The sequence below is a fragment of the Ipomoea nil genome, unplaced genomic scaffold (assembly GCF_001879475.1).
Source record: "Ipomoea nil cultivar Tokyo-kokei standard unplaced genomic scaffold, Asagao_1.1 scaffold2537, whole genome shotgun sequence".
NCBI classification, from domain to species: Eukaryota; Viridiplantae; Streptophyta; class Magnoliopsida; order Solanales; family Convolvulaceae; genus Ipomoea; species Ipomoea nil.
In genome coordinates, this window is record NW_017618965.1 from 666,047 (window position 1) to 738,135 (window position 72,089).

A 72,089-nucleotide genomic window follows, 5' to 3' on the forward strand; every position below is an offset into this window, starting at 1 on the left:
GTTTTCGCCCTCTCGCAACAAGTGAAGAATGGGATGGTACTCAATCCTGAGTTTTTCAGACTAGGCTCTACCGACAAGGACACGGCCGAGAAAATTCTTCAAGCTTTAAAAGACTGTGGACTGTTTGATTTCTTCACCTACAACTACTTTGGAACCTTTGAAGAAGATGTAGCCGAATTTTATCTACATGCAGTCGTTGAAAAGGACTCGATTAAATCTAAAGTTGGAGGATCAGAAGTTTCGATCACTGAAGATGACATACACAAGTGCTTCAGTTTTCCTGAATCTCAGATAATGCCAGAATCTCATAGCTATGTTGTTCAAAACTTTTGGAACGAGATTCGTGGCCCTACGGCTCCAATTTTCTCTGATGTATCCGCTCATAAGAATGTATTGAAGTTTGAATATGAGATGTTGGTGGACATGATTTACAAGATTCTTGAACACAAACTGGGTAGTACTGAAGATTTGACCGCCTCAACAGTGTGCCTGATGGACGGAATCATGAAAGGAATAAAATTCAAATGGGCAAAATTTATCTACAGGAAGATGGTTATTTTTGTTCATGCTGCCAAACCAATGAAGAAACCCGCTGTAGTGGACCGATTCTATCAAAATGTTGGATATGGTCTCATTATTGGAGAACTGCTAAGGAAGAAGACAATTCCAATGAGAAAACACAAAAATATTGGAATTTACAGAGCTCTCTTCAGAAAATTCAGTCCTAATTTTGGAAAAAGGTCAAGCCAAAGAAGAGGACAAGAAGGTGGGAGTTCTACAAGTTCAAAAACACCTCAGAGTTCCAGACCGAGAAACAGCAAAGCAATCTCAACCTCAAGTAATCAAATGGGATCAAGCAATCGATCAGGAAAGGATCAAGAAACCATCAGTACGGCTATGGCAGTTGTTCCGATCAAATATGCCGAACCAAACTTGTTGGCCGAAGGAGTTGACGATACTACAAGAATGGAATTTGCAGGAGTTGATGTGCAAATTTCGAATGATCTACAAAGAAGACTCTCGAGTCAATCTGCAGCCGAAGGAAGTGCAGGACCTATAGTTTTTGACTCAGCTCTCACTCAAGATGATCTGGAGCTATTGAAAGAATTAATAATGGTGCAAACTTGGAGAGAATGGAAACTTGAAAGATATCATTCTTTCATGTCAAAAATCACCCCAGATTTGATACGGAGTGAAGATATTTCCTTGGAATGGTGCGGAACGAACGTGATGCTAGATGCACTCAACATGGATTTAAATCAAGTCTATCACATGAAGCTACACGAAAAAGCAGCCAGACAAAAAGGAAAAACACCAATAAAAGGAGGAAGTACGGCTCAAGACCGTATAGCCGAACAAGAGAGACAGAATGAAATTTCACTTCAGTTAGCTCTACAAAGATCAGTTTATGACACACATCATTATCCAGGTAACACATCTCTTGCGGATAATGAAATTTTTGATGAAAGAACTGAAGGGACAGCACTCATTGATGTACCAATCATGAGCACTGAAAATCATATGGACGTACCTGTGAAAGTCCATGATGCTTCTTTATTGATATCTGATTTGACCCCCACAATTAATGTGAATTTGGAGTGCAATGAACAACTCGTGGGATCCAATGAAGCCGAAGTGTCAGTACGAGAAGAAGAAAGAGAACAAATATCAGAAGAAAGAAGAAGAGATATACCAGTTGAAGTTGCAGTAGAAGTTACTACTGAAAGTAGACTGCAAATCACAGAGGATTTATCCAGTGTATTGCCAGTACACCATACCGAGTCTACCATACCTATTGTGGACCCTGTTCTAGAAAATGAAGATTTATTTGCAGACAATTACACGAGAACAGAAGTCCTAGAAGAACAAATTGGTGATCTCAATCAAGAAGCCGAATCACCTGAAGAAGAAGGGATGCAACTTATTGATACAGTTGTTCTCACAGATCCGAATAGAAGTCCATTCAGATCCCCTCAAAACTTTGCGCAGATGAATGATCAAGATGATGGCATATTTTCATCCTTATTTGCCAAAGTGGCCGAATCCAGTGATGTTGTTTGTCAAACAATTGGAGAAAAATTGGTTGAACAAAACCAAAAGCTAGATCAACAACACACGGATACACGAGTCAATCTGAAGGAATTAATGGAGCATCAAAATATTTTGAAGACCCAGATTGACAAAGCAGAAAGAATTTTGAAAGGAGAATTGACAAAAGGCTTACTTGAAGTGATTCAGCTCATGAAGAAGGAACGAGAAGCAGCTGAAAAGATTAACAACGAACGCCACTTGCGACAAGTCAAGGCGATTCAAGACCAAGAAAGCCGAATCAACAAACTTGAAGCTGAACTCGCAGTTACAACAAACAAGCTGGACAACGTACAAACCGTTTCCATTGAAACGCACAACAGTGTTGAAACTGTGAAGGCAAACCAAGACCGAGATTTTAAGACCCTTGCATTTTTGGTTGATAACGCCAAAAGGGGGGAAGAAATTCTCAGTCACTTGGCTTTGCAACAACAAGAATTTATTCTTGGAAGCCAACAACAGACAGTAATGTCTACTCAAGGTAGAGGCCGAAGCCGCGGACAATCCTCACAAGGACCATCTCAGATTGGTTTTGCTCAATTCGCGAATCCTAATCTTGGTACGAGTACATCGAAGGTTGCTGAACAGCGTGGCTGGTTTGAATGCTCTGAAGGTACCGCCACTCAGAAAACAATATGGACTAAGGAAAATCTACCAAGCATGATCAAGAAATGGCCTGCAGTCGATCAAGCCCAATGGATCTCGGAGAAGAATAAAGAAGAAGAAGGCAAAAGGAAAAGAACCGAGATGTGGTATGAATTAAGAGATTTCACTGGAAATATGGGCATGAATCTTGGAGAAGAAAGAAGCTTCGAAGAATGTGTCTTATGGTGGGAAAACGGAGTTCTTCCGGGCAACAATATCAAAGAAGCTTTTGGACATTACATGGCCGGACAGCTTACAAAGAAATTTCAGAATGCAAAGTTCAAAGATGATTTCTTCAAGCTCAGAGAACATGTCAAGGAAATTTTGAAGAAAGACTCTGGTGTGAAGAAACCCAGAACGTAATCTGAAAATTCTCTTAAGGGGTGATATTTTCTATTTTCGAACCTCTGTTGCGTTTTTCTCTATAAATTCGAAATACCTCAATAATAATTTCCTATGGTCTATTTTTGAGTCTTTTATTTTATTTGATTGATGTAATTAGACTTTCGTGAATTAAAAGACAAGAAATATGTCAAACGCACGACAAAATTAAAAATTGATGATGATCAAAATAAAAATAATTCAACATGCGTTTAGGAGCTTGTCTAAAAATTTAATTCACAAGATTCTTTTGATTGTGTCTAGAAAGCCATTTTTAAACTCATCTTGGCTTTGTCAAATAAAATTGAGCAAAAAGATTATTTTTCAAAGACTTAAAGCCAATGACTGATTATAGGTTTTGGCATTATCAAAAGGGGGGAAATTGTTAGGAATAAAGTGTAATGGTTTTTGTAACACCCCAGATTTTCAAGACTTTTAAAACTTATATAATAAAGGTAGAATCTCATTAAATTCCAAAATACGATACAAAGAGTACGGGGTGTTATGCCACACCCGAGCTAGAGAACTCGGGTGCATAGGCTAAATTCTAAAACCACAAACAGTGTCAATGCTAAATCACGGCACGCAGGCCTAAAGGGAAAACTATCTAAGCTATGCCCCAAGCTTCTAGCACGCTCCAGTGATCTACTCATCTGTGCCTGAAAGCCAAATATATCTGTTCAGCGAGAGATGCTGGTAACCCACTCCAACGCGTTGAAATACAATACATATAGATATATATAGATATACGAAAACCATTTTGAGCATGAAGATATATCCTACGAACTCTAGCTTTTAAAACCGGGAATGACTCGACAGATAAGGCTAGACACAAGCAACAGCTATAACAAGCGTATACAATCCACGACAGGCAAGACAGATAAGGCTGAGCACAATTAATAATCATAACCCAACATAAACAATCCCAGCATAAATCCCATAGTCACATCCCCCAAGATACTCATAATCACAACTCATCCATATCTCATCACATAGCACACTTTGTTGGCGCCACAGAACCAATCGCATGCCCATACATGAGGGTCAGCGCATATAGCTCTGACACGGCCCCGCAGCACCCTGCCTCGTATCGCAACACGGAGGGGTCGATCGCAACCGACCGATGAACCGCAGCTCATCATAGTTTGATCGCAACCAAACAGTGGACCGCAGCCCAAGAGTATGTCATCTGACCGCAGCCAGGAAAGTATGAACCGCAGCTCATGTAGAAACGTTTGATCGTAACCAAACGGTGGACCGCAGCTAAGGAATAACCAATCCGATCGCAACCGAATTGGGGTTTCATGCACACATAACACATAGCAAGCACATGCAACCCACATTAACACATTGGGAAGGGGAGGAAGCGTATAACAAAACCTATGCGTGATCCTTCACATACTAAGAATGGTCCTAAGGGGTTCATACTTCTTCCACCTAGGTCAACGGGATACCAATTCAACTAGCATGCAATATATAAGACTCATAAACCTACGAACGGTACCCGAAACATCAAACTAGACACGGCACGATGAATGGAGTCCGTTGGGACACCACGGGGATCAGGGAAACATCAAACGGGGAAGCCGGGGTCCCGAATGGGGGAGATCTCCAGCGGGTAGCCGGTGGGTGGGGGGCCACCCGCTGCCGGAGACGTCCCTTCTGGCCGCGGGTAGGTGGCGGGTCCCCTACCCCCCCACCTACCCCCCACTGACTCTTTATACACAAAACGCCCCGGGAACCATTGTGGAACCCGAAACCATGCTTAGACACTTTACAACGCAATTAACAATCAACACGTAGACAATTAACAGATCAAATACGAGAAACGTACGATACATAGCCTATCATGCTTTTCAAAACATAATCGACACCCAAACATGCGATTTCCCCACCCGATACACCAAGAATAATATCATATGATACAACCCAGGGTTCTAATCACTTTTATACCAACAAGAATACGATTCGTCTTCTAATTACAAGATTCGGTAAGAATATCACATAAGCACCAAGAGTGCCATACAATTATCAAGAACGACATATAAACATCAAGAACTCCACATAATCATCAAGAACACCATAATTATCAAGAATCTCCCAATATCAAGATCACCCATGGAATTATCCCATCAATCATCAATAATAATATCACAATCATCAATACACAATAATATGGGGAAATCCTACGGGGGAAATCATAGCTATGAAAATAGGTTTTGTTGAGACATGGGTTACCTCTTAGCCTTAATGAATTCCTTGGCTATGAAGGGTCTTTCTTTAAGCTTTCTTCTTTCTTGATTTCTCCTAAGGGGATTCTTGGAACTTCTTGTGTGGTGAGAGATTATGGTGGTCAAAGATCTAGGTGCCTCCTATATCCCTATTTATATATTTAAGACTCCTAATTAGGGTCTGAATGGTATGGGTTTACTAATTCTATTCCTTATAGGACTAAGGGCTTATTTTAGGGATAAGGGTCCATGGTCCATAGTGGACCATATTAATTAATTAAAGGGAATCCTAATCGTAGTCTGAATAGTAAAAGGCCTACTTTCTTTATTCCTAATAGATAACTAGGTCTAGGATTCCTAATTAGAATCTGAATAGTAAAGGGTTTACTTTCTTTATTCCTAATAGGCTTAAGACTCTAATTTAGGCAAGGGTCCACGGTTCGTGGTGGACCTTATTAATTAGTTAAAGGAAACCTAACCGAATTAAATCATATTTAATTATTATTAATGGGATTAATTAAATAATTAATCTGGGATTGAAGGCCGTAACACGGGGTGTTACACTCTCCCCCCCTTACGAGAAGCTTCGTCCCCGAAGCTTGGAAATCATTGCGGGGGTAACGAGTCCAAAGTAGTGCGGTGGTCCTATAGCGAAAGCATTCTACGGGAAACTGTATAATTGTATGTTTATGTGTGCTGGGTTTGTGGGAATGATTAGGTTTAAAGGGCTAAGAGAGTGGGTTTCAAACCTGAGGACAAAGTGAATTTAGGAATTAGGATCAAAGTTTTCAAGCTTGCAACTTAGGGTGTGAGGTTGCCACCTTGTATGGAATCGTTAAAATAGGGGATCAAGAGTGTGGTTGAAGGGTAGAAAGGGTTTTGAAATAAGGAGGGGGCCGATTTTCCGAGGGAGGGAAGGGAATTCGGCTAGGATGGGTTAAGGGTTCTCGATCTTCAAGTGACTATTTTGGTTTGATGCTTTGATCACGACGTATTGACGAACTGATGATCCTTCTTCCTTGGTGTTGGCACTTGCTTGACTTTAAGATCCTTGTTAGACCTTGCTTCCCAGGCTAAGGTTTCATCCTTCTCCCCTATCTTGAGGGAATCTCCCGTGATGATTTAACACTTACTTCTTTAATGCGTCCAAGGTCTTGACCAAGTTTGGTCAACCAAGCCAATCTCTTAGGGCGCACTTCCCAATTCTTCCCAAGGTTTCTTGGGAGTCGGTAAACTTTGGGTTGATTTTCCCTTCTTATTGAATTTCATCTCCTTTTTAGTGAATGAAATTCTTAGTAGGACTTCATGTCTTCCCCGAGATTCGACTAGTTGTGTCTTTTTGTGTTACTTTTAATGGTGAAGGTGTCCTTGCATGCTCTTTTTCTTTTTGAAGCGCAGTTGGTTACCTAACCTTGTTGTGGAATGACTCGGTGACTTTACGAGTCATCTCATTTCCTTGTGGGTCCTTAATGACCCTTGAGATCTTGGCACAAATGTGCTTTTTACCTTTTGCCTAGCACCACGGGCTACGTCGTTCTTGATTCCATACAACTTGTAAGGAGTCCTCTGATTTGCTTGAACGATATCCATGGTTTGGAGGAGTCCCGATCCATCCTTAGCATTTTGACTTTTAAGGCCTTTGTGAGTCCTTAGCACGAGTTCCCAACTCGTCTCTTTGGTCTGCACAATCCTTTATGCCAATCATCCCTAGTCGGTTGCATCGTAGAATCCAACTTCAACTCCACGTGTAGTGCAATTGGTTGTGCTTTTCCGACGGTGTCTTGCGTGTCAAGGTCTTTTACCAATGACACCATGTTTGGGCAACCCATGGTTCCTTACCCAAGACTCACGTTCATCAATCGAGGCACACGAGTGCGCCACGAATTAATAAAACGAGGGGTTAAGAAATCAGCACATTGTACCAGTGGGCGCGAGGTGGGCGGTCGTCCACCTGCCATGCTCCTGTCAGGGACCCGTCAAGGTCCCGTCCATGACCCGTTAGGGTCCCATCAAGGTCCCGTTGGGGACCCGCGGGAAGGTGACTAGGAAGAGTGAATTTCTTCGGGAAAAATCCCAAGAATGCACCGATTCAAGTCCCGACAAGCCCCATGCCCTTGTGCACAATAAAAAGGTACTCGAATACATAGGATGACCCATCGTACAGTTTTATTGATCCTTAAGTACGAGTTATAGATGAGTCAAGACTCTCGCATGTTCTTTCCGTTCAGTAGGTCGGGTCTGGTTTCCAATTAGCAACCTTGTCACCTTCACCGGGAAGTTGGTTATAAGCCAACTTTGTCTTTTCCTTGCTTGATTGATGACAAGCCTTCTTGGTTTTTCTTGGAGTTCGGCTTGTCGCTCGTTCTTTGTTCAATCCTTTGGTGACCAAGTGCTTGGTGATGCGTTTCTCTTCCTTGGAATGCATTTGATTGACTGCCCTTTGACGTCGCATGGTGTTTTGGCGATTTTGTGTGTTACATGTACTTCTTACGGTGCCTTAAAACCATCAAGGTCCTTGTTCCAAGGTAAGGCCCTTATTGCTGGGAGGCTCTAGTCGTATGATACTTTCTATGCGTCTGTGTAAATCTTGCATTGCACTTCGTATAGGTAATGCATCCAAATTTTCAGTGCGAATACGATGGCGGCTAGCTCGAGGTCGGGGGTGGGGTATTTTCTTTGTGGGTTTTGAGTTGCCTAGATGCGTATGCTATTACCTTGCCTTTTTGCATTAGCACACACCCCAACCCCCTTTTGGACGCGTCACTGAAGACCTCGAACCCTTCCACCCCGGAGGGGATGGCTAGTACGGGTGTCGTGGTTAACTTATCCTTCAATTCCTGAATGGCTACGACGCAGTTGTCGTCGCATCGGAAAGGGGTCTCCTTTTTCATGAGTTTAATGAGAGGTTGGGCTATCTTGGTAAAGTCGGGTACAAACCTCATGTAGTAGCCAGCCAAGCCCAGGAAGCTTCGGACCTCTGAAAGTGAGTTCGGTGTGGACCATTCCTTAACGACCTGGGCTTTGGTGGGGTCCACCTTAATTCCTTCTTTGGTTATTACGTGGCCCAGGAAGGTCACGCTGTCTTTCCAGAATTCGCATTTGGAGAACTTAGCGTATAGCTGGTGCTCTCTTAGAGTTTGTAAGGTTATGCGGAGGTGCCTTTCATGTCCTTCCTTGTTTCGGGAGTAGCTTAGGATGTCGTCAATGAATACAATGACGAAGTCATCCAGGTGGGGTCGGAATACTCGGTTCATGAGGTCCATGAGTATGGCGGGTGCGGGGTGGAGTCGTCCTTGTAGCCGTGCCCTTAGGTACTCTTAGTTGAACCCCTGGTTGTTGCCCATAATTTGTTTGTGGACCTATCAAAGATTAACCTCGTGTCTTGAAGTAGAACGAGGCTATCTCTACGTGGCGTTCCTCTGTGCATTCTCCTAACCCGAGGATTTTGTTGAAGGTTCGGATTCATTCTTCGAGGAGTGTGGGATCCTTGACTATCTTCTTATTGGCGCCATGCTGCTGGTTTTCAGGGTCAGTATTTATTGTAATGATGAGTCAGTGTGCTGCACCCTTACCTTGGTGTGGTAAGCGTAGGGGGAGTTCTTTTAGAGAGGGATAAAGTGAGGGGAGGTTATGTGTAGGTTTCACAATCTCACCGCGCGTCCTAAGATTCTTGAATCCTATGTTCCTTAATACCTAGAGTTCAAGCCTAATGTCCTAAAGTCAGGTCTTAAGAGTCTTATCCTAGGGTCAAACTTAGGCTCTGATACCAACTGTAACACCCCAGATTTTCAAGACTTTTAAAACTTATATAATAAAGGTAGAATCTCATTAAATAACAAAATACGATACAAAGAGTACGGGGTGTTATGCCACACCCGAGCTAGAGAACTCAGGTGCACAGGCTAAATTCTAAAATCACAAACAGTGTCAATGCTAAATCACGGCACGCAGGCCGAAAGGGAAAACTATCTAAGCTATGCCCCAAGCTTCTAGCGCGCTCCAGTGATCTACTCATCTGTGCCTGAAAGCCAAATATATCTGTTCAGTGAGAGATGCTGGTAACCCACTCCAACGCGTTGAAATACAATACATATAGATATATATAGATATACGAAAACCATTTTGAGCATGAAGATATATCCTACGAACTCTAGCTTTTAAAACCGGGAATGACTCGACAGATAAGGCTAGACACAAGCAACAGTTATAACAAGCGTATACAATCCACGACAGGCAAGACAGATAAGGCTGAGCACAATTAATAATCATAACCCAACATAAACAATCCCCAGCATAAATCCCATAGTCACATCCCCCAAGATACTCATAATCACAACTCATCCATATCTCATCACATAGCACACTTTGTTGGCGCCACAGGACCAATCGCATGCCCATACATGAGGGTCAGCGCATATAGCTCTGACACGACCCCACAGCACCCTGCCCCGTATCGCAACACGGAGGGGTCGATCGCAACCGACCGATGAACCGCAGCTCATCATAGTTTGATCGCAACCAAACAGTGGACCGCAGCCCAAGAGTATGTCATCTGACCGCAGCCAGGAAAGTATGAACCGCAGCTCATGTAGAAACGTTTGATCGCAACCAAACGGTGAACCGCAGCCCAAGAGTGTAAATCTGACCGCAGCCAGCTTCTGAACCGCAGCTCAGGAATAACCAATCCGATCGCAACCGAATTGGGGTTTCATGCACACATAACACATAGCAAGCACATGCAACCCACATTAACACATTGGGAAGGGGAGGAAGCGTATAACAAAACCTATGCGTGATCCTTCACATACTAAGAATGGTCCTAAGGGGTTCATACTTCTTCCACCTAGGTCAACGGGATACCAATTCAACTAGCATGCAATATATAAGACTCATAAACCTACGAACGGTACCCGAAACATCAAACTAGACACGGCACGATGAACGTAGTCCGTTGGGACACCACGGGGATCGGGGAAACATCAAACGGGGAAGCCGGGGTCCCGAATGGGGGAGATTTCAAGCGGGTAGCCGGTGGGTGGGGGGCCACCCGCCGGCTGCCCGCCGGTAAGCACTGTTCCGGGCAGCGGGTCGCCAGCGGGCAGCTGCCCGCCCGCCGGCTGCCCGCTGCCGGAGACGTCCCTTCTGGCCGCGGGTAGGTGGCGGGTCCCCTACCCCCCACTGACTCTTTATACACAAAACGCCCCGGGAACCATTGTGGAACCCGAAACCATGCTTAGACACTTTACAACGCAATTAACGATCAACACGTAGACAATTAACGGATCAAATACGAGAAACGTACGGCACATAGCCTATCATGCTTTTCTAAACATAATCGACACCCAAACATGCGATTTCCCCACCCGATACACCAAGAATAATATCATACGATACAACCTAGGGTTCTAATCACTTTTATACCAACAAGAATACGATTCGTCTTCTAATTACAAGATTCGGTAAGAATATCACATAAGCACCAAGAATGCCATACAATTATCAAGAACGACATATAAACATCAAGAACTCCACATAATCATCAAGAACACCATAATTATCAAGAATCTCCCAATATCAAGATCACCCATGGAATTATCCCATCAATCATCAATAATAATATCACAAATCATCAATACACAATAATATGGGGAAATCCTACGGGGGAAATCATAGCTATGAAAATAGGTTTTGTTGAGACATGGGTTACCTCTTAGCCTTAATTAATTCCTTGGCTATGAAGGGTCTTTCTTTAAGCTTTCTTCTTTCTTGATTTCTCCTAAGGGGATTCTTGGAACTTCTTGTGTGGTGAGAGATTATGGTGGTCAAAGATCTAGGTGCCTCCTATATCCCTATTTATATATTTAAGACTCCTAATTAGGGTCTGAATGGTATGGGTTTACTAATTCTCTTCCTTATAGGACTAAGGGCTTATTTTAGGGATAAGGGTCCATGGTCCATAGTGGACCATATTAATTAATTAAAGGGAATCCTAATCGTAGTCTGAATAGTAAAAGGCCTACTTTCTTTATTCCTAATAGATAGCTAGGTCTAGGATTCCTAATTAGAATCTGAATAGTAAAGGATTTACTTTCTTTATTCCTAATAGGCTTTGGACTCTAATTTAGGCAAGGGTCCACGGTTCGTGGTGGACCTTATTAATTAGTTAAAGGAAACCTAACCGAATTAAATCATATTTAATTATTATTAACGGGATTAATTAAATAATTAATCCGAGATTGAAGGCCGTAACACGGGGTGTTACAGTTTTGATATGCCAAATATGTATTTGTAGATCCCCCAATTTTATTTGATAGGTCTAGTAGAGTCTTAGACCATGATCAGGAATTTATTTAAGTTGGAAAAGAGAAAAACAGAGGAAGATGCATGAAAATAGAAGAAGAAGATATCAAGCCTAAAATAAAGAATTTATCTGGTGAAAATGACAAATTGAAGAAGAAGATGAATGATACAATATTCACGTCAATGCTACTACTTAAAGAAATATCCCAGAAGAATTTTCGTGAAAGAAAATTAAGTTTGGAAGAATGCATGAAATTGATTTGGAGATCAAGCATCTATTGAAAGAAAGGAGTACATCAAATATGATTGGAGATTTAATTAATAGTTGTATGGACGAAGTAGATGATACTTGATATATTATGCGAAATGGCTCAGGTTCAAAACTCACCATCAACAATTTTACAAGGTAAAATTTGAGAAGCCAAATTAAATTAATCCTTGGGTGGCAATTGAGCTGATTTCATAAGAATTGAAATTCAAGATGGGAGCCAATGTAGAATTGAAATTGGGAGCCAAATTAAATTAATCTGATGGAGTTGGGCGCTAGTTTAAGCTTTGTAGTATGGGATGCAATTTCAAAAATTGGGAGCCAAATTAAATTAATCTGATGGAGTTGGGCGCTAGTTTAAGCTTTGTAGTATGGGATGCAATTTCAAAGTTGGGGACCGATTCAAAGAAGACATGGAGATCAAATTGAATTGAGATGAAATAAGGTAAAATTTGAGAAGCCAAATTAAATTAATCTGATGGAGTTGGGCGCTAGTTTAAGCTTTGGGCGCCAATTACAAGTGGAAATTGGGAAGCAATTTCACTTGGGTGGCAATTGAGCTGATTTCATAAGAATTGAAATTCAAGATGCGAGCCAATGTAGAATTGAAATTGGGATGCAATTTCAAAGTTGGGGATTTCACTTGGGTGGCAATTGAGCTGATTTCATAAGAATTGAAATTCAAGATGCGAGCCAATGTAGAATTGAAATTGGGATGCAATTTCAAAGTTGGGGACCGATTCAAAGAAGACATGGAGATCAAATTGAATTGAGTTGAAATTTAATACCAGGAGAAGTCAGGGAGCCAATTTTGAAGTCAAAGTCAACAATTCAAATTGGGAAGCAATTGAAAGCACCAGGAGTAGATTGGGAGCCAATTACAAGTCAAAGTCAATTGGGAGCCAATTACAAAGGAGAAATTCAAATTGGGTGCCAATTACAAGCCAATTGAAATTGGGTGTCAATTACTAAGGAGAAATTCAAATTGGGTGGAAGTTCAAAGCCAGTTTGAAGTCTGAGAACACCCAGACGTGAGAATGAAGAAGATGAAGATGAACTTATAGTGAAAATATTCTCACAAGGAATAATACTAGTTTAACTAGTATGGGATTAAATTGAAGAATATTTTTAAATCCCAAAGATACAAGGACCACTTTAGAGCTAATCAGAGAAGCCGTTCTACACCCAGATATTCCCACTCAACGTAAAACCAGAGGAATATCATATGAAGTTTGGGAGCCCATTTACATGGAGATGAAGATCCATCAAACGGCTAGCTTATCCTTTCTGACATCTTTGCAGAAGATAAGATAAGATCTCTGACAAAAAGATACAAGATTTCAAAAATGAGAGCGTCTCTTTCCAACGGACAGATTCTCATTACCAGCTATAAAATGATGAAGATATGAAGACGTGAAGAGAAGTAGAGAAGTAAACGAAAGTGAGAAGAGCATAAAGCAGTTGAGAAAATCACGAACAAGAGAGCAGAAAATTCGAACCCATCAAGGGGAACGAATAGAGCAATTAAGCTTGAAAGAGCATAGAGCAAAAAATCTCATTTGGTACAGAGCATACCAAAAATCTTCAAGTGAGAAGTGAGAAAAGAAAAAGAACTCAGAGAGCTTAAAAGAAAATATTCAGAGAGTTCAAAAAGCAGAGCAAAGCAGCGCAAAAATATCAAGTGCTTTACTTGGTATATTCAAAGAGAGAAAACACTCAGAGCTATCAAGAGAAATCATTCCAGAGTTTTTATCTTCATCAAAGAGACCTGCGCATCATTGAAGATCATCTACAGAGTCTCAGAAGTTGGAAGCAAGACAACACTTGTTTTGGAGCAAAACAAGAGAAGGGAGGAAAGTAGCACGGAGCTGTGAAATCCTGGATTGTCACATGGAGCTGTGAGATCCGAAGCAGCAGTGTCGGAGGCACTGGGCGTGATTAGTGCGGGCTTTGTGATCAAAGCACTAGATCACGGGATATGTTTCTACCGGAGTGTGGAAGACGGGGGGAATGTAACGCGGAGTCGTGAAATCTTGGGATAGTAGCGCGGCGACGTGAAACCCGAAGCAGCAGTGTGGTGTCACTGGGCGTGATTAGTGCGGGCTTTGTGATCAAAGCACTAGATCACGGAAATTCATTGTATCTTGGAACCAAGGAGTGGTAGATATAGTGAATTGCTCTTGGAGATAAGAGCAAGTGGAGTAGGAGGATTACACCACCTCGCGGACCACTATAATTGTCTTGTGTTCTTTACTGCTTTCTTTACTTACTGCTCTTTACATATTAGCTCTACACGAGATATACTGCTCACACAATCTCACACACACTTTATGTTTATTTATTTCCGCTGTGCACCATACTCTAACAATCTAGTTAAGAGTTTTGGTTTATCTCTGGCTTAGCAATTGTTGTGCTGTGCGAAAAAGTTTGAAAGTCTATTCACCCCCCCCCCCTCTAGACTTTCACCTTACCTCTTTTGGGACCAACACGTCTATTCCATCCAAATCTAAAAATCTCAATTTAAATGATGTGTTACATGTCCCGTGTCTGTCAGTTCCTTTGTTGTTCGTTCATAAATTTACTAATGACAACAAAGTGTTTTTTGAATTTCATAACGCTTCTTTTTTTGTGAAGGATTCCACAACCAAGGAGGTTCTACTTAAGGGATCTACTTCTGGCGGGTTGTACAAGTTTCCATTGTTACGGTCACAATACGCGTTCGTCAGTTCCCGTGCCACTCCCACCATTTGGCACAACAGGCTTGGTCACCCGCACAGTCAATTATTAAATAAAGTCCTGAAAAGCTGTCCCATCACGGTCAATAAAAACACCACTCTTGAATCGTGTGCATCGTGTCACCTGGGCAAGTCGTCTCGATTTAAACTAGATAGTATTTCTCATTCTAGTGAAAATGTACTAGATTTAATTTTTACCGATATTTGGGGTCCTTCCCCTGAACTATCTAGTAGTGGTAATCGTTACTTTTGTTTATTTGTAGACGACTATTCCAGATTCTACTGGTTTTACCCATTAAGGGTGAAATCGGATATATATAAAGTGTTTAACTCGTTTCATGTTTTGGTAGAGCGGCAGTTTTCGCGCTCTATCAAGTCTATTCAATCCGATCTAGGGGTGAATACCGCAAACTCCACACAATCTTTCAATCTTTAGGTATAAATCATCGCCAATCGTGTGCCTATACACATGAACAAAATGGCAAAGTCGAGCGCCGTAACAGGCATGTAGTTGAAACAAGCCTCACCCTACTTGCTGAAGGCAAAGTCCCGCAACAATATTGGGACTACGCTTTTGAAACAACAACATGCTTAATCAACTACTTACCATCACCAGCAATTAATTATGAAAGTCCCTACACCCATTTATTCAAAGTCCCACCACCCTATAATTTCCTTCGTGTCTTTGGGTGTCGGTGCTACCCATATCTCCGTCCGTACAATCGACACAAAATTGAGTACCGCTCCATTCCTTGCGTCTTCCTAGGTTACCCACCCTCCTTTAGGGGATACAGATGTGTTGCCTTGGCGACCGGGAAAACCTATATCTGTCGCCATGTACGTTTTGACGAGTCTAATTTTCCTTTTGCAACAGGAGACTATACACAAGTGTCTACACCACCGGCTGTCCCCTGGGCGGTAGCGCCCTTATGTCTACTGGCACCAGGTGGTAGCCCCACTGTACCATCTAATAATGTGCTCTCTGAAAGTGAACCTTTACCACTAGCGAGGGCTCCTCCTCAGTTGGCAATCACACAAACTGCACCGGTAAGGACATGCAAACGGCGTGCACAACCGCAAAGCCGTGATCATGTTATGCGCCTCCGTCATATGACCAAAGGCACGTCTGAGCCCTTTCATGCCTTGACAGCGGTTGCTAATCCCACTTGTTACTCACAAGCTGTGGGGCACCCCCACTGGCGTGAAGCCATAGATCAAGAGTTCAATGCCTTTATTACATAATCAAACTTGGCGTCTGGTCCCTCCGGAGCCACACATGAATATAATCGGGTGCAAGTAGGTATTCCGAACGAAGCGCACTGCAGATGGGTCAGTAGAACGGTATAAGGCTCGGTTGGTAGCCAAAGGGTTCAATCAGGTTGCAGGGGAAGATTTCTTTGATACGTTCAGTCCGGTTGTTAAACCAACCACGGTAGGACTCTTGTTTTCTTTAGCAGTAACCAATAAGTGGACTCTCCGGCAACTGGACGTCCACAACGCCTTTCTGAACGGTCATTTAGCAGAAACAGTGTACATGAAGCAACCACCGGGGTATGAAGATCCGTCCATGCCAGGACATGTTTATCATTTACATCGGTCTTTGTATGGTCTCAAACAGGCTCCTCGTGCCTGGTTTAAGCGGCTTCACGACTTTCTATTGTCAGCAGGGTTTAAGTCATCGAAGACGGATGTGTCCTTGTTCTATTACACTTCAGGCATCGCTCGTGTATATCTTCTAGTCTATGTCGATGATATAATTATGATGGGCAACGACGGTACACTAGTAGACACTATCCTACAGCGGCTTGCTTCTACCTTCAAGATTCGGGATCTAGGCTCACCGGGTTTCTTCTTGGGTATCGAGACCGTGTCCTCTACTAGTGGCATGTTTTTGTCACAGTGACGCTATATGACTGATCTTTTGGGCCGTTCAGGTATGGCCGACTGCAAACCTCTTACTACGCTAGCAGCCGTCACAAAGGCCACTGTAACCTTCCGCTCAGCTCTATGACAATCCGACTAAGTATCGGCGCATTGTAGGGGCTTTGCAGTACTTAACCATTACGAGGCCGGATTTGAGTTATGCAGTCAACCGTCTTTGCCAGTTCATGCACTCACCCACTGATGAGCATTGGGGTTTGGTGAAACGAGTCATGCGTTATGTCAAGGGTACTCTGAGTTATGGGTTACGTATCTCTCCGTCTGCATCTTCCAATATTCACTCTTATTCAGACTCTGACTGGGCTAGTTGTCCTGTAGATAGGAAAAGCACGAGTGGGTTTGCCATCTACTTAGGTGACAATTTAATCTCCTGGCTCTCAAAGAAGCAGCGCACTGTGGCTAGGTCCTCCACTGAGGCTGAGTACAAGGCCTTAACTGATGTCTCCGCTGAGGTTACTTGGGTCGTTTTGTTACTACGAGAGCTTGGGTTACACTCTTGGAAGCCTGCAACACTCTGGTGTGACAATCTAGGGGCCACGTATCTATGTGCCAATCCGGTTTTCCATGCACTTACCAAACATGTGGAGATAGACTATCACTTTGTTCGTGACAAGGTCGCTTCGGGTGACTTCCTCGTCAATTATATTTCTACGATAGATCAGCTTGCAGATATCTTCACGAAACCGTTACCTGCACCACGGTTTGCTGCCATGCGTGACAAGCTCAATGTTGTTGCCCTCTAACTTTGTGCTTGAGGGGGTGTGTTAGTATAAGGTGTTATTATTATTATTATTATTATTATTATTATTATTATTATTATTATTATTATTATTATTATTATTATTATTATTATTATTATTATTATTATTTCTTTTGTATAGTTATATCTTGTGGCTTAGATAGATTGACTTGGTATATCTATTTGTTAGGATTAGTTAGAGTTAGATATACTCTGTAATCCTGACGTTACGTATCAATTAACGAAAGCCTTTTTCAATCGAGAATGTAGTTGCCGGGAATAGATCCCCGCACCCACCTCGCCCCATTGCTATTCCTAATTGAGGTTGTCTTCATTGTGGTCATCTGTAAACTTCAAAGGTGTAAAAGACAATGTATTTGCCTGTTTTCTGTTGTGCCTTCTTGTGTGTTTGGGGTGGTATAGCATACCACCCCAAACACACAAGAAGGCACAACAGAAAACAGGCAAATACATTGTCTTTTACACCTTTGAAGTTTACAGATGACCACAATGAAGACAACCTCAATTAGGAATAGCAATGGGGCGAGGTGGGTGCGGGGATCTATATATATATATATATATATATATATATATATATATATATATATATATATATATATAGGCTTCGAATCCGGTGCACCCCCTATAATAGATGAGACCATGAGGCATCATGATATCCATTGATTCATTTTCCATGAATGGTTGAGATTATAACAGATTGTGGTAGTAATTAAGGATATTTTCCAATCAAAAGGATTGAATAGTATTGTATTTATATGTTTAATTATGGATATAATTGAATTGGAACCTTAAGCATTATATTAGGGAGTTTATGAATGGAAATTAATACTTTAAACTATTTACAAATGTTGATGATCTGAAAAACGTGTGAACAAGGATTGGGGTGAAACCGAACGGGTGGGTAGTGCAGAAACAAACACGAAGCACGCTTCAGATATAGTTTCTAGCAGCACATGTATGTGTGTTTACGTATTCTTGTGTGTGCATACGTTGGTGATTATGTTTTTTTTTTTTTGAGGGGGGAGGGGGGGTTTAGTTGGACGAACTAGAAGTTATGTGATGTACATAGCGTGACCGTGTTCAGTTGGGTGGATATAGGGCTGATTGTGAAATGGATGGGGTGGCGGGAGGATGCGTAGACAACCATGAGTATGTGCATTCCCCCATTAAAATTTGTTATCTCCGTTAGCAGAGGCCTCGTTGCTTAGGGTATACGATGTGATTTTTGGTTGGGTTGAAAATTGTTATGTATTTGTGCGAAGCAGGCCATCAGTGCGCTACTATGTGCGTAGCAGGCCACCAGTCGGTGCATATAGCTGTGGCAGAATACAACCATGTATCGGCGTGTGCATTAGTTAATAGAAATTAGTGCATAGTACTTATTTTGTGTGGGTTATATTTTTTGGTTTTATAGAAATTAGTGCATAGTGCTTGTTTTGTGTGGCTTCTATTTTTTGATTTTAGGTTAGTTTGCTGCTGACACCCATGTTTGCACGAACGTGACAATTGTTTTGTATTTGAAATTACGCTGTGTGCGTAGTTGTGTATAGGTGAGTGCATGACACTGTAAACAAAGAACTATGATTAAATAATAATATTGTGTGTATGAATCTCTGTGCACTGCTATGTGCGTATTAGGCCAACAGTCTGTGCATATCGCAAAGGCTTATACATGCGTTTACCGGTGTGTGCATTAGGGGAGCGAAGTTAGTGCATACTCCTGTTACAGTGTGAGCGTTATTCTGCTGTTTTGGATTAGTTTTCCCCTGACACCCATATTTGCACGAACTTTGAAAAACAAAGGGAAAAAAAAAGACAACCACAAACTGTAAGAGAAATATGGGATACATCTGTAACACGCAATGTTGTCGTGAAGAATCCATAAACCAACCAAACATCCATGAGCAAAAAACAAATGCCACTAAAAACATTATTTAATGGAAGGAGACAAAGTTAAAAGTTGTGTATAAAAGTATGGCCTTCAACGAGCCACTGCACTTGACCTCATAACACAGTTGACATTCGAGAGGCGATGGGGGTTGCTTTGGAACATCAAAATATCATACACGAAGCGAACATGTAAAGCCAGCACACGCGCATCACCCTATGACAAAGGTGCCACCACCCCGATATCAACAACCGGCTCTTCCGCAACATCGACTACAGGATGAACTGCAACATCACCTGGGAATGGCAAAAGAAAATCACAGAAACCAAAACCAAAAAAAAAATACCATTACATAAAAAATACAACTGCACAACAACATACAATTGATAGCAAGGACATACGCAACAACCAAAGACCCATAGCGCATCCACTTAAATGCAAAAAACATGAAAAAACAACCACGATGCACGAGCCCAAACCCCAAACCCAAACACAGAAAATATCAACCCATGTGCAATTACCTAAGCAAAATACACAAACCCAAAAATGATGACACCTACTGTCGAAATGTCTCCTTAAAGGAAAAACAAAACAGATATGCACTTGCAGATTCGATAAGGTTGTCTGTAACAATCATAGACAATAATTAAAAAAAAAAAACATTCTAAAACTAAACAACCAACAAAAAATAAAATAAAATAAACCTGTAATGCTAAGTGCACCTGTGTGCTTAAGGTGCGTGGTTTATGTACTTAATTAATGTGAGTGATTTGTGTTCGTAAGGTGCTTTGTTTGTGTGCTTAATGTGGGTGGTGATTTGTATACTTAAGATGCGCCATGTTAATGTTTAAGGTGCGTCCAACCGCACAACCGCATGGGAATATTTTACTATATATATATATATATATATATATATATATATATATATATATATATATATATATATATATATATATATATATATCCTTCCCGTGTGGTCATGTGGCGATTTTCAGAATACACCAATAGTTAGTAAAATATACACCATCAACGTCAGAAAATGCACAACAAAAAACGCACACAAATTAGGTACGCTTCACCAACAACACACCATTAGGTGTGAGTAAAAACATCATACAGTGTTCGGAAATACACCATTGGGGTTGGTGAGTTATATGGTGTATTTTTTTGGGTCTGTTGTGTATTTTTTGGTATTTTTTTTTTTTTGCATTTCATTATGGTGTGTTTTCCTTACACTGTTGGTGTAACAGTGTATTCTGAAATTCCGCCAGACGACCACACCTAACAATATGACCACATATGATTATTATTCTATATATATATATATATATATATATATATATATATATATATATGTGTGTGTGTGTGTGTGTGTGTGTGTGTGTGTGTGTGTGTGTGTGTGTGTGTGTGTGTGTGTGTGTGAGGACAGTGATATATAGAGGATTGTGTAGACAAATAATGGGCACACGACAAATTAGTATCATGCACACAATTTAATAAACCATGGAACACTAAACATATATTTAAACATCAGATTCAAACACAGGCTTTTTCAGCACCATTAAGTTACTAACCTTTATGAGGCACCATAGATCAAGGATTAGAAACAAACCTCTAACCCTTTGTCTAGCAATAAGGTTGTCGAAGTTTGACAATCCTTGCAATTCCCTTAACAAATAAGATATGATGGAAACCAAATACATATATAGTGTTTTTCAAATATCACTATCCCATTTTACATAAGATGCATGTTGTGTTCGGAAGAGATATTAAAGTAACTCATCGGTTCAGCTAGCCATGTAAGGAGCTCAAGAAGGAGATATTTAAAAATCCGTTGGTAAAATTAGCAACGGAAAAATCCATTATTGCTAAATTTAGCGACGTTATTTCCGTCGCTAAGCTATAGCTAAATGGCATCCAACGCTAATAATAGAAACAAATTAGCGATGAAATTTTCTATCGCTAAATGTAGCAACGGACATTTAACGGTAAACTTTTTCGACCCTATATTTAGCGACGGAAAATTCTGTCGCTATTCCCTTGCAAATGTCTTCATCAAATCATCGTGGTAGAAAACTTGCAACGGTTTTTTTTTGTTTTTTAGCGACGAAATGTTCCGTCGTTATTCCCTTACATATTTTGTTATCAAATCGTCAGGAAGAAAATAGTGATTTTTTGGTTTAAGTTACGGCGGAATTAAATTGTGTCGCAAAGCTATAGCTACACGCTTTGTAGCGACGGAAATTTTCGTTCGCTATTTCTGCATTTTTTTATTTATTTATTTTTTATTTTTTGTAAATATTCCTGTAATTCCTGGTCTTTTAATCTGGCAAAGTATGCCATTCCATTTTTTTAAAAAACTTTATTTAGTCATAGTTGGTTGCAACTTGCAAGCATTGCATTTGTCAAAACCACATTTTCCCTGTTTTATTATTATTATTATTATTATTATTATTATTATTATTATTATTATTATTATTATTATTGAAAGTGAGCCGAAATTCAAGGTATGTAAAGGAATACTGAGAGAATTGCAGAGAAAATACTGTTGCTACAATTTACAATTTTTAATAATTATTATTCATAGATAGCATGAGTGAAATGCTAGTATTTGTACTGTAATATGAAAAAGCAACAATTGGAAAGAGTGGGGTGTGGAATCTTAACTATTCACTTGCCAGCCTTACAATGACCCGTCATTTCCTATACTTTTTTTTTTTTTTTTTTTTTGTTTTATAGTATATGCAATAGTTTAGTATGCAGAATCTTATATTCCACTCCCTTAATTATATTTTTTGATTTGACAGGGGAACATTTTCATCATGTGAGCTCAGTACAAATTTAATAAAAGAATGAAGTGGAATACCTTATGAATTCAAATTATATTTTTTTTAGTATGTAGGGAAAAATAAAATTATTAGAAATAGAAAATGAAAAGTGATATAAAGATTAAAACATTCTTGTATAATAATAATAATAGAAGTGCAAAAAAGTTATTTTTTTTAATCTTTTTTCCTTTCTGTGCTAGGCTGAATTGGAATTCATAGGGGAGGTATGAATTCCAATTCTACAAAACAAAAGAATTGAAATATAATTCAGTGGAATTGCAATTCTCACCAACCAAACACTATAGTTTCTGGTGCTAATTAAAGAATTAATGGTGTATTTGGTTCATGGGTTTACACACTAGAAATGTGAATCAAAATCATAGTTAGTATTTGGTGGACAACTTTTTAAAACACAACTATGGATTTGATTAGATCTTCAATTAAAAGACCTCATTCCCTTATCCCTAATTAAAAAAGAAATCATTCCATCTTATTGGTAACATGAAGTTTGGATTAATGCTTTTAGATGCTTTGAATGTCATAAGATCAATTGTTTTTATTTATTGTTTTTATATTTTTAAACCGTTTAATCCAATTATAAGGTCATACATAACAAAATTAAACATCAATAAGGGTGTGTTTGGTTGGTGGGTTTTGCCCATAGGAATGAGTATGAAAGTGATTGTTGTTGTTTGATTGATAGATTTTTAGAACACTACTATGGGTTTCGAATACCCCATCAATTGAAAAACCCATACCCAAATACAATAAGGGTTTCATTCCCTTATTCATTCTCAAGCACTACTATTAGTAACCATTCCGATTCCACCATACTACCAAACATGTTAAATACTTTCACCAAAACCCATTACCATTACCAAGTATTTGATACCCATTCCGGTTCCAATTCCTATGTGCGAACCAAACACACCCTAAGCAATCATCATCATTCCACCCTACTACCAAACATGCAAAATACTTTCACCAAAACTCATACCATAACCAAGTATTTGATTCCCATTTTGATTTCCATATCCGAACCAAACACACCATAAGCTTTAGCTAAAGAAGTCATGCGGATTCCATTGCAAATTTACTATATAGTATTTCGTATAAGCAATAATATAAATACAGTCATCACTGTTCATTGCATGCAAGTGGACAATTAAAGTGGACAACTTTTGGCAGTTCACTCGTGACTTGCATTGGGCAGGCCAATGACAATGAAAAGATGGAAAAATAGCAGTAAGGAATAGCCTCTTGTGAACTTTGTTCAATTCGGACACATACATTATTTCTACTCTTTCTTAAATTCTCAGCTCTCATTATTTCCACTCTTCATCCACTGCTCACAAACTTTCTACACGTACTACTCTCTAATCTTTGAACTGACCCAATGCCGCTAAAATTCATCGGTAAGATTTGACCTTATATCTCCTCCATCTCTAGATTTTCTCTTGCTGTTTTCCTTGTTTTTCTTCATTTTAATTTTTTTCCTCTGGATATCTAAAATATGCAGTGTTTTGCATTGATTTTGGGTTTTTCTTTTCTTAGCTTGTTCGTATGTTTACTGTTTGGTTTTCATTGAATCCAGGTTTTAGTAAATATTTCTTCAATTTCAAGGATGTGGTTAAACTTAACAATTTTGGAAGCTAGGAATCAGTATTCACGATTGCGATTTCTTTGTATAATTTAAGGTAATTTATACATTTATATAATTTATATTGATTTTATGAGTTTATGATGTAAATATAACAATTTCTTATTTTTACTAAACTCATTACATTTTAAAAATATTTTCGTGCATTAATGTTATTTAGTGCAAAAACACTTTAGATCACAATAATTATAATTGTATACTTGAATGTGAAACTATGAGAATTGACCAAAATAGGATACTATGGATATGTAGATAAAAGGGCTGGGGGCTCTCCACGAGAGTTCTTCATTTTTATATTGGATACTTAAATGGGAATGAAGGGAAAAGTTGGGCAAAAAGAGAAGAGCGTCTTGCATGGGTGCAGCATAGAGGAAAAATGACTCAAATGTGTAGAAAGTTATGCATTTCCCAAAATGTGGTGTTGTTTTTTTTTTTTTTTGTTTGTTTGTTTTTTTTTTTTGACAAAAATGTGTAAAGCATGTTTGGGACTTGCATTTTAGGTGTGTCCCAAATGACCTCGTCACTATTTTTTTTGGGGTTTATTCAAACGTAAGTATGACTTACGTTTTAGGTATCGTATACCTCAAATGCATTTCCTAAATGTGTTTTGAGCCTTTGAGGTATACGTGTAGTATACAATGGCATACTACAACATGCATTTGGCAGATGCGCTCAACGTATTATATGTTAAACGTAACTGCCAAATGCGTTTAAGCTACCGGTACGCAGCCGGAATCCGACGGCGTGAGTATATACGGACTCTGATAGTACATACAGTAAAACGCAACAACCAGATGCTTTTGACGTATTATACGTTAAACGCAACTGCCAAATGCGTTTTAGTTTTGCGCCTGCTTCCGGTGTTAGGTTCCGACGACCTGAAAAACGCATGTTCGAAATGCGTTCTGAACCGCATTTCTCCATTTTTTGTTTTGACCGATTTCGAGTTTGTGTTGCAATGGTCCGGTTGGTGAATGTTTACCTTAGTTGTCCATCATCTCTAGTTAGGGGTGAGCAAAATATTGGTTAACCGACCGAAAAAATTGGTTATCGGTCGGTTAATTTTTTTTAACTATTACTTTAGGGGATAGCATTCCTTATCATATGTAATATGCATATCTTAATTTGTAAGATGAGCATTACAAATACTTTGGAAAAAATTGTAAGGGTTTAGTGGTTTACAATCTTTTCCGGGTAGGCAAAGGCAATAACTATTTCTTCTAAATTCTTTTAGCATTATTCTTTCTTTTTAACCAAGTTCCGTTGACTACTTTGGTTGTAAAAAAACAATACATGTGATATGAATATGTATTACAATATTAATTGTTGAATTTATTTGAGTGTTTTGTGTATGGTTGGTTTTTTGGTAACCGATCGAAAAGGACCGAAACCGAATGAAGATTTGTTTAATATAACAAAGGAATATGAATTTGTGTTTTACAAAATCGGAAAAAAAATGAAATTGCAATTGATATGATATACGGTAATACAGTAGTCAGGCTTGGATATACATCATATATTCATATACTGAAATCGTGATAATGATATAAATGTATACAAACACAAATTCTCTTTCGCAAATTACACAACTTATATATACATCATATATTCATATACTGAAGAGTACATGAATTAGCAACGAAATGCGGAAAAATTTAATTTCCAGATACTGCATTGATATACATCATATATTCGTATACTGCATTGAATTTCCATTTCTTGGAAGTCGTTAACACAGTTATGAAACGTAGCTTCCCTGGAGTTCTGCATTTCTTGTTTAGGGACTCGAGTGTACTCCTTAGCGTAGACTTGTTTGACGTCACGCCTATTTGGGCACGGCATATATAAAACACAACGTCTGTAGGATCAGACATTTACATCTAACTACACATACACAACATACCGGGATGAGTTTGATAGATGTCAAACTAATAACGTATGCATATATAAATACTCTTGGACACTCTTTGATACTTACATCTAACAATTTGAATATATGATTATATACATATAAATATATATTATTGCACACACACGAGATGAACTAAATAGACTCAACTACGGTTACCTCATGGATTTTCCTCGGAATAACGAGGACATTTTTTACGAGCCTATTGAACAAGAGTGGATCGCGGACAGAAGACGGTCCGTAAACAGACGCGGTGGTCCAGCTCAGGGTGATCATCGACGTCGGAAAGTTCCACCTATGAACTTTAACGCCAACGCGCCAATCAACGCCGACGATGAACAAGAAGCGGTAGGCGACTATAATCCAGCCGAACATCAGCAAGACGGTTATGGAGCACAATATATGCGAGATATCACGCAACATCAGGTTCACCAATTTGCAATACCCCATTCCCCCAAAGTGATTACTCCATATATGCCGTTGCGTTACCAAGGAGAATCTTCCCAACAAATTCCGGAACACGGTGGCCGTCCAATGCGCAGCTCTTCACATGCGATGCCTAACGAGCCATTTGACCACCCTAGTATACAGGAGTTGTTTGACGCTGACGAATTGTTAGATACATCTCAAGTCTTTAATCCTTCTCAGGAAAATGAAACAAGCATGGTACAATAATCCTTCTCAGGAAAATGAAACAAGCATGGTACAATATCAACGTCGTCGCCCATCGCGCAATAGAAGGCGGCCTCCTTGTGGAACTTAAGTATTTTGTATTTTTTCGGAGTGTAACTCTGTATTATATAATGTTCAAGCTTGACTATAATTCTGTAGTGTTTTGAACTTAACCACGTACTGTTTGGATTTAGCACTAAAAATGAGCATAAAAGTAAGATAACAAATAGTAGTCGAAAGAACACACAAAAACACGGAGTAAAAAAAAGATTTAAACTTCTTCGTAAAAAAAAAAAAAATATCATCCATGATGTTCATGTCAATTGGGGTGTGCGTGTTGCATACAAGAAGGCATGGTACGCCAAAGTTCTTGTGTTGAAAGTCTTTATAGGAAGTCGGATGACTCTTACAATCTACTGCCAAAACTTCTACTCGCTTTACAGCAAACCAACCTAGAATCTGTTGTTGATATTCACACAACGGCCACAGCAACTCCCAATGTGTTTGAGTTCAAGTATGCATTCTGGGCATTTAAACCCGCACTAAACGGGTTTAAATACTGCTTGCCCATTCTTACCATTGATGGTATACGTCTTTATGGGAAGTACAAAGGCCATTTATTGATAGCAGTCGGGTACAATGCGAACAAAGAAATATATCCAGTTTCGTACTCGATTGTGGATGCTGAGACTGGAGATAGTTGGGTGTGGTTCCTGAAGTTGGTAGCACAACACGTGTTTGGGGAGTTCGAACACATATGCATCATTTCTGACCGCCATGGTGGGATCGACGTTGCATTTCGCACCTTGTCGGAATTGTGTGAGCCCCGGCTACAACGTCGTTACTGCCTCCGCCATCTAAGATCTAATTTAATGACAAAGTTTAAGAACAAGGATTTAAAATCGCTTGTTTGGCAAGCCGGGTGTGCCTTTGATGAGAGGGGTTTTAATGCCACAATGAGCACCTTTCGCGCCATTGATGAGGCCGCGTTTGATTATCTTAATGACATACCTGCGTGCTATTGGGCTCTGAGTCATGATTGTCGTTTTCTGCCCGTTTCAGCCATAATGATGGTCACGTTTGAGAAACTTGCGTTGCAGTTTGCTTACAGACAAACAAAGGGCTTGGTAATGCAATAAGCGGGTTTGCAATGGCCACGAAATTTTTTAGATGAAATGTTGAGAAGGGAAACTCACAAGTACCGGGCCAAAGTAAAAAGGCATGATGACGTTGATGGTGTTTACGCAGTTGCGATCGAAGGTGTGCTTACACCGTTGGGCAGACCTAAATTCGTGATCATCAACATGAGTGCAGACAATTGTAGTTGTGGTCAGTGGGCTGTTGATGAATTGCCCTGCGTGCATGCTCACGCGACTTGCCATTATGTCAGTAGAGTTTCGGACTGTATGATCCCGGATAAATATTCCCTTAACAACTATCTAAAATGCTATGAAGGAACCATAATGCCTTTATTGACGGAAGAGTATTAGCCATCGATACAGTATAAGGTGTTGCCACCCCAATGTGTACAACGAAGACGTGGCAGACGCGCAAATACAAGAATTTCCAATGAAATGGATCTTGACGGAAGAAGATGTGGTGTTCATCGTTCAGCTAACCACCATGTTAGACGTCGTCAACATGTTCAAAGTGGTTGTCGTTCAACTAACGACGATGTTACATGAATGTCGTTCCGTTTTACCTTCAATTATCTTTTTCGTGAATTTTATTAATATGTATAATATTTTTTGGCTGGAACAATGCAAAATTTGGTTGTATTTAACTTTGATGTAGCTTAATTTGGTTCTGAAGTAGTGATAAGCATTTTTTAAAAAAAATAAAAAATAAAAAATAAAAAGTGACAAGCATTTTTCCAGCCGATTGTGGCTGTCACTTTAAAAAAAAAAATGCTTGTCACGATTTCATAACCAAATTAAGCTACATCAAAGTTAAATACAACCAAATTTTGCATTGTTCCAGCCAAAAAAACATAATACAGATTAATAAAATTTGCGAAAAAGATAATTGAAGGTAAAACGAAAGGACATTCATGTAACATCGTCGTTAGTTGAACGACAACGACTTTGAACATGTTGACGACGTCTAACATGGTGGTTTGCTGAACGACGAACACAACATCTTCTTCCATCAAGATCCATTTCATTGGGAATTTTTGTACTTGCGCGTCTGCCACGTCTTCGTTGAACACCTTGGGGTGGCAACACATTATACTGTATCGATGGCTAATACAGTCTGAAACTCTACCGACATAATGGCATGCTGCGTGAGCATGCCTGCAGGGCAATCTATCGACAACACACTGACCACAACTACAATTGCCTGCACTCATGTTGATGATCACGAATTTAGCTCTGCCCGACGGTGTAAGCACACCTTCGATCGCAACTGCGTAAACACCATCAACGTCATCGTGCCTTTTTACTTTGGCCCAGTACTTGTGAGTTTTCCTTCTCAACATTTCATCTAAAAAATTTCGTGGCCATTGCAAACCTGCTTGTTGCATTACCAAGCCCTTTGTTTGTCTATCAGCAAACTGCAACGCAAGTTTCTCAAACGTGACCTTCATTATGGCTGAAACGGGCAGAAAACGACCATCATGGCTTAGAGCCCAATAGTGCGCAGGTATTTCATTAAGATAATCAAACGCGGCCTCATCAATGGCGCGAATTGTGCTCATTGTGGCGTTAAAACCCCTCTCTTCAAAGGCACACCCGGCTTGCCAAACAAGCGATTTTAAATCCTTGTTCTTAAACTTCGTCATTAAATTAGATCTTAGATGGCGGGGGAAGTAACGACGTTGTACCCGGGGCTCACGCAATTCCGGCAGGGTGCGAAATCAACGTCGATCCCACCGTGGTGGTTAGAAATGATGCATATGTGTTCGAGCTCCCCAAACACGTGGTGTGCTACCCACTTCAGGAACCACGCCCAACTATCTCCAGTCTCAGCATCAACAATCGAGTACACAACTGGATATATTTCTTTGTTCGCATTGTACCCGACTGCTATCAATAAATGGCCATTGTACTTCCCATAAAGACGTGTACCATGAATGGTAAGAATGTGCAAGCAGTATTTAAACCCGTTTAGTGCGGGTTTAAATGCCCATAATGCGTACTTGAACTCAAACACGTTGGGAGTTGTTTTGACCATTGTGTGAATATCAACAACCGATTTTGGGTTGGTTTGTTGTAACGCGAGTAGAAGTTTTGGCAGTAGATTGTAAGAGTCATCCCACTTCCCATAAAGACTTTCCAACGCAAGAACTTTGGCGTACCATGCCTTCTTGTATGCAACACGCACACCCCAATTGACATGAACATCATGGATGATATATATATATATATATATATATATATATATATATATATATATTTTTTTTTTTTTTTTTTAATTTTTTAGGAAGAAGTTTAAATCTTTTGTTTTTCTCCGTATTTTTGTGTGTTCTTTCGACTATTTGTTATCTTACTTTTATGCTCATTTTTAATTGTAAATCCAAACAGTACGTGGTTAAGTTCAAAACACTACAGAATTACAGTCAAGCTTGAACATTATATAATACAGATTTACACTCCGAAAAAAATACAAAATACTTAAGTTCCACAAGGAGGCCGCCTTCTATTGCGTGATGGGCGACGACGTTGATACTGTACCATGATTGTTTCGTTTTCCTGAGAAGGATTAAAGACTTGAGATGTATCTAACAATTTGTCAGCGTCAAACAACTCCTGTATACTAGGGTGGTCAAAAGGCTCGTTAGACATCGCATGTGAAGAGCTGCGCATTGGACGGCCACCGTGTTTTGGAATTTGTTGGGAAGATTCTCCTTGGTCATAATAAGGCAACGACATATATGGATTAATCACGTTGAGGGAATGGGGTATTGCAAATTGGTGAACCTGATGTTGCGTGATATCTCCCATATATTGTGTTTCATAACCGTCTTGCTGATGTTCGGCTGGATTATCGTCGCCTACCGCGTCTTGTTCATCGTTAGCGTTGATTGGCGCGTCGGCGTTCATATGTGGAACTTGCCGACGTCGATGACTACCATTAGCTGCATCACCGAGTCTGTTTACGTCCTGTCTTCTATCCGTGGTTCGCTCTTGTTGAATAGGCCAGTAAAAAATGTCCTCGTTATTCCGAGGGAAATCCATGAGGTAACCGTAGTTGAGTCTATTTAGTTTATCTCGGGCAATTTGTTACATTAAATTCGTATATTGGCCACTTTGTCTGCGCTCCTCTGCAATTTCACCAACAATGTTAATGTGTCGCAAAGCTTTCACCTAAGCATAGTTTAATTAGTGGACAAAGAAGTCAAACAAAAACTTAAAGACTTTCAAATGCAAGAACTTTGGCGTATCATGCGTTATTGTATGCAACACGCACACGTCAATTGACATGAACATCATGGATGATATATTTAATCCTGTATTGGGGATCCTCTTCAATTTTTGGTAGAATGAAGTCGGCAATGACTTTACTCGTAAGGATGTAATCGGCTCCGCCTCGCGTATAATCAACCCGACAAGTGTGTTTTTTATGAAACTTTTTTACTACCCACTTTTCGGTGTTGGGAATTATGGCGGCTGCAATCATCCACGCACAGTGTTCGGGATACAAACATGATGCCTTCCAGTATTTCGCCCTTAAATGTCTATGTTTACTTAGATTATGGTGTGTGACCATAGTCTTTAGCAGTGAGTAACTGTCGAATAGCATTCCAGTCTGTAAAGACGAAAAATAAGAGATAGAAAGATGATTTCAAATGTCTAGTTTGGTGATTACTTGCTTCACTAATTGCATATTAGTGGAATTCCGTTAAGTATGATAGAAGGATCTCGTTTTTATGTTACAAGTTACTTTTGAAATTTGAAGTCTTCATTGTAATTCCGTAGGCAATCTCCAATCTGCATAATTGCACATTGAAATATGAAATTTGAAGTTCTCAATGTGCTTACATACAAAATCAAGTTATGGTTCCAGAATCCAGATATATAGTATCCATGAGGCTTAGCTTGAAGTTTGATGATCTGTTCTCCCAGTTTCGCGTTTTATTATTTCACAGATAGTTTTGTAGGATATACCTTCAGAATAGCAATTTTCTTTCCATATCAGAATGACTAAAATTATATTTACTTCAAATTACTTTGCCAAATGGAAGAACAAGATAAAATAAGATGATTTTGAGTCCAATTAAACTGCATTCTAATAGAACAGAAACTTATAGCTTCTTCTATTTGTATTAGTGGCAATATTATCCCAGGTTAGGTTCATAATTCTGTTAATCCTTAAGCACATAGTCACTGACACATATTTCAGTGTCTTTGTCAACAGAACCCATTAACACAGCATGAGTACTAGCATTAGGATCCCATATTTTGTGAAATTTCAGTTTTTCTCTTCTATAAATACATAGACATGCACTCTTATGTATGCTAACAACATCATAATATTTACAAGATTACTATATTCTCTCCACTTGTTTTCATATATTAGATTTGGTCTCACACCACCCGTCTTTTAGAATTTATTTTGGAAAAATCTATTATGCTATATCTTTTGTATGGCTTAACAGCTTAAGTTATGTCGCAAAAGAGGAAAAGTTTGATGTCCCAACCTTCAACACAAGCCCGACAGTTGCATAATAGTGATTCGGAGCGTACTATGTCGGCATTGTTTACTTCAAATGAAGCTGATTTGGAAGGAGGATCACCTACCTGAATACGACAAATACACCTCCAAAGCAGAATCCAGATCCAAACGATAATAGGATCTTCATTCGTCCCATTGGCGTGAAAGCGTAAGTCTTAAAACATTCATTTAAAACATACATATTTCAATGTGAGTTAAATGAAATTATAATCATGATGAACTCAATATACTAAGTTAGCCATTCTTGTTTTAGGTTTGAACCTTGCAGTGGGCATAAAAAATCATAGAACTCGGTACTTCTCCGAGGCTGTCAAGACGTACAACGGTGCGCCTCAAAGAATGAAGGATATGTGGTTTAATGAATTTAAGGTAAATTACGTTATAATTGCAATTGGGAAAATAATTCTTACTTATGTTTACTAATTACAATTTGTTTGTTTTCTTTTTTATCAAAGAAAACCTGTAAGTGGAATCCAGAAGATGAAGCTGTAATCCAGAGTATATATCATAAAAAACCTGCCAGAAGACTTTTTGACAAATTGGGAAGGTGCGCGCCAAATTGGCAAAGGGTGAATCACCACCGCTATGGATGTCTGCTCCGATTCTGGCTCAGTATCACAGCTTTTTGGACAAGGAAGAATTTAAAAAGATATGCGAGAAGAACAAAATGAATAGAAATTCAGATTGTGGGGGAATGAGACCATCGCTGCACACGGGAGGTTCAATCTCGATGACTGAGCATAGGCGAAGATTAGTAAGTCATTTAATAATATTTAAATACAGTTCCAATTTTAACAATAACATTAATGCCATATTATTGAATTATTGTTGTTGGATAGAAAGAAAAGCTCGGAGAGGAGCCCTCACATGCTGTTTTGTTTCAAGCTACACACAAACGCAAAAACACCGGTGAGTTTGTGTGCAAAAAATCTCAACAAATCGTTGTAAGAATCTCCCTATAATCTCTTATCATTAAATATAAAACTATGCTGTAATTATATATTTATAAATGATTTTACATATCTTGACTGTGCTTTGCTTGGGTTGTTCATGGAATTTGGATAGTAAATTGTAGAATGTGGGGTTGTTCTAAATGCCAAATGTGGGTCTATAGGTCTGTGCTGCTGTCTTTTGGTCTTTTCTTGTACGTTTATATCATTTACCGTGGGTTCGTTGAATTTTCCAGCTTGAAGCCAAGGGTCATTCCTGATTTGAACCAGTAAAATTCAATTAAACTTGTTCGAACCAGTTTACTGGAATTTTGGAATAAAATTCCAGTTCACTGAATGAAATTATGAAATTCATTCCAGTAAACTGCTGGAATTTCATTCCAGTGAAGGTGGAATGAAATTCCAGTGAAAGGGTGGTTCACTGGAATGAACTTCCAGTGAACGAACTCACTGGAACTTCATTCTAGTGAACCACCCCTAAACCAGTTCTTCATTCCAGTGAACTGGTTCACTTCCAGTGGTGAACTAGTTTACTGGAATGTATTTGTGTTCAGATGGGGTCTATAAAATATGATTGAATAGAAAAATCTGAGTTTGCTACATTGTCAATATATGAGTGAACTGTTACATTTGTATATATGATAGAAATGTGATATTTTCTAATTCATTTGTTTAAATTGACACTTGCTTTCTTATTAGTGAACATTTGCTAATATATGAGTTTTAAAAATTTGTCTATCAATATAGGAAACTGCAAGTCAAAGGCAGCAAACTAAACCAGAACTTGACCAAGAAATTATTTGGTATGAGGCAATAGGTGGTCTCAAAAAAGGACGTTATGTGTGGCTTTGGATCAGGTACCCAACACTACTTTCCCGAGAAGTCGGACATCGAGAATCATCCTCACATGCAGCTTCTGAGGAAAGAATTAAAAAATTGGAGCAAGACAACGAGGAGATTAAATAACAAAATAAGAAGATTATGGAGTTGTTCCAAGGCATATGTGGTGCACATCCGGAGTTGTTACAATCTGTTGCTCCTATAGTTGATAGCAATCAAAGTAGTGGTGTTGGGTTAGATAATCTTGACTAAGTACTTGTTAGAACTTGTGATGTTAATGTAGAAATATTTGAAATTGTAAGTAGCTACTATTTTTTAAAATGTAAAGTAGCTACTACTTTTTGAATTGTGAAAATGCAATTAAAATTGCTAGTTTTTTGTAATATTACATTGTTATAAAAGTACTATTTCTTTAAAATCACTATTGCAGGATATATAATATGTATTAAATTAATTGAGCAGCGAAATGTTTTTTTAAAAAATTATTTTTCAAAATTATTTTTCACTTGCTGGTTGGAATTAAAACTTACTACACGTTTATACGAATTACATTTTCCGACCACCTAGCTGTCGAAAAATGTAATTCGTATATACGTGTAGTAAGTTTTTCTACCACATGATGGTCGGAAATGCCAACCAGCCAACTTTCCCTGCGACAAAACTTTCTGACCACTTTATTTTCATGGACGGTGCTTCCGACCACTCTATGTAGTTGTCGGAAGTTCCGACAAACATTTTTGCTGATTCCAAAAGTGATCAAAAAATTGGTTGAAACAGGAGTTTCCGACCAGATTTTGGCGATTTCCGACTACATTGTGGTGGTCGGAAATCGCTGATTTCTAGCAGTGATATATATATATATATATATATATATATATATATATATATATATATATATATATATATATATATATATATATATATATAAAAGCAGTAATTGTATATGGAAATAATATGGAAGATTAGTATATATTATATGACAGAACAGGATCAAGGTTTAAAAGAATCAAATGAATTCCCTAAAAATAGAATCATGGGTGTGTTTGGTTCATGGGTTTACACACTAGGAATATGAATATCATAGTTAGTGTTTGACTGACAATTTTTTAAAATACAACTATGATATTTAATTACCCATTAAATTAAAAACCTCATTCCATCTTCTTGGTAATATGATTTTTATGTTTGGATTAGTGCTTTTAGATTTGTGTTTTGATTTGTTGTTTTTGCATTTTTAAAACCTTTATTCCCATTATAGGATCATACATAACCAAACATCAATATTGGCAATCATTTCAATTCCACTCTACTACCAAAACATGCAAAATACTTTCACCAAAACTCATACCATTACTAAATATTTGATTCCTATTCCGATTCTGATTCCCATGTGCTAACCAAAGACATCCTAAGATTTGTAAAATGCTACGTTCTGTTACTCAATTTTCCATCACCACTAACCTTTAGGAGCCTCCACAGATAAATTAAAGGATTAGAAATGGAAGCCTCTAATCCTTTGTCAAGTAACATCTCAATTTTTTTTCGGACCTCAAAAATACAGTTCTATTTTTTTTCCAATGGAATAATTTTTTTTAAAAAAAAGATGACTAACATACTTTTAAGAATTTTTTGTCTTCTTCTCGCTCTCTGTGGCGTGTCTGTTTCCTTTGGTTATTTGTGGTTCCTTCTGTTTTTAGTGTCTGTTGCATGCAAGCATGGCGTCTTCCTCATGATCCATAGAGGATGCTTGTGCATCGCTCACGCATGGTGAGGAGGAGATAGGTGGTGTCGAGATAGGGATGGAGGATGTGCTGGGCGATTTGGAGAGCTTAAAGTTTGCGGTTGTGGGGAGGTTGCTGACAGACTTACCTTTCAAGTTTCCGGTGGTTCGTGACACTTTGACGGGGGTTTGGAGGCCAATGAAGGGTGTCACTGTTAAGGAACTGTAACACAACTTATTTCTGTTCCAGTTCTATCACGAATTCGATATGAAGCGGGTGTTGGAGGATGGCCCTTGGGCGTTCGAGCAGAACCTGTTGCATCTCAGGGGGATGGAAGAAAACCAGCCCTTGATGGGGGTTGCGCTACGTTTTGCTAAGTTCTGGGTAGAGTTCAAGTATGAGAGGCTGCCTACCTTTTGTTTTGTTTGCGGTATGATGGGGCACTCTAAGAGGTTTTGTAGTAGGCATTTTGAGCAGGGCGGTGTCGTAGGGGAGAAGCCATATGGGGCATGGCGCCGGGCTCAGGGGTGGCGGTCGGCGGCGGCATACGACCAGCGTTGGCTGGTGAATTGTGGACTGGAAATTCAGGGACAGTTGGGGAAAACGGTTACAAGGGGCACATGTGAATGTGGTTAGATTTAATGGGAAGGAGGCTTTGCATGCGGAAAAAGTGGGGGTGGAGGTGTGCATGGATAATTCAAATGAGGGTGGGAGTACAGTAGTTGATGTGTGCATGGGTATTTCAAATGATGGAGTGAGTGGGCCAAGGGGTGGTGATCGTGGAACAAAAAAGGCAAAGGACTGAGGAGGAAGGGTAAGACGAGGGGAGGCAGGCTGGTTTGTCGTCACCTGGAGTATCAATTGTGCTACCATAAAAACATGTTGGGGGCGGGTTCTGCTACGCAGGCCCACCAAGAATAATGAGTCTCCTAACGTGGAATTGTCGTGGGCTTGGCAACCCGTCGACAATTCAAGTGTTGGATATTATCCAACGTAAGAGGCCAAAGCTGGTGTTCTTATGTGAAACTATGTGTAGTAGGAGTAGGCTGAAGAATGTGCGGAGGCAGTCTAGTTTTGAGGGGGTTTGGGGGTTGACAGTGTGGGGTGGGGGGGTGGCGTCACATTGGAAATCAGGAGTCAAGGTGGAGGTGCTGGGGTATTCAAATACCTATGTCAATGCTCGCGTGAGGTTGGACGGCGAGGGGGCATGGTGGAGGTTCACGGGCTTCTATGGCTACCCCGAACGGTTCCTGGGCGTTGTTAAGGTATCTATCCAATCTATATTCTATGGATTGGGTAGTCATGGGTGATTTTAACGACCTGACAACCTTGGGGGAGTGGTCGGTAAACCAACACTCGTGTCAAAGATTGAGATGAATCCCGGATTTTTATCGTTCTCTAAGGACGACAAATTGGAGTCACCAAGTGATAGTAACGTTGAGAAAGAGGTGTGTGTGTGAACGAGAAAGTGTCACACATTTTGAGTTTGAGTTGTAGCAATGAGTAAAACAACAATTAATGAAGCAATTTGAACTAAACAAATGAAATGTAAGGGGATTGAATTGGTAGTCTTTCACAGGATGCAACTAGGAACATAGGATTAGGGTAGAATGATGCAAATGCTAGAATCTAAGGAGTTGGTTGTGTCCTTTCATTCTTCAATTACTAAGACTTGTCTTCTAGATACTATAATTCATCTTTGGGCTCTTAGAATCTATAGGACCTTTCCTCAAACACTTTGCATACACTACCTTCCTAGCTTAATTCCTTAGGATCCTTAGCTAGGAAATGCCATGGATAGAAGCTTCGAGTGATCTAGCATTCTTTTGCATAGATCGCTTGCTTAGCACAACCCTAGGATGTGGCCTAGCTCCATAGGATGCTTACAAAACAATCTACAACAACAAGATTCACAAGCATGGCAACATTCATAACCCTAGATTGAGAATTAAAGCTCACATAGCATCATGATCAAGACATACAATTCAACCCCTAGAAAACCTAGCCACTCATGATCAAATCAATCAACATTGTAAACACAATTCTAGCAAAGCAATTAGAAATAGAAATGAGTATTAGAAAGTACCAATCGAGATTACAAATTTTGAAGCTCTACAATCCTCCTTGAGTAGAAGAGTGTCAATCTCCTTCTTCAAGGAACCTTCACAAGAGAGAGGCTAGAGAATTCTAGAGAGAGAATGTAAAATTGCTAAAATGGAATTTGTCTCTAAGTGTTTCTTCGTGTTCTAACTCTCCTCCTTTATTCTAATCTAGTCTAGCCTATTAAATAGCTTCCCACCAATTATGGTCTTCAAAAATCCGCCAAGGCAGAAAGTTCAACGCACGTCAAATGCATCGACCAACGTGTGTTGGCCGGTCACTTATCTTCTCCAACGTTGTTGTCCAACGCACATTGGCCAGTGCATACGTGGGACTTTCTGTTTATCTTCCACGCACGTCCAACGTGCGTTGGGCCTTCTAGCCTAGGCTCTGGTATGCTCTTTTTGCCTTGCAATGCTCCTGATTGTGCCACCATGCCTCTTTTAAGATCAAACCTTCCTAATCTCATAAAAACACAAAGTGTGGTGATAATTTATAGCACAATACACATTATAGCTCAAATGGTCAAGAATGACGCACAAAGGATCACAATTAAGCTCAAACTACACCCCTAAGAGACCTAAAAACTAAGTGTCTTTGGCACTTATCACAAGTTTCCACACTTTAACTCTTCTTTGTCCTCAAGCAAGCTACAATCAAATCAAGATCATGTAAGTGCCAAAGAAACTTCTCAAGATAGCTCAATGTTAACTTAATTCACCTAATGGTCCATCAAGATTAGTGTGTTTAGAAACCGGAGAGAGGGAAATCCTTCATATCATAAAACAAGTGTGTTAGGAATGTGCTTTATTAATGCAACTCAAGGAATATCCAAAAGGAACAAAAACCCCTAAAAGGATAAAATGAAATAGCAAGGGTTTATACTCTCTACACATAGCCAAGCATGCAACCAAATTTGGATTCACCTCTCATTTTGCAAAGGCCTTCAAGCCGAGCCCCCTAGTAGGAACGATGTGCACATCCCAACCGACATCCAACCTTATATCACCGAGGTCCTTTACATTAAAATAAAAATGAATGTTTGGTATGGACCGCTCCCGGCCAATTGGCGTAGACGAGCACTCTTTTCTTCTCATCCTCCCAGAATCGTGACAAGTGTCAAAGACACACACATTTAAGGTCCATTTATGGTATTTCCTAATAGTCTCGACCCAACTATCTAAGCCCAAAAACCTAACCCAAACCCAATCTTCTATGCTTAGCCTTGATCCCATTTTAGAAACCCTATCTATAGTTATTATATGTATATGAATAGATATATTTAGGATGTTTTCTTCTTCAGACCTTAGCCAAACGCCTCTTCCGTCTCTTAGCTTCATCTTCGACCATGCAGCTGAGCATCCATGTAACACCCCTAAATTTTAAAACTTTTAATACTTAAGAAATAAAGGCAAATCCAACGTAATTTCCCAAACAGAGCATAAACTAAACATAATAGTCGAGGTGCTATGCCACATCTAAGTTGGAGAACTCAGATGCACAGGCTAAACTAACTAACAAGGCATAAATCACAATTAATAACCAAATACACATCATGGCACGCATGCCAACTAATCAGACTATAACTATCTAAGCTTAGTCCACAAGTCCAACTAGCACGCTCCAAAGCTACTCATCAGTACCTGAAAAACATACGGTGTAACAACCGTCAGCGAATAATGCTGGTAACCCACTCCCACGCATTGAGTACAATATAGGTAGATATAAGAAAATCATTTTGAAACTGGAATACATATATAATCCTACGAGACTCTAGTTTAAATCCAAGATCAAGACTCAAGACACGGGCAACCGACTTGACACCATAAACAATCATAAAGATACTAGCATGCATCCTAAGGTCACAAGACAATTCAATAACGAGACTCGATAGCAATCAGTAATATCAACCATAGAACAACACAATAATAAACAATCAATAGCAACAACACTTGTCCATGTTCCAACCTTATACCAAGTTCCAACCTTTACTCTTCTCCATCCTTATATCAGTTCCAACCTGTACCTCCAGGCAACCCTTATATCGCCTCCCTTATCCCTCCGGAGCAACCACATGCCCCACTCCGTAACCACTAACAAGTCCACCAACATGGTAGCACCGAAGTGTCATTCGCATGGTCCGTGCCTCTAGCACCACTACCAAGGGGTCAGCGCATATAGCTCTAACATGACACCGCGGCGCTTATACCGTGACCCAAGCCTTTAGCCAGCAAGTCTAAGGGGTGGTTCGTGCCTTTAGCACGATAACCGAGCACTCGTTGTGCTATCCGCCAACAATTCATTTCCACCAATCACAATTTCATCATCATCAATCTCAACCATCATTGCGCAATGATCACGATACTCATCATCATTCAATCAATCAACATATAATCAACAATAACAATTAAGGCATAATAGCAATGATACGCACTACACATAAGTTCCTAGAACGGTACTCAAAACATCATACGAGACTCATAAACATCAAACGGGGTACAACAGAGCACACGGGACACGGGGAAACGACTAATGGGGAAAAATGACCCGCCGCGCCACCCCGTTCCAGTGGGTGGAGGACCACCCGCTGGTGGGCGGCCACATTCCAGCGGGTGCCCGGCGGGCAGTCGACTGCCCTCCGGCTGCCCGCTGGAATCGGGCAGTCAGCCGCGGGTAGCTTAGTGGTTACCATTGCTAGAATAGAGTAGTTGTTCAATGAGAGACATGAATTTGTGCCTATTTTGTGAATATATGCCGTTATTGATGAATTTGGGATACATGCATGAACCCTAGATAGAAATTTGGGGAAAATTATATTAATTGAATATATATCTCTTGTGATGTGAAATTGATGATGGAAAACAACAATTGCATGTTTTGTATGGACAATTGTGCATAGTATGATTGAATGCTAACACAAAGCCATGACTTACACACACCTACTTGTGAATTGTTCCATTGTTTGAATGAAGAAGATGAAGTTGACTATTTGACTTTGTTAAATTGAGCATGAATTGTGGAAATTTTGATGAATGTGCTATAATGTAGTCTTCTTTGTCTAATTTTGTGTTGGGAAATTGACCAAAATTTAGGGGAAACTATGGCAAAATTTTTGGAAAATTTTGGTCACCTCTTTGTGCATAATTTCAAAAAATAGGAAAGGGGATAGCAAGTGGGAAGTGTTTTGCTAATGTGTGGCATTTTGTTTTGATTGTTATCATATACAATTGGAAAGCTTATATTTTGTCAATTGTAGGACCATACAAGAGAAAGAGAAAGGAAATGGCTCAAAAGAAAAAACATGACCGTCCTACTTCGAGCCGAGTGCAAGAAATGACTCAAGCACTGATGAAGAATGGCTTGCTGAGGATGAGATAGAGGAAAGGAATGAATTAGCTGGTGCAAGGAAGCTAGATTTGAAAGCGGAACAATTGGCTACAGTTGAAGAGCTTCGGAGACTTGAGGTGTCCGGGGGCAAGTACTTTGATATGCCAGTATTGGATTCCTTCGGTTGTAGGGAGAAGGTAGAGGACCTTATCAATCACCCGCAGTGGAGTGTTATATTTGGAATGCGAGGGAACACTTATGCACTGGTGGTGTATGAGTTTATTGCTACCCTTGACTTCGGAAAGTCCAATTTCGAGAACAACACAAATTCGTCAAGTTCACGATCTTTGGTAAGGAACATTTGTTGTCTCTATGTGGGAACCCACACCGCGGAGGAGATCCAGTCAAGACACTTTGAGAGATACCTCACCGACTTCGACACAAGCCAAGAGATGAAGGATTTTTGGCAAGAAATTTCGGATGGGAGGAGTTTTGACCCCCAACAACACCAACTCCAAGGGCATTAAATTGAATGAGTTGAGGGCCATCCGATATGCATTGGCGGTGACATTCACCGAAAGAAAGTCTAACTTGCATAAGGTCTACCGTGCCGATCTTTTTGATCTTTGGAGCATGAGGGAGAAGAAGAATGTCAACATGGGCGTGCAAGTTAAGAAGTGGCTCAAGGCCCAATGTATCGGGAAGTGTCCTACCATCTTTATCGGTCCTATTCTAACAAAGTCGATTTTCTGCTTAGGGTTACAAGGCAAGCTCAAAAGAGAGAGAAGGGTCGGGTCAATGATCGCTCTCACCATGTCGGATTTCTTGAAGGCAAAGATGATCAAGGAAGTTCCCCAAGCACAAGAGGAAGAGGAGGTTGAAGAAGAGCACAACCCGTTGCCACCACCGAAAGGGTATCCACAGCCACCACCAATGTATGAGGTCCCCGAGGACATCCCACAAGTCTACAATTGGGCGTCCATGCAAGCATTGACATACCAATTCCATCAAGAGAACATGTCGATGCATAGGGCACACGAGCGAGAGATAGAGGAGCTCCAGGCTCAATTCAACCAACAATTCCACCCATTCCCTCCAAATGAATGAAGCCGATCAACCTACCCCAAGGAAATGAAGAATGAATGAAGCCACTGGTTCCATAACATTGACAATTGACAATTAGGATATTTTGACACTTTATTTGCTTTCTAGTTTCGTACTGTTTGTTTTGATTGCTTGCACTTATATTTCTATTTCGAGTACTTTTGCTTTTCTACCTTTAGCTTTATTGCTTTATTGGGTTTACTTGCTTACAAGCTTTGCTTAAGTATCTTGATGCATGGAGTAGTTAGATATCTCTATATTCATAGTCTTCATTAGGAATTGTTCTAGTTTAGGTTCTTTTATATTGTTTGCTTGCTTAATTGAAAGGGGGGGGGGGGGGGAGAAAAATACAAAAATAATAATAATAAGTAGTAGGAATAAATAGCTTTCCTATCCAATCTCGTGAGCCTTGCTTGTGCTTATATTGCTTATGCCACTAACACTGTTGTGAAGCTTTCTAGTGGAAGGGGCAAAGACATATGGTTTCAATAAGGGATATGCACTACATTTGGTGAAACATTTCTATCCCTTAACTTTTGCACCCCTTGTTTCACTTTTAAAGTGTGGAAAGAAATTGCTTTGTTGTGCACTAGCTTGAATGGCCACTTATTCTTTCACAAAGGATTTAGTTTTCAAATACACTCAAGTCCCGACAAAAATCCTAAAGTGTGGAAAGGGACATGCACTTTTTCTTTAGACCGTTTTTTTCTTTTCCACTTGGACTTAAGGTAACATTGAGGACGATGTTCATTTTAAAGTGTGAAAAGGGAAGCACGTTGTGCTTAAATATCTTTTGTTGCTTAATTGATTAAATTGTGCTTGATTGACGAGTGTGTTGGATATAGAGAGTGTATCGTTATTCATATAATGTGATAAATGTGATAGTGATGTGGCCGTACAAAAAAATTTTTTATTCTTGGAATATCCTTTGGAAGTTACATTTCTTACACCTAAGTGAGGAATTTCATAGAAAGCCAATTAGGTTTACATTTGATGCATGCTTGTATGAATTCACCTCCTATCTTGCTTAGACATTAGTAAACGATCTCTCAAAGTGGGAGTGTGTACTCTCCAACCTTGGAAAGATAAAAAGTGCAAGGTCAGAAATGAACTTAATCTTGGTAAGGTATGGGGAAAAAGGTGAGCCTTATGGTGAGAAGTGAGAAAAATTCCCCAAATCCAAAGAAAAATCATGAGTGATGAAGAAAGGGAATAAAGAAGAAAAAAGGCAAGACCAAAACAAATGGCCAACCAAAGAAAAAGAAAGAGAGAAAAAATGAAAGAGGGAGCAATTGCTTATGCCGGGATCACAAAAGATTCCCTCGGGCTAAAACATAGAGATCTATGCCGTGGGGAGTCGATCTTTGGCATAAGGGTGGAAGCGTGAGAGAACCAACGCTTAACTCGAGACCACAAAAAGTTTCCCCGGGGTTAAACTACAGAGCTCTGTGCCGGAGGGAATTGGACCTTGGCTCATGGTTGGTGCGTGGCCCATACTAAACCATTCACTTACATTCTTGTAAAGGACCTTGGCATTATAAGGGTGGATATCGGTTGGGATGTATACATCATTCCCACTTGTATGGCTCGGCTATAGGCCTTTGCAAGATGAGATGTGAATACCCATTTTGGATTGCAAGCTTGATGAATGGTGTGAGAGTATACCCTCCTTTGTTTTAATTTTACCTTTTAGGAGTTTTTGCTTCCTTAGTATATTCCTTGAGTTGCATTAGTAGGGGTGCATGACTAGCATATTTATCGCATGATATGAGGGACTTCACCCCCTCCATTAGATTACACACTTATCTTGATTGACCATTGGATGAATTAAGTTATCATTGAACTTAGCTTGAAGGTATCCTTGACACTTATATGATCATGGAAATTAGAGCTTGCTTGAGGACAAGCAAGAATTAAAGTGTGGAAACTTGTGATAAGTGTCAAAGACACCTAGTTTTGGGGTCTCATTAGGGTGTATTTTGGGCTAATTATGATCCTTTGTGTACCATTTTAGGCCATTCAAGCTAAGATTGTGCATTGTGTTTTAAATTACCACCACACTTCGTATTTTGTGCTTTTGTAGGTTAATTTGGATGAAAACGAGGCAAAGTGGCATAGGACAGAACAAAGCGGGAAAAGGAGACAAGTCGAGGCCAAGATAGGAGGCACAACGCATGTTGTGACGTGCGTCGTATAGAAGCAGAAAGATCCACGAGGAGCACAACGCACGTTGTGCCGTGCGTTGCGGAGAAACAGAAAGATCCACGTGGAAGCACAACGCACGTTGTTCCGTGCGTTGTGGAGAAATAGAAGGATCCACGAAGAGCGCAACGCACGTCGCAGAAGCCGTAGAAAGAGAACTTAATCGCACATTGCACGTTGTGACGTGCGTAGTGACCTGGTGCGGAAATTGTGAAGGGAATGCTATTTAAGACTCTTTTTAATTCATTTTCAGAGAGTTTTTTGGAGTTCTTAGTTTTTTAATAATTTTTGGGAGAGTTTTCAGATGAGTATATTGTAGAGAGAGAAATATCACAAACCTTTAGATTTTAGATAGATTCTTATATTTCCATCTTATATTTCCATCTAGGTGACTCATGATCATCATTAGCAATTCAACCCCTATTTCCTTATTTGTTATTTCATTCTAGTTGTTTGTTGGTTGTAACCTACAAGACCACATCATAAATTGTGTGACATCCCCTCAATTGTATGCAAACCACCATCTTGATGTTGACAATGCAAGGCTACTCCGAACGACCATCCGTAGAGAACAATAAATTCAGGAGTCATCCAACAACTTTTTGACACTAAAATTTGAGAAGGGTAAACGTCTTGTCAGTTGTGCAAGCAGGGTTGGAGGTTGACTCAATATCCTAAATCGTTAGTTGCTCGGGTCTTCAAGGCCAAGTACTACGCAACTACGTCGTTCTTGGAGGCTAAGCTTGGAAGTTGTCCGTCGTTTGTATGGCGGAGCATATGGCAGACTTAGGAAACGCTAAAACAAGGATGTTTTATTAGAATAGCTTCTGTTATATGTTAGTTGAAAAGTTAGTTAATCTATTAGATTAGTTTTGTAACAGTCCTTGTAACAGTCCATTAAGTCAAGTCTGTCTGTTAGTCTGTTAGAAGCACTGTTCCATTAAAGTCTCTCTAAGTCTCTGTATGGTTTAACTAATCTTCATCAAATCGAATACACAGAGCCTCTTTTCTCTTCTCAGTCTTCATATTGTAATATGGTATCAGAGCTCTAAGCTGCTCTCATGGCGTGGAACGGTAACAGACCAAATGCGTCGTCAACAACTGCTCCGGTTGCAGCTCCACCGGCAGCTCCATCTGTTCCGGCAACGGGCAATTCCGGTGTTGCAGGAACGCCCTTTGATCCTAACGATGCCGCCAGTCCGTTCTTCTTACATCCAAACGAGAATCCCTCACTGATTCTCGTTTCTACGCTGCTAGATGGTCGGAATTACCACCCCTGGGCAAGGGCGATGGAAATGTCGTTACTGTCGAAGAATAAATTAGGGTTCGTCGACGGCACAATCTCAATGCCAAATATAGGAGAGGTCAAATATCCCTACTGGAAGAGATGCAATAACATGGTCGCGACATGGATTATGCAATCTGTCTCTTCTGAGATCGCTCATACAATCCTGTGGGTGGGCACGGCGGAAAGGATATGGAACACCTTGAAGGCAAGGTTCAGCGAAGCAGACATCTTCAGGATCTCGGATCTCCAAGCTGAAATACACCAAATAAGGCAAGGAGACCTAACTGTAAGTGCATACTTTGCTAAGTTGAAGGTTTTGTGGGATGAACTTCAGGTCATAAGACCATTACCAGTCTGTAAATGTGAAAAGAGATGTGACTGTGGCTTAATGCAAACTCTAGAACAACAATTAGAAAGTGACAATCTCTCAGTCTTCTTGAGGGGACTCAATGACAGTTATGCTTCTGTACAATCTCAAATAATGATGACAAAGCCCCTTCCCTCTGTTGATGAAGCCTTTATGATGGTTCAACAACAAGAAAGAAGGTTCAACAATGCAGGAGGACCAATTCAAGAAACTGGCAGTATCATGTTTACTCAAGGCAATAGCAGAAAATATCCCTCAAATAATAGTAATAAGAGACCTGTCTGCTCTTGTTGTGGATATACTGGGCATACTGCAGAGAAATGCTATAAGAAACATGGCTATCCTCCAGGATGGAAGCCAAGAAATAAGGCTGCTGGTTATGCTAACCAAATGCAACTCAACTCAGAAGAGCAGCCTCTTAGTGGGAAATCTGGTTCTGTTACTTTGAGCCAGGATGAGTATAAGTTGCTCAGGCAGCTTCTGCACAAAGACAACATAGCTCACAGTTTTTCACCCCTAAGTGAAGTTGGAGGGGTAGTACCACAGGCCAATCTGATTGCTGCTAGCTTTGCTCCTGCATCTGTTTCTCAGGTTGAAGGTATTCACTCTAAACCTTCTCTTAATGGCAGGACTAGTTGGATACTGGATAGTGGGGCCACACATCATGTTGTGTGTGATCATAACCTTCTAACAGATGCAAAAAAGGTCCAAGGGATGTTTGTAGAACTCCCAAATGGTGATAGAGCTGATATCTCACACATAGGGACCATACACACTGACAGTTTGATCCTACAGAATGTTTTCTGTGTACCTGCATTTCATTACAATTTGGTTTCTGTTAGTGAGCTGATTAAAACATCCAAGTGCAAACTCCTTTTGTATTCTGACCTTTGCATTATACAGGATCTGGATTGTGGGAGGATGATTGGCTTGGCTAGCTTGCAGAAAGGTTTATATCACCTTGTAAAACCTCATTTTTCTGTTCTAAATAGAATAGAACACATTAGGGCTAATGCCTGTAATACTAGCAGCATTTGGCATGCTAGGTTAGGACACTGTTCATATGAGAAATTGAAACAGTTGCCATTGATTGATGTAAATCTGAAAATAAATAAAACAGATGCTTGCAATGTTTGCCATCTAGCCAAATAGAAAAGGTTGCCATTCAATACTAGTTCCACTGCCTCCAAGGCTTGTTTTGACCTTGTCCACATTGATATCTGGGGACCTTATCATGTGCATACTATCTATGGACACAAGTTTTTTCTAACCATTGTGGATGATTTTAGCAGGGCTACATGGGTTTACTTGATGAGAAGTAAAGATGAGGTTAGGACCTTGGTTAAGGTTTTCTGTGCTCTGATTGAGACACAGTTTGAGAAGAGGATTAAGTGCATAAGGACAGATAATGGGCAAGAATTCAAGATGGACAGTTTCTTCCAAGAGAAGGGGATTGTTCACCAGTCAACTTGCACCTATACACCACAGCAGAATGGGGTGGTTGAAAGAAAACATGGACATATACTGACAGTTGCAAGAGCCCTAAAATTCCAAGCAGGGTTGTCAGATATTTTTTGGGGGGATTGTGTTTTACATGCAGTATATGTTGTCAACAAGTTGCCATCAGCAGCCTTGCAAGGTCAGATCCCTCATCAAGTTCTCTTTAACAAAGCTACTCAATATTCTCACTTAAGGGTGTTTGGGTGTCTAGCCTATGCCATTTTACACAAAGGCCACCAAACAAAATTCTCACCCAGAGCTAGGAAATGCTTGTTTCTTGGCTATCCTAATGGGGTAAAAGGATACAAGTTGTTTGATTTAAACTCCAGAGAATTGTTTATATCAAGGGATGTGGTATTCTATGAGAATGTGTTCCCTTACAAAGCAGAAGGACAATCAAGCAAGCCTCAGTTACATCAGATGCCTATTTTACCAAGTGATAGCAGTGTTATGGAGGATTTCACAATACAAAGCAGTGTGGGCAGACCAGTGCAGTCAGATGCCACTGATTCTGATGCTCCTAATTCTGAATCCACTCATGGTAACCTCATCACAGAGCAATCTCAGTCTGATCATGTTCCAAATCCAGTGGAACCTAGAAGATCAAGCAGGCAAGTGTCCATGCCTACCTACCTTAAAGACTATGACTGCAATCTGCCTATCAGAAGGACTTCTCCCCATGCTCTTTCAGCTGTGATGTCATACAAAAGGGTATCTTCCAGTTTTAGGACCTTTGCCACCAACATCCTGAATGTTCAAGAGCCTAAGTCCTACAATGAAGCCATTAAGCATGAATGCTGGAAGGTTGCTATGCAAGCAGAAATAGATGCCTTGCAGGCCAACAACACTTGGGAATTAACCAGCCTTCCTCAGTCCAAGCAACCAATAGGGTGTAGATGGGTTTACAAAGTGAAGTACAAGGCTGATGGAACAGTGGAAAGGTGCAAGGCTAGACTGGTTGCAAAGGGGTATACCCAAACATGTGGAATAGATTATGTTGACACATTTAGTCCAGTGGCTAAGGTCACTACTATCAGAACCTTACTCACTGTGGCAGCTGCAAAAGGTTGGCATTTACATCAACTTGATGTTAACAATGCCTTCTTCCATGGAGATCTCAAAGAAGAAGTTTACATGGTCCTTCCCCCAGGGTTCATCCCCACACAACCAGGGCAAGTGTGTAAATTAAAAAGGTCACTATATGGTTTGAAATAGGCTAGCAGGCAATGGAATGCTAAACTAACCACTGAATTGGTCAACATGGGATTCAAGCAAGCTACCTGTGACAACTCCTTGTTTACCTGAGGTTCAAGTGACAATTTTCTTGCTCTTCTGGTATATGTTGATGATGTAATTCTAGCTAGTAATGATGAAAGTCAGATACAGCAAGTAAAGGATCATCTACATGCAGTATTTCAAATTAAAGACCTAAGAAGGTTGAGGTTTTTTCTGGGATTTGAAGTTGCTAGAAGCAATAAAGGGATTGTCATGACACAAAGGAAATATGCCATGGATCTTCTACATGATACAGGCTTCCTTGAGAGTAAACCTGCAAAGTGCCCCATGGTTCAATCAAATAAGCTCTCCAAAACTGATGGTACAGCTCTGGAAGATAACTCCACATACAAGAGGTTAATAGGAAAGCTTCTATATTTGACAGTCACAAGGCCTGACATTAGCTTTGCTGTACAACAACTATCTCAGTTTTTGGATGGTCCTACCACCATTCACATGAACGCAGCACACAGGATTTTGAGATACATTAAGGGGAACCCTGGACAGGGCCTTCTATTTCCTGCAAATTCAGATCTTAAACTCAGTGGCTTTGCTGATTCAGACTGGGCTTCATGTCTTGACACAAGGAGGTCAGTAACTGGATTTTGTATTTTCCTAGGAGGGGCCCTGATATCCTGGAAGTCTAAGAAGCAAAATACAGTTTCAAGGTCCTCATCCGAGGCTGAATATAGAGCCATTGCCCTTGCCTCATGTGAGATACAATGGCTGTCATATCTACTTGAGGTCCTTGAAGTCCATTTAAAGGATGGAGCAACATTGTTTTCTGATAGCAAATCTGCCATTTCTATAGCAGAGAATCCTGTGTTTCATGAGAGAACTAAACATATAGAGATCGATTGTCATCTAATAAGAGAGAAAGTACAGAAGGGAATCATCAGACTCCTACATGTTTCTACAGAAAATCAGACAGCAGACATCCTTACAAAACCTTTACAACCTATGCTGTTCCAGAAGTTTGTTTCCAAGCTAGGACTCTATTCCATATACAGTCCAGCTTGCGGGGGATATTAGAATAGCTTCTGTTATATGTTAGTTGAAAAGTTAGTTAATCTGTTAGATTAGTTTTGTAACAGTTCTTGTAACAGTCCATTAAGTCAAGTCTGTCTGTTAGTCTGTTAGAAGCACTGTTCCATTAAAGTCTCTCTAAGTCTCTGTATGGTTTAACTAATCTTCATCAAATCGAATACACAGAGCCTCTTTTCTCTTCTCAGTCTTCATATTGTAATATGTTTTAGCGTGTGGGGGATGGGAAGGATATTAATGTGTGGGGGGATGCATGGTTACTAGATAATCAGAATAGGGAGGTGGAAACGGAGGCATCTGAACACTTGGTGGGCGCGAAGGGGTGTGGTTTGCTTCACATGTTGGAAAGAATGTGAGATGCGGAGGTGGTGCGTGACATTTTAAATGAGAGGGATTCGGCGTTGGTTTTATCCATCCCTTTGTCAATATATGAGCGTAAAGATTCCATGTCCTGGACTATAGAGAGTTGGGGACGATTCACGGTGAAGATCTGTTATAGGGTGTTAGTTGGGGATTATGTGGTGGAGGGTTGGTTAGGGTGGACAGCAGTGTGGGGGTTAAGGATACCACCAAAGGTTAAGTCGTTCATTTGGCAGGTGGGTAGTGGTCGTCTACCTACAGCCGATATTTTACGTGGAAGAAGAGTGGAGTGCTCGGCCATTTGTAGGCTTTGTAGATTTGTGGATGAGACGAGCGTGCATGTACTATTTACGTGTTCGTTAGCGAGGGACTGTTGGAGACGGATTGGTGTGAGGTTGGAGGGGGTGGAGTTCCAATCGGCCAGTGAGGGTCTTAAGCTGTTGTTCTTGACTGCGAACATCATTCGATTGTAGTTATGCTTGGTTGTGTGCTGGAGTCTGTGGCAATGCCGTAACGATACTATCTGGAATGAGGGAGTGGTGTGTGTGGATAAGGTACTTTCTTTAGCACAAAGCTTTTGGTTTTGGTGGTGCAAGGTCAATGAGAGAAGGGGGGGGGGGGGGGGGGAAGGCGTGGGGAGTGAGGCAGGTATTAGGGTGCAGCGGTGGAAGAAACTGGACATGGGAAGATGTAAGTTGAACGTGGACGCATCGTATGACAGCGGCAGTGGTGAGGCAGGTTTTGGTTGGGTTTTGCGTGATTGTAGGGGGGCTTTGTAGCGGCCGTATCCACTGCTCTGGCTGTTGTGGCGAGAGATGCCTGCTCGGTGGAAGCCTTGGGGATCCGGGAAGCGTTGAGTTGGGTGAAGGAAATGCAGGTCACGGCGGTGGATGTTGAAATGGATGCTAAGGTGGTTTATGATGCGTTGCTAGGAGGCATGGGGGAGTTGTATTTCGACTTGATAGTGGATGATATTAAAGTCATTGCAACTTCTATAAATGGTTTGCAGTTCTGTTTTGCAAAACGTTTAACGAATCAGGTTGCCCACTTACTAGCTAGGGAATCTAGTTCTTTGCATGATCGTGTAGTTTGGCTTGATGTTCACCCTTTGTTTATTGTAAGCACTTTGAATTCTTATAATTAAATCTAGTTTCGCTTGTTAAAAAAAAAAGAAAAAAAAAAAAGAAAAAAAAAAAAAAAACAGTTTGGAAGTCAGAAATATGTTTTCAATTTTTTAAATTTCGGCAGAAAATTTTAAACCATCTAATTCTTTATTTAAATTTTAAAGTGATAAATTCTACTAAAATTTTCAAATATTAACTTCTTTTTAGATTTTGAAATTGAGACACCTTTTTGTTTAAACGTTGAGTATCAAAGACACTGTTGTAATTAATATTTAAGCGTGTTGAAAAGCTAAGCATCAAAGAGTGTGGTGTAATAAATATCCATGCATTTTTTCTTCTCCCAAAATGTTGAATCCCCAACCCCAAGGGCCCTCACACTCCGGTCCGACAGAACATTTGAGATGATGTAAATCACGGTAACTCAATGGCTCAGCAGACAGAGCTAAATGCCGGTGTGCACAATAGATCTGCCTACTTTAGGCATAATCCCCACACTGCCGCTGTCAAAGTTCGAGTGTTGGTCTCTTCTCCCAAATACTGCATACTGAACTATTGAGCTAAGCCCGTACGGGCAAAAGGCATATAAAATCCTAGATTGGGTAGATTTTTTAGAAGTTCACGGAAATTCATCATCTCTCTTTGTTGAAGGGGTCTCCTACTTATAACTTGCAAGAAATGAATCAGTTGCCCAAGAACTATATCCGAACTTTAGTACTCCTTTTGTGTTGTCTATGGAATAATAGTTGCCCAAGAACTATATCCGAACTTTGCACTATGTTCCTTGTAAATTGTAATAGAAATTTTCTTAACATTTGTCGGGATATTTTGAAGCATTTTCTGAAAAGTGTAATTGTTAATGTTGACTTTCTTAACATTTGTCCGGATATACCTTATCAAGTGAACCTAACATCTCTTTTTCAAAAGATATATGAGGTTTTTTTTGTTTGTCTTGTTCCAAAAACATTCTCTTCGTTTGATTTACTCCCAATTTTTACTCACTTATGTTGGAGGAAAAAAAAAATCTATATCTATATATATATATATATATATATATATATATATATATATATATAAATAAAATCCTCCTATTTCATTTTTCCGCCCAAACTTTTGTAGTAAAACTTATTTGGTAACCAAATGTAAAATAGAAATTAATTAAAATTTATTAATTGATAATATTGTTTCCATATTCACGTATTAACCTAATTGGTAAATTTATTAATTGGTAATATTTTTCCTTATATTCATTTATTCATTCTTTTATATTGAGTAATTATATATAGAGATATAGATATGTATACTAACATATAACTTTTACGGCTCCAATGTTTATTATTGCCCAGGATATTTCTCCATTGAAGACTTGAGAGCTATTAGACTGCAATTGGTGCGCACCTATATGAAGTCCCATAGAAAGAGGGGTAGTGAATCCATAAAATCTAGAGAGTGCATGTTTCACAATCAAGAGGTATTTTTTTTTCAATTTTGCTTTTTTATACGACTCCAATGTTTATTCTTGCCTAGGATATTTCTCCATTGAAGACTTTCGGAGCTATTAGATGGTGATTGGTGTGCACCTATATGAAGTCCCGTAGAGAAAGGGGAGTGATTTCATAACATCTAGAGAGTGCATATTTCTCGACCAAATGGTATTTTTTTCGATTTTGCTTTTTTTTTTTTTTTTTTTTTTTCTAGAACTCGTGTTGTATATGAAATTGGGAAAAAGATGCATTACAAAGCTGCTTCCTATACTGCAAAAATAAATTGCAAAATAACACTTTTCTTTTTTACTTCATTGTAGGGAACTTCATGCTCATATACCAAGGGAACATGTTGGTAAGTATTGTAAGCTTTTCAAACAATGAAAATTTTATGCCATTAAAAATTTTATGGTGATAAGTAATTTCTATATTTTCAAAAAATGCACTCATTATTTTATGTTGTAATTTCACTATGCTACTTTGGTTAAAGAATATAAAAAATGACAACTTTTCTAGACAAATTTATTTATTAAAATCATTTTCATCTTTGAAGTCTGTAGATGATAAACAATTTGTTGGTAAGTTTCATTTACAATTTTAATCTACATTTGAATTTTTTTTTTTATTAACATGTTTGACGTTATTGGTAGGGTCGTTGAGATATACTCTCCATTGGATAAGATCATTGCAGGGAAGCCTTCTTAACTTATTGATTTTCTAATTGTACGTGGATACAAAGTAAATTATCTAATTTTGTTATTTTTATTGTATTTTGTATATGTATTTTTTATTAAGTACTCCGTAGTTTATTTGTTTATAGGGACAATCAATTGAAAGCTACAGTGTGGGATCAACATATACCAAGGCCCGAAACCTTTTTTTTTTTTTTTTTTTTTTTTTTTTTAATTATGGCCTTGCAAATCCTATGGTTGTTCTTATGTAATTGTGTAGAGTTAAGAATAATACGAAGAGTTAATCTAAACACAAGTGTTTTAATTTTTCTTTATATTTGAAAGTGTTTGAATAAGGACAAGTAATGAAAGTTCTTTTTGATTAGTCAGTTATGTCAAGATATGTAACTCTTGATACACATCTCCTTTTCCATCAGGATTTTTAGAGTTTTATGATTTTTTGGAAAGGTAAATTTATTATGTCTTAATCATTATCATAATGTTTTTATCATTTATTTTGTACATATTTTGTTTATAATTGTCATTTTTTTTTCCAATTTATGTGTTGATTAGACCCCTCTAATAAAAATTATGGATATTTATGAGATGATTGAGGTAAACAATAGCAATGATTTTTTTTTTTTTTTTTGTTAAATTGATGCAATGGCATCAAATTAGAAAATTATCTTTTGCCACTTTTTAAAATGATTTATTAGTATAAATTGTCACACTTTAAAATGTATTTTTTTTAATGTTAATAAATAATTAGCTTAAAAGAATACATAAAATCTAAAGGATAAGCAAAGTATAATTTAAAGTATAAAATAAAGCCAAAGTTGTACATGTCTGCAAAGTGATGGAGCATTGTAATAGTTTTAGTGCATCCAAATAAAGGCATCATTTAACTGATTATTTATTTCTTATCTCACATTAAAGGTTAAATACTGCAGATATATATAAAGTATTAGTAATAACATTGGTACTACTAAATGTGTATATAACTAATTATTTATAATCTTCCAGATATATTAGTTATATTCTATAATATAATAATATTTTTGGTAACATTATTGTTTGCAAATTCTCCGTATTTTTTACGTATTTATAATACAGTGTAGAAAAGACATTAATTAAGTAGGTAATAACATAATAGCATAATTGGTAATATTATGTATGGTATTACCGTGTAGAATTTTTGAATGTTTATCACCAACTAATTTAATACAACTTATTTTGTAAGCAAATGTAAAGTAGAAATCAACTAAAATCTTGGTAATATTGTTTCCATATTCAATGCTCTCACGTAACATAATACCCTATATAACAAATTTAAACAATTTATAATATAGCCAATTCATCATATATATATGTTACAACCTCACGGTCAAATATATACTATAATTAAAAACAAAATCCTATTTAATCGATTTCCTGTCCAAAAAATAGTAAATAGTAAAGGTAAATTAAAAAATAAAAAGAACGAAAAAAAGGAATATAAATATTTCACAATAATACTCTACATCATCAATTAAAAATGGAATGAAAATTAGGTAAATTGAAAAAAATGAATATTAATAATTTACTAAAAATGAAAAATGAAAAAAAGGAATTGAAGTTAGGTTAATTGGAAAATGAAATGAATATTAATAATTGACTGAAAATAAAAATGATCCATAATTGACTAAAATGGAAAAGGAAATGGTCAGATCATTGCATTTTAATTTTTCACAATAATATTATACAGAATAATACATCAAATCACAATTATGTCATAAATCTTTCACAATTTTAAACAATGAAATGGAAATAAAAAATAGAACGAAAATATTTTAATAATAATATTCTACATCATCAAGTAAAAGTAAATTAAAAATGAAAAGGAAATATTTTAATAATAATATTCTACATCATCAATAGTAAATGCATATTTTAAACAATAGTAAATGTAAATTAAAAAATGAAATCAGAATATTTCAAGAATAATATTCTACTTTGTTGGTCCCGATAGAATGAAATGAGAGTCTAGAGGGGGGGTGGGGGGGGGGTGAATAGACTCTTTTCGTGAAAAGCCCTAATCGTCACCTTTCGGTGTCTTGGCGCAACTGATAAGATAGATTCGTTTTAAATACTTTGCACGAGTTTGCGTAATTAGATAAACTTTCGGTAACGGTGATAAATGGAATGATATGAATGCAGAAAAGAAAAGCGTAAGTAAAGAGATAGAAGGGACACGAGATTTTATAGTGGTTCGGCTAATGTTGCCTACTCCACTCTTCTTCCACAACTGTTGGAAGGATTGCACTATCACTCTTAGTACAATTACACAAAGACTTCCTTGATCACTAAGCCGGAAAGCCTTCGTAGGTTTTTCAACTCCTCGAGTTTACTCCGTCTCTATCAACTTCTTCTCCTGAGTTGAGGTTGGTAGAAAATAATTTCTTGAATTCTCCAACGATGAGGTCTTGACTCTGAGATATGATTGCTTCAAACAAATGGCAAGACTTCCTTTGAAGTGTAAGAAAAAGATCAATAATCTTCTTCAAGTAACTTAGCACCTCAAAACTGGTTCACAAAAGCTTTTAGTAAATTGTAGATGTTTCAAGAGCTTTTGTAAGTAAGTAAGTCGAGTGAGAATGAACCAGCACCTTCTTAGTTGATGAAGGTGGGTTTATATAGGAGATGAAAATTCATCCGTTGGAGGGAGATGAAATTTTCGAACCTTTTAACCATTGGACAAGGACCGGGGAGCTTCATGCATTAAATGCTCCATTAATGAGGTTGTACCATGTAGCCGTTGGAGGTATGGAAAGCATTAGGTTTTGTCCTTATAGCTTCAGAAGATGGTACATCTTCATTTAATGCTCCTTGAAAAGTGTGTCCCGTAAGGTGAGATCCTTATTGTCCTAGGATGTTGTCAAAACGGACAGCTAGAACATTCTTCTCGTTATTGAAGAGAAGTAATGTTTGATACAGATCGTCTTCATAAAGAACTGTCTTTTCGTGTTTGTTGACAACTCCTTCTTGACTCTCGTTGTTGTTCTTCATGTCTCGTGTCTTCTTTCGCTTTGGAGACCCTATCATCTAATCATAACTCATTTTCGTGTGTTTGTCTAGCTTAACACGAATTACATAGGAGTTATGGCAGCTCTCGTTTAGGACGAAAGCAGCGATTGAAAAAGCTAAAGGTTAGGGGTCTACTTTTCTACATTACATTGGTATCATCAAAATCCTAATACAATGTTCCTAACAATTTCCCCCTTTTTGATGATGCCAAAACCTATACTCCTCTTATAAGGCTGATAAAAGTTCCATAAGGATTTTTCTATTATAAAGACAGCCATACTTGAGAGTTTACAAGTCTTTTTCTAGATTAAAGCGTTAAAAGGCGAGACAAGGACAAGTAACTCAGACAAGTGACACGAGATGTGTGACAATGAGAGTTTCATATATAAAGATGTGATCATTACAAAAACTTTATGAAGAAAAACAGAACGAAAGTTAACTTACATTTCTAAGAGTTTTGATTTCTGTTGTTCAGCTTCCTTGGATTCTTGGTCATCCCTTTCCTTTTGTTGCTTTAGCATCTTGTTGAAGTCAATTTTCTCATTGATTTTTGCTCTGAAGACTTTAATAGGATTAGACCTGACAAGCTCTTCATGTTCTCCTTTGATATTCAGGCCGGTGTAATTGTTGTAGGCTTCCCGAATGTTGCTTCCTTCAACAATACCATACTTCCACCACGAGATCAGTTCAAACGAATTCATGCCTTCTTGGTAGCTTTTTCCCGATTCCTTGTGTACTTTGAAAGCTGCATTGTGAATGACATTCTGTGGGGAGTCTTTGGTTACACTAGAAAGGTCTTCAATGAGATTCCTGATCCTTTCTCTTTCCATTGCTTCATCTTCTCTTCTTTTTCTTTCTTCATCATGCTTCTTCCACATATCTCTATTTTCTCTTTTGATCCTCTCGTTTTGGGTGTTGATGTGATCTTGTATTGTATGATTATCCCTAGTTTTGAGCCAGGTAGGGACATTGCAACCCTCAAAACGTTTGCCACTTCCTTCTTCATATGGAACAAAGTCAACAAAGTTTCCTATGCCATCCATAGTTACTTTGTTGTCTCTCATAAGTCTTTGCCTTAGTTTCGTTTGCTCTCTCTTGGGTAAACCCGTGAAGATATACCTGGCTTCAGATCCGAAGGATTGGCGAGGCTTAAGTGGTTTGGATTGGTAACGACCACGATATCTTTGATTTGAGGAATAATAACCACGAGACCTGGAAGGTGGATGAGATGGATTCGTGTTCCTTCGGCCAGAGTCTCTTGGTGTCCGAGAAGGAGAATGTCTTGCTTCTGGAATTTGATCTTTCGTGTTATCTCTCGGCTGATCATCATCTTTATCTTTGTCTTCATTTCTCTTTTCCCCCTTTTTGGCATCATCAGCACAGGTGGTAGGAGGAATAGAGGAGACCTTGTTGATTGCAAGCAAGATATCCTGAGCATACCCGAGAATTTGAAGTGCATATTCTCCCAGTTGGTACGAATTGTCCTGATATGTGTCAATCTTTGTACAGGCCAAATCAACACGCTCTTTGAGACCAAAATGAGAGTGTTTGATTCCGTGCTGTTGCCGCGCAACTTTGTTCAAGGCAGCTTCGAGATCATAAAGTTTCTTTGTCATTCTCTCAAGGATCTTGTGATCTGATTGGCTTTGTTGCTGCGGTTGAGGCTGTGCCGGAGGTGGAGGTCGAGGTTGAGATTGTGCTGCTATCAGAAAATCGACCTTCTTGCACAGATCATCCATAATTTTCGTGTCCTTATCTCGTAGAGCAAGATATTGCTTATGGATGGTTTCGGCTGAATGAACAGTTTCTCTCATGAGGTTCATGATAGTCCATGGGGACTCTGCAGGGGATTCTTCTTCAATGTTTGTTGGCGATGTGTCCATGTGATCATCTTGAGGTGGTGCTTCCCGTTTTCCACCACTGGCTGAGCTAAGAAGAATTGGTGAGGCTTCCAGTTTGCCCTCACACACAATTTCGTTTCCTTGCTTGATTGGAGTCTCGTCCATGGGTTGGATATGTGGAACAATGGCACGAGATAGATCTTCGAGATGAGAAGTTGAGACTTCTTCCGAGTCATCACTGTCAGAGGGTAGTTTTCTTAAGGGAGATCTTTGAGGATAGGTGTCATAGTCAGGACCGATTAAGAATGTATGACTGTCTTCAGGGTCGGCTTCTTGAGCACCTACATTACCCAACTGATCATCATTATCACCATCGTCATCATCATCATCATTCTCATCATCAGCATCGCCAACATCATCATCATCATTATCATCTTCATCTTCGTCTTCATTTTCAGCACTTTCGTCTTCTTCAATCTCTCGTCCAAGCTCATCTTTCGTGCCACTGACATTACAATTTGGATCATTTTGGTGTTCCTTCTCTAATGTGGTCTTGATCTTTGATAGCAACATGGCATATCGAAGTTGCTTCATTTCTTCTTCAAAAACTGGATCCAAGGGTGACTTGTTAATTTCGATTCAGATTGGAGCTTTATCTCTCCCGAGAGTGCGAATTGTCATCTTGTAAGAGAAGACTCTATTGATTTATTCAATTCGAAGAGCTTTCGAAACGTCATCAGTGCCAATCCATTCAAGTGCAAAGATTTCTTCGTCCTGCATTGCTTCAAATGTTTCAATGAACGTCCTTAGGGGAGCAGTGCGCCACTTTTGCCACTGCAGGACGCGTTTGTAATCCCTTTCAATGGATTCTCTAAGCAATTGATCTCGTGTAAGTCGAGGAGCATTTACTTCAGGAGCTGGAGCTGAAGGTTTCGGGATATCCGGAGATGTTACTTGCACAACGGCTGTCTCGTCTACCAACACAGGTTCTTGTGTCAGAATTACCTGCTCTGTATTGGTAGGTTCTTGTGGCAAACAAGGGAAAGCGATTAAAGAATCAGTCGCCTCTTTCGTCTTTTCTGGTGACCCAGGTTCTTGTGGAAGACTTAGGCGACTGGCCTCCATATCTACATTAGCAGGTTCTTGTGTCAGCTCGCGAAGGAGTTGATCTGCCAAAGTAGGTTCTTGTGGATGGTGGTCTTGAAGAGATCCGAGATCAGACTTGGCTTCTTGAACATCAGAAATTTTCTCAGGAAGAACATCTTTCGGTTGAGCTTCCCCCTCAGAAAGTGCTTCTTTCGTGATTATTTCCCCCTGTGGGGATGCATCTTTCGTGTCTTCTTCTTTCGGTGTAGAAGGTTCCTTTGGGAAAGATTTAGCCTTGACAGGAGACCGAAAGTGACTCTTTTTTATGATTCTAGAGAGAATCAGATTATCTTCGTCTTCGGATGAATCTTTGACAAAGATTGTTTCTGGTAGAGGAGCGGGTGGAATAGGATCTTTCTTCTCTTGTGGAGATTTTGAAGGGATTGGAACAGCTGGAGTTTCTTCTGCCTTTTTCGCCTTACTCCGAGAGGAGTGTTTTTCTCGTTTTTGTCGTTTCGGCTTGGGTTGATCATCTTCTGAAACCCTAGGTGTTCTTGACTTCCTCTTGGCTTTGACCTGCTCAATAGGGACTCCCAACTCCAATGCCATCTGCTTGTCATACCCTGATGGTTTTTGTTTCATGTGACATGCTTTCTGTCCAGGTCGAATTCCTGGGCGCAGAATGACTCCTTTCGTTGCCAGAAGATGGCTTATCACAAAACCATATCCTAACTTCTTTGCAATGTCTCTTGGACTCTTTCGATGAAAGGTGATGGTGTGAACAATATTGTTGAAGATGATCTTTGACCAGTCGCCTTTAAATTCATTTAAGAAGGCATGCAGCATTTTCAACTTCTCCTTCGTCACATCATCTGTGCCCGAGGTCTTGTGATCAACAAGTTTATTGAAAATATCAACAGTAAACTCATAATCTAGCCGGAACCACTTCTTCTTCAACGGCTATGTGATTTCTACCTTGGATGGTGCGTGATTGTTCTTGATGGATTCGTAGAACTCCTCTGGGTCGAGATGATAATAGATAATATCCGACTTGTAGGACTCATCTCTCTGTGGAAACCCGTATGTTGATCGAACGTCCTCCGAGGTAAGGACCACATGATGATCATTGACTCTGGAAGTAATAGTCAGATAATCAGAAGATATTGAAGCATTCATATAGAACTGGGTTACATCAACCGGGTGCCAAATAGTATAGAGATGTGTGATGAAGCCATATAATCCTGTTTCTGTGAGGAGATGTATGATGTTTTCACCAAATCTTCTATCCAAGATATACTCAAGGAATCCATGCACGTCCCACATACTTCCCCCTACGATGAAGGGTACTCTGGATTCAATGAATCTCAGGTCTTCAGTTGGAAAACTTGGGACTTCCAGGTTGGAAGGAGTTTCTGGTTCAGTATTAGATGGTGATGCTTGTGGATGTTCTGCCATAGTTGAGGATTTGAGAGAGACAGAGGGTTATGAAGAAAGAGAGTGAGAAAAGTGTGAGAAAGGTAGGGTAAAAAGAGTAAGAAGGTTTAAGTAGGGTTTTATAGAACTCCGGGTATCCGGGTATGGATGATCCATTTAGAGATGAATTGTTTAAAATTCAAAAACACTCCCGGTTCTTCTTCTCCAAAAAGGTAACTGATCAACGTGGGGGAGTGATAAGATCGTGTGCAGATCAAAAACGATCATTCCCTCATTTAATGAGGTGAGAGAAAATCACTCGAGTGCTTATGGGTGCATTAAATGCACGTCACATCATGTATCAGACAGAGTGGGGGAGTGGACCACTTTTCTCGGCCACATGATCCCAATAGGATTCATCTAAACGGTTGGAAATAAAAGCTGAAAGCATTAAGCATATTTAGGCATGATTCCAAACCCGAAAGTAGATAGGATTTTCATAACATAAGACTTGTGAGACAAATAAAGTCAAACAAGTCCTTTTTACAGCAACAGAAATGCTTCTCCCGAGAGAATTATTACACAGAACAATACGTAACACAAACGATTACGATCTCTCGTGTATTTGTAGGCAGGCTTCCCTTCTACTCATTGCTACCCTTCTTCTTTCGTGCGTACTCAAGGTATTCTCTCTTTCGGATTTCATGAGCAAAGACTTCAGTGATGAGTGTCTCGTGATCTGCTCCCAAGGTTTCTCTAGAGAGACCTCGTCTCTCCATGTCATTTAGTTCAGCCATTACCTTGGCCTTAGCAAAAGAGTACAATGCACGATATCTTTCTTCGTGCTTTAGAAGAGGAGTAAGTTCAACAAGAGAGTAGAACTCTGAGATTTCAGGTTCCTTCTCAGATGATGAACCTTTCTCAACCGAGTTCCCGAGATCACGGTGAGACGTTTTTCCAGACTCAGATAAGCTCTCGGATGAGAGTGCCTTTTCTTTCCCTTTATCCATGAGTTGAAGAAAATGATAAGTGATTTCATAGAAGATTGAGAGGGTCCATTAAATAGAGAGATTGAGTCTCTCATAAGATGTGTCCAACTGACTTGACCAAGACACGCCTTAGGGAATATATTCTTTTTTAAGAATTTTGTCCTTGATTCGAGATTTTTAGACAGATGATAGATAAGACATATAAAGTCTCGTTCAAAAGGAAACCAGAGCCAATAAAGCTTTATTATTCGAGAGAAGAGAGTACATAAGATAAGATACAACAGACAAAAGATCAATTTTTCTTTCTCTCATTTTTCTTGGCTTCAGATGATCCATCTTTGGCCTTCTTCAGGTTTCCCAGCATTTGCTTAAACCACTTTCCGGATCGGGGGTAGTTTGAGCTAGATGAAGAGTCAGGTTCTTCCTCCTTATCATATTTCTCCTCTAAATCTTCTTGAGCCAGAAAAGCCATGTAATCTCTATCAACCCACCTGCTAGGATCATCTGGGATGGCCTGAGCAAGATCTTTCGAGGGTCTTTCCTCACATTCAAATTTTTCAACGATGAAGCCAGCCATCTCATCATATTGAAGAGATGAGTCTTAGTCAGAGAGGAGATCCACAGGAGCTTGTGGACTGTTACCAGGGTAAAGATCACCCTGTTCTTCCCTTATACGCCTAGCAACCTCTCTTAACTTGTGAGAGTCACCTCTAGTGAAAGGTTTCTTTGGAGCCATGGTGAAGGAAAGAAGAATGAATATTTCGTGAAGAATTCACCTCCTTTTATAGCAAGAGATTCACATAGCTCATGTGTCAGTTACACATTAATTTCAACGTCGCAATAAATGCTCATAGATATGTTCAAGAGGGGTAATCAATTCCCAACGGGACTTTGACTGTTAACCTGTTTCTTTATGAAACACCAACTTCAATGAGCTTAAAAGTCATGTAACTCATAATAAATTAAGTGATGAGATTTCCTGTGATTTTGACAATAAACAGACAAAGTTAAACACAGTTAAGAATTGCATTTATTTTTAGTATGAAAGGATAACATTTTTATTGGATCATAAGGGTGAAAGACAGAGAGTTCCAAGTCACGAGAGTACAGCATACAATAGCTTAGAGAAAACGATAAGGCACGTGAAGTTCCAGACGAGTCATCTCTTCGGTCACATCAGTCAGATTTGCCTTCTTTGCATATTCATCCAACTCCTCAAGTGAGAGAGTGGGTTCGGGTGACTGAGTTAAGGACCGAGAGTGAACCATAGTGAAATCTTCATAAGATTGATCACTAGGTTGAGGAACTCCATAAGATGTTTGCTTATTAGAGCTTTTCATCATCAGAATTCTCTCTTTAGCAAGCCGAGTGGCTTGTTCCATGCAGTATGCCTTCTTAGCCCTGGACTCATTGACCAATTTGTCATGAGTTTCCTTCTCCTTTGGTGCTGTGTTGGGCATGGAGTAGGTTACGATGACCCTTTCCCCATCTTCCTCCAGCCTTATGATGGTGGCATTCGGTAGCTTGCTGGCTTCTTGCATATGATGTTTTAGACGTTTAGCCCTTTTCTCAACTTCATCGCTCTTTTCCTTCCCTTTGTCCATTCCTGCAATCTTTATCCTTTTCTAAGAAATTGTGAATGAGTAAAGCTCATGAAATAGAAGAATAATTTATAGGCAAAAGATAACGTGCGAATCTTAACACAATCTTTTAGATACTGACATCATTTTGAAAGGATAACGAAAGATAAAGTCATAAACTAAAAGATCATGAACATGATAACATCACAGCTTGTCACCGTGGCCTAACAAAGTTATTCAGGCTTTCTTTTTCTTGCTGCTTGCGGTGGACTTGAGAAGGGATGCTATCTTGGTAGGAGTGCCTGAGGGTGAGTAGTCAAAACTATCACTTAGTTCCAGCACACTGTTTTCTTTGACATATCCAATACGGTTGCCAACAGAGTGGAAAGATTCTCTTGACTCATTATCGGTCGTGTCACGGAGAAGGTTTCGTATTTGTTGAGCGTGTTCAAGAAACTGATTAAGCTGTTGCTCAGTCACTAGTGGCTCACTGAGGATTTCACTCTTTCCCTCTCGTGCCTCCGTAATGTTTCTTTCGCTTCCCGTACTCATACCTGCACATGCAAAAACAAACACTAGAGTTTTCGTTTAATGAGAAATTTTATCCTCGTAGTGTACCTCATTTATAAAGATCCTTGCGTGTGAGGATGGATCAAATCTTTCGATTTTCGAGAGCAAGAATCTTTGCAGATTTGATTCTCTTGGCTTTATGTCATTTCAATCATTCTGAGTTCATGCCTTAGCGAAGAGAATCTTGCTTCACTCAAGGGTTTCGTGAGTATATCTGCAAGTTGATCATCAGTATTAACATACTCAAGAGATATGTCCTTTTTCTCGACATGATCACGAATGAAGTGATACTTGATGTCAATATGCTTAGTCCGAGAATGTAACACAGGATTATGCGTAATGGCGATTGCACTCGTGTTATCGCATTTTATGCTCACTTCTCGTGCATTTATGCCATAATCTCTCAACTGATGTCTCATCCATAAGATTTGAGCACAGCAGCTTCCAGCTGCTATGTATTCGGCTTCAGCCGTACTTGTGGCAATAGAGTTTTACTTTTTGCTAAACCAAGACACAATTCGTCCTCCTAGGAACTGGCAGGTTCCTGAGGTACTTTTTCGATCAATTCGACATCCTGCGAAATCAGCATCTGAGTATCCAACTAGATCAAATAATCCATTTTTCGGATACCAGAGACCGACACTTTGCATTCCCTTAAGGTATCTTAGTATCTTTTTAGTTGCACTTAGGTGACTTTCTTTCGGCTTAGCTTGAAATCGTGCACATACACCAACAGCAAACGAAATATCAGGTCTGCTTGCTGTTAGGTATAAAAGAGAACCAATAATACCTCGAAAGTTTGTTTGATCAACATCTTTTCCTTCATTGTCAACATCCATTCTGAGGGATGTGCTCATTGGAATTTTAACCGAACTTTTTCCATCAATGCCAAATTTACAGATTAAATCCTTGGTATATTTGGCTTGATTTATGAATATTCCATCTGGGCATTGTTTGACTTGCAAACCCAGAAAATAGTTCAGTTCACCCATCATACTCATCTCAAATTTGCTTTTCATAAGATTGGAGAACTTTTCACACAAGATTGGATTCGTGCTTCCGAAGATAATGTCATCAACGTAGATTTGGACTAAAAGAATATGGTCATTACCTTTTATACGAAAGAGTGTTTTATCAACCACTCCTTTCGTGAAGCCACGGTTGATAAGAAAGTATGAAAGGGTATCATACCAGGCTCGTGGAGCTTGTTTTAAGCCATAAAGAGCCTTTTTGAGATGATATACCTTTTCAAGCTCATTATTGATTGCAAAGCCAGGTGGTTGTTCAACATAGACCTCTTCTTCAAGAAGTCCATTTAAGAAAGCACTCTTGACATCCATTTGATAGACTTTGAAGTTCTTATAGGCTGCAAAAGCTAGGAATATGCGAATAGCTTCTAATCTAGCTACAGGAGCGAAGGTTTCATCAAAATCAATACCTTCTTCCTAGCAATACCCCTTAGCAACAAGACGAGCTTTGTTCCTAACAATGAGCCCATCTTCACTCATCTTGTTTCTAAACACCCATTTGGTTCCAATGACATTCTGATGAGATGGTCTCGGAACAAGTTCCCATACCTCATTTCGTTCAAATTGATGGAGCTCTTCTTGCATGGCTATTACCCAGTCAGGGTCTTTTAGAGCTTCTTCTATGGTTTTTGGTTCCATTTGTGACAGGAAACATGCCATCATACTTTCGTGCAAAGAGGCTCTTGTTCTTACACCTTCTTGGATATTTCCAATAACCTGATCTGATGGATGATCTTTTAACCATCGAAGGTCTGGTTCAAAAGCATCTTGTTGATTTTGAGCATCCATTTCAGGAATGTAAGGTAGATCAATGTATATCATTGGTTCGGATGTTGTGATAGATGTAGGATCATTCTGTTGAATTCCAACCTTTTCTTGAAATACAGGTTCGGGTTCAGGAACCTTTAGTTGATATTTCGTGTAGGACGAGAGTATGTCTTCTTCGTCTGAGGTATTTTCGTCAACTGGTTGCTGAGGATTTTGACTTGACTTGATTGATGTTTTACATCCAGATGGGTTCATCTCAGATTATTCATCAAACTTGACATGAATGGATTCCTCAATTACCATTGTTCGCTTGTTTAGAACTCTGAATGCTTTGCTTACAGAGGAGTATCCCATGAATAGCCCTTCATCAGCTCTTTCGTCAAACGCTCTTAGATGATTCTTTCCGTTGTTATGTATGAAACACCTGCAACCAAAGACATGAAAATAACCGATACTAGGAGTTTTACCTTTCCATAGCTCATATGGTGTCTTGTTGTGAGATTTGTTGATCAAGGATCTATTTTATGTATAGCATGCCGTGTTTATGGCTTCAGCCCAAAATCTCTTAGGTAGTCCTGAGTGAGAGATCATCGTTCGTGCAGCTTCTTTCAAGGTTCCGTTTCTTCTTTCGGCTACTCCGTTTTGCTGAGGAGTTCGTGCTGCCCAAAGTTGGTGGAAAATTCCATTTTGCGCACAAAATTCCTTTATGACTCTGTTGACAAATTCTGTTCCCTGATCTGATCTTATTCGTATTATTTTGAGCTCCTTTTCTGTTTGAAGTTGTCTCAAAAGATTTGGAAGAGCTGTTTCTGTTTCATTCTTCTTTTTCAAGAAAAGCACCCAAGTATATCTTGTGTAGTCATCTACTATGACAAGAGTATACTTTCTTCCACTCAAACTTACTGGATCTACTGGTCCGAAGAGATCCATATGTAGAAGGCTTAGGGATCGAGAATTTGCATCCCCATCTTTTGTCTTGAAAGATGATTTGAATTGCTTCCCTTTTTGGCAAGCCTCACATATTTTATCTTTCGTATAAGATGCTTCGGGTAGCCCTCTTACGAGATTTCTCTTGGCAAGCTTGTTTATCGTCTTCAAGTTCAGATGACTTAGTTTGTTGTTCCATTCTTGATTGAGATCTGCATTACTTTTGGCTACAAGGCAAACGTTAGCATTAGAAGAATTTAAAGATAATACATACATATTCTTCTTTCGTTGTCCCGTTAAAGCTGTCTTGTTATCCTTCGTGTTCACGATTTTGCATTCGTCTTTGAGATATTCTACTTTGTATCCTTTGTCACAAAATTGACTTGTGCTTAGAAGATTGAACTTCAGTCCTTCAACATAAGAGACATCTTGAATTGTTATTCCCTTTTTGATGATGTCCCCTTTTCCACGAGTTTTGCCGCTATTTTCACCTCCAAAGATAACTTTGGGTCCATCTAATTCCTTAAAGTTGCTCAACATTGTTTTGTCACCAGTCATATGTCTTGAGCATCCACTATCAATATACCATATGACCTGTTTTTCCTACATCAAAGATTATGTGTTTTTAGGTACCCATTTAGTTTCGGGTCCTTGGGGGTTAGCAGTCAACTTTGGAACCCACATCAACCTAGAGTATCCACGACTCATCCTCGGTCCTTTATATCCATTAGATGTACAATAATCATAATGGATGCTGGCAAAGACTTTAGCATTATATTTCTTACGTTGATCTTCCTGGGGAAGATTTTCATAATGCTTGAGATGATTGGTTTGTTTACGCAGATGAACCTTTTCAAATACTGCTCTAGGGAGAGGTTCTGGGTAATCAAACCAATCTTCTTCTGATGGCCCAGTCCATCCATTGCCATATCCAGATCTTTTGAAGGATCTTTCAGGTTGTCTGATTTGTCCGTTTTTTGAGATTCCTTGAGCAGGATTCTTTCGTGTGAATTTCGGACGATATTGCCTCTGGTTAACATTCGTCTTTTTATTGGATTGAGTGTTCCAGTTAGGCTGACCCTTTTTATGGCGTAGATTCTGTTTATTGCCATTTGGTCCATTCCTTTTGACATAGATTTGTCTAGGATTGCCATTACCAGATTTCTTCTTTCCAGATTCCACAATTCGTTGTACAGCCGTGCCTTTCGGTTGGCTTGTTGATTGTGGTGTTTCGACATTGTTAACTACCATCATAGGCTCAGACACCTGGGTGGGTCCTTGAACAAATGCGGCCTCGAAGCTTTCGTGTGAATATGCATTCGTGGATTTGTTCAATTCGACTTGTGAAGAGGAGCTGGGGTTAAAACCAATTCCAGTTCTTTCCCTGGGCAGTCTGGATTCATTCATCATTCTATCCATTAGGTTGGATGAATTATTGAATTTATCCAAGACTTCAAGCAGTTCTTGCTCTCTCTTCTCTTTTGTTGTGCATTGCTCCTTTAGAGTGAGAACATCTTTCTCAAGCTGCTCCTTAGCAATGACTAGCATATTGTTCTCAATACGAACTTTCTTTAGTTCATTATAGCTAAGCATGAGCCGAGAGTTCTCTTCCTTGAGTTTGGAGTAAGTGCTATTTATCACATTGAACCTCCTTATCATTTCGGTGACAGATTCATTGGAGGTAAGACTTCTCACAGAACTTGACTCAGCTGAATAACAAGAGGATGAATGAGAATTTACCTCGTCTTCATCTGCCATGAGGCATAGTTCGTCTGACTCTTGACTGAATAAGCACAACAGTCCTTTCTCCTCATCAGTGTTTTCGTCTTCTGAGCTAGAGCTTGAGGAACTACTTTCGGTTGCGACTGTGTCAGAAGTCTCGTTTACTACCATTGCCTTCCTTCTTCCTTCCTTTCTGGAGTTTGATGATTCAGGCTTGTCGCTTCTTTTATATCTTTCTCCAGTCTCTTTTGAGGGACTTGTGATAGCATTGTTATCTTGATGTTTGCTTACTATGGGATGAGGACAGTTCGCCTTGAAGTGTCCTGGCTTTCGGCAATTAGAGCACAATAGTTGAGAGTCCATGGTTTCGGTTTTTGAGGTTTGAGGGAAGCTCTCGTGCTTCTTTCGGTGGCCCGATCGTTATGGGTCTTGAAAGTTGTTCTTTCTCATGAACCTTTTCATTTTCCTGACAAATAGTGCATATTGTTCGTCAGTTAAAAAATCACAAGAGTTAGATTTCGACCTGTTGGATGTTGATGCTGATTGATTTGCCATGAGAGCAATGTTTCTTGTTTCTGAATCTTCGGCATCTTTCGGTTCATGTTCGAACTCATAAGCTTTGAGATCACTGAAAATTTTGGCCGTGCTTGTTGTTTTCATATCTCGACTATCCCTCATTGCAATAACCTTCATTTCCCATGATTTTGGTAGACCACGAAGGATCTTCAGATTCATTTCCTTCTCAGTAAGCTCTTTTCCAAGATCTGATAAATCGCCCATCAGTCTGGTGAATCTGAGTTCCATATCCATGATTGATTCATTTGGCAGCATTTTGAAATCTTCAAATTTTTTCATAGCCATTGTCAGCTTGTTGTCCTTTTCTTGCTCGTCTCCTTCTCCCAAACTCATTAGGACATTCCACACTTCCATGGCATTCTTGCATTTTCGGACCCTGGGAAACAAGGAATCATCCAGAGAGTTGTAGAGAATATTTCTTGCTACATTGTCCAGATTCGCTCTTGTTCTCTCTTCCGAGGAGTACTGGTCTTTCGGCTTTGGTATCATTTGTGGAGCTCCTGCTCCCTGTGCGGCTGCTTGAGCATTCGCCATCATGACTGTGATTGGTCCGGTTGTTATGACGTCCCACATTTCATCATGAATAGAGCATAGGAGAGCCTGCATTCTCAACTTCCAGTCATCAAATTTAGCAAGACTAAATGCAAGTTGTTTGGAGCGATGAGCATGTTCCTTTTCCATTTTTGAGAAAGAAAAAAAAACGTGCAAAGAAAATATGCAAGATTTTCAAGAGATTTTTGAAAAGGGATCTACCAGGCAGTAAATGCAAAGCCTTTACCGATCAAGGTATTGGCTCTGATACCACTTGTTGATCCCGATAGAATGAAATGAGAGTCTAGAGGGGGGGGGGTGAATAGACTCTTTTCGTGAAAAGCCCTAATCGTCACCTTTCGGTGTCTTGGCGCAGCGGATAAGATAGATTCGTTTTAAATACTTTGCACGAGTTTGCGTAATTAGATAAACTTTCGGTAACGGTGATAAATGGAATGATATGAATGCAGAAAAGAAAAGCGTAAGTAAAGAGATAGAAGGGACACGAGATTTTATAGTGGTTCGGCTAATGTTGCCTACTCCACTCTTCTTCCACAACTGTTGGAAGGATTGCACTATCACTCTTAGTACAATTACACAAAGACTTCCTTGATCACTAAGCCGGAAAGCCTTCGTAGGTTTTTCAACTCCTCGAGTTTACTCCGCCTATATCAACTTCTTCTCCTGAGTTGAGGTTGGTAGAAAATAATTTCTTGAATTCTCCAACGATGAGGTCTTGACTCTGAGATATGATTGCTTCAAACAAATGGCAAGACTTCCTTTGAAGTGTAAGAAAAAGATCAATAATCTTCTTCAAGTAACTTAGAACCTCAAAACTGGTTCACAAAAGCTTTTAGTAAATTGTAGATGTTTCAAGAGCTTTTGTAAGTAAGTAAGTCGAGTGAGAATGAACCAGCACCTTTTTTGTTGATGAAGGTGGGTTTATATAGGAGATGAAAATTCATCCATTGGAGGGAGATGAAATTTTCGAACCTTTTAACCATTGGACAAGGACCGGGGAGCTTCATGCATTAAATGCTCCATTAATGAGGTTGTACCATGTAGCCGTTGGAGGTATGGAAAGCATTAGGTTTTGTCCTTATAGCTTCAGAAGATGGTACATCTTCATTTAATGCTCCTTGAAAAGTGTGTCCCTTAAGGTGAGATCCTTATTGTCCTAGGATGTTGTCAAAACGGACAGCTAGAACATTCTTCTCGTTATTGAAGAGAAGTAATGTTTGATACAGATCATCTTCAAAAAGAACTGTCTTTTCGTGTTTGTTGACAACTCCTTCTTGACTCTCGTTGTTGTTCTTCATGTCTCGTGTCTTCTTTCGCCTTGGAGACCCTATCATCTAATCATAACTCATTTTCGTGTGTTTGTCTAGCTTAACACGAATTACATAGGAGTTATGGCAGCTCTCGTTTAGGACGAAAGCAGCGATTGAAAAAGCTAAAGGTTAGGGGTCTACTTTTCTACATTACATTGGTATCATCAAAATCCTAATACAATGTTCCTAACATACTTCATCAATTAAAAATGGAATGAATGTTGAATGAATGAATAATGGAAGGCAAGGCGGAAATGCTCTCTGATGTTACCACACCAGCGGCGACCAATCGGTCGCCGGAGGACCATGACTTGCTCGCAAGATCAACGAAGAAGTACAAGAGGGCTCGCGATCAAGTTGATTCACCGGTGGCAACACCCATGGTAGACGTGGACCTTGAAGATTCACCTCTGACAAATGCGATCCCAGACCCAGATTTAGGCCCGGAGAAGGCATTAACACCAGTACCTGACAACCAACCGACGACCTCGAACATTCCTCTGCCGGCGAGTCACAAACTTAGCCTGCGGAAATTTATGACCTACAAGAAAGATGATCTTGAAGGAACAGAGGAGGATGTATCCGATGATGAGATTGCTGATGAACAAGAAGACCCGGAGTGCCCAAAAATTAGGTTAATGAAGGAGGAGAAAATTAGGATAAGAAGGCCATGGAGGAGAACCCTTATCATCCGGCTATTGGGTAAGTCAGTAGGATACAATTTCTTGGTAAGACGACTATGCAATCTTTGGAAGCCAGAAGGCCATCTGGAATTGATCGACTTAGAACACGAATTCTTCCTTGCACGCTTCGAATTGCAAAGGGATTATGAACACGCGAGATGCGAAGGGCCTTGGATGATTCAAGATCATTATCTTATTGTAGAACGGTGGATGCCAAATTTTAGGCCGAAGACGCATAAGACCCCGAAAATCTGTGCCTGGATCAGACTGCCCGATATCCCGATTGAATACTTCGACGAAGACACTTTGATCAAACTAGGAGACAAAATCGGGAAGACCGTAAAGATCGACGACACAACATGTCTTGCGTCTCGCGGGAAATTTGCTCGAATTTGTGTAGAAATTGACATCACCAAGCAATTACTGGCCAAATTTTCAATCGGCAAGGAAGAATTTCCAGTTGAATACGAAGGTATCCATCTCATCTGCTTCAATTGTGGAAAATACGGACACAGACTCGATTCGTGCGGTCAAGATTCCACATCTGAGGGTCCACCCAATCCTGAAAATATGGAGACTGAAACTCACAAGTCTACGGAGGAAGGTGAACCACAATCCACAGAGCAACCGCACCAGAAGGATACG

At 39.5% G+C, this 72,089-nt stretch overlaps 4 protein-coding genes and 1 long non-coding RNA gene across 5 annotated transcripts; all 5 read left to right on the forward strand.

Annotated features, from left to right (window-relative positions):
* Positions 1–16,557: 16,557 nt before the first annotated feature.
* On the forward strand, positions 16,558–17,332 carry LOC109153762 (uncharacterized mitochondrial protein AtMg00810-like). Its single transcript, XM_019301626.1, has 2 exons — positions 16,558–16,582; positions 16,689–17,332. The coding sequence occupies exons 1-2, from the start codon at positions 16,558–16,560 to the stop codon at positions 17,330–17,332; spliced, it is 669 nt and encodes a 222-aa protein (XP_019157171.1).
* A 6,046-nt stretch (positions 17,333–23,378) lies between these two features.
* On the forward strand, positions 23,379–23,832 carry LOC109153786. Its single transcript, XR_002049597.1, has 2 exons — positions 23,379–23,480; positions 23,660–23,832. It is a non-coding gene; the product is annotated as an uncharacterized LOC109153786 (long non-coding RNA).
* A 2,827-nt stretch (positions 23,833–26,659) lies between these two features.
* Positions 26,660–27,445, forward strand: LOC109153763. Its single transcript, XM_019301628.1, has one exon. It carries the CDS (start codon positions 26,660–26,662, stop codon positions 27,443–27,445), a length of 786 nt encoding a protein of 261 aa, XP_019157173.1.
* A 4,478-nt stretch (positions 27,446–31,923) lies between these two features.
* Positions 31,924–34,042, forward strand: LOC109153785. The gene is made up of 5 exons (XM_019301648.1): positions 31,924–32,130; positions 32,236–32,351; positions 32,438–32,736; positions 32,822–32,926; positions 33,680–34,042. Exons 3-5 carry the CDS (start codon positions 32,572–32,574, stop codon positions 33,896–33,898), a joined length of 489 nt encoding a protein of 162 aa, XP_019157193.1. The 5' UTR covers positions 31,924–32,130; positions 32,236–32,351; positions 32,438–32,571; the 3' UTR covers positions 33,899–34,042.
* Positions 34,043–45,287: 11,245 nt separating this feature from the next.
* LOC109153764 lies at positions 45,288–46,447 on the forward strand. The gene is made up of 2 exons (XM_019301629.1): positions 45,288–46,386; positions 46,428–46,447. The coding sequence occupies exons 1-2, from the start codon at positions 45,288–45,290 to the stop codon at positions 46,445–46,447; spliced, it is 1,119 nt and encodes a 372-aa protein (XP_019157174.1).
* Positions 46,448–72,089: the final 25,642 nt, after the last annotated feature.

Coding starts and splice junctions, on each gene's coding strand:
- LOC109153762 (XM_019301626.1), top strand. CDS start 16,558: ATGACTGATCTTTTGGGCCGTTCAG. Junction 16,583..16,688: donor TGATCTTTTGGGCCGTTCAG/GTATGGCCGACT, acceptor GGCGCATTGTAG/GGGCTTTGCAGTACTTAACC.
- LOC109153763 (XM_019301628.1), top strand. CDS start 26,660: ATGGTACGCCAAAGTTCTTGTGTTGAAAGTCTTTATAGGAAGTCGGAT.
- LOC109153785 (XM_019301648.1), top strand. CDS start 32,572: ATGTCTGCTCCGATTCTGGCTCAGTATCACAGCTTTTTGGACAAGGAA. Junction 32,737..32,821: donor CTGAGCATAGGCGAAGATTA/GTAAGTCATTTA, acceptor GTTGTTGGATAG/AAAGAAAAGCTCGGAGAGGA. Junction 32,927..33,679: donor AAAAATCTCAACAAATCGTT/GTAAGAATCTCC, acceptor CTATCAATATAG/GAAACTGCAAGTCAAAGGCA.
- LOC109153764 (XM_019301629.1), top strand. CDS start 45,288: ATGGCGTGGAACGGTAACAGACCAAATGCGTCGTCAACAACTGCTCCG. Junction 46,387..46,427: donor CAAAGACAACATAGCTCACA/GTTTTTCACCCC, acceptor GTAGTACCACAG/GCCAATCTGATTGCTGCTAG.